General features: G+C 39.3%; 1 protein-coding gene across 1 annotated transcript; it reads right to left on the bottom strand.

Moving 5' to 3' along the window:
• Positions 1-21,450: 21,450 nt before the first annotated feature.
• On the bottom strand, positions 21,451-34,533 carry LOC138823780 (RNA-binding motif protein, X chromosome-like). Its single transcript, XM_070017343.1, has 9 exons — positions 34,454-34,533; positions 32,409-32,521; positions 31,922-32,028; positions 28,464-28,638; positions 26,689-26,841; positions 23,719-23,839; positions 22,808-22,924; positions 22,670-22,731; positions 21,451-22,384 (listed from the first exon to the last, which is right to left on the bottom strand). The coding sequence occupies exons 2-9, from the start codon at positions 32,512-32,514 to the stop codon at positions 22,158-22,160; spliced, it is 1,068 nt and encodes a 355-aa protein (XP_069873444.1). The 5' UTR covers positions 32,515-32,521; positions 34,454-34,533; the 3' UTR covers positions 21,451-22,157.
• Between the last annotated feature and the right edge of the window lie 37,556 nt (positions 34,534-72,089).

The raw sequence follows: 72,089 nt of genomic DNA on the forward strand, positions 1-72,089 counted from the left end.
TCTCTCCTAGAAGTTGCTGGTGACTCATCTGTCTTCTGGAAGCTGCCGTGGTCTTAGACAAGTTGGCTGGCTTTTTCACCCCTGCCCTGAGCTCTTGAGGAGGGCATTGTGGTATTAAAAGATCCATCTCTCTCTTCACTGTTAACATCACAGTCAGTACAGCCCTCAAAAGCAGCTTCTGCTGTCTAGGACTCAGGGTTCAAGGTCCTTTGGGGAGTTAGAGCCATTGCCAGCTTGGACCTCTGTGAGTAGTTGTTGAATCTTGTCCATACCAAAGAGAGATAGAAAATGCTGGCAGCAGCTGGCATCCCACATGTGTTGATGAGTCTGGAAGATCTACATTATGGCCTGAGGCTTCTCCATTTAGGAAGGAGTGTGGTGCTTACAGTTAGAAGACCTGTGGTACTACAGGCCTGCTTAAATAGTTTCATTTACCCCAAGCCGTAGCTGGCCTTCAACTGTACTGAGTGGCATGTGAATTGCAGCATCAGAGACCAATAGCTGTGCTGACCACAGGTGGCACTTTGGAGGTGGTGTGGGTATGTTCAGTCCCAGTACAGGATGATCTGGGGCCTCAGGAGCAGCTGTAGAGCTCACTGAGGGTGGAAGGCTCTCGAGGAGAGCCAGGCCAACTGGATTTTTTGGTGGTGGGGAAGTTACCCTGGTGACATAAGTTGGTGGCATGAAAAACTCATCTTCTGAGTTTCTTAGGAGGATGTTCAGACATTTTTAATTCAACTGGTGGGCTTGGCAATAAAATCCCTGCTTTTTCTCTCCCATACTGACAGAATCTGACCCACCGAATGGGCAAATACAGAGGCTAGGTGGAACCAATTAGTCTAGGTGCCCAGGCAGTCCAGCCACAACAGAATAAACTGCATACATTTTATCCATACACAAGGTCCCCTCATGGTGCTAACTCACCCTGAAGGAGGCTCACTCAACCTCATACAAAATACAAACACTTCTTGGAACATTTTTGTCCAATAGTTCTGTGAGAAGCATCTTTTCAAAAATTTCACCAAACAATGTAGGACTGTGGGTTTTGATTTTTTTTAAGATTTTGTTTTGTTTTGTTTTTTTGATCCGGTTATGGGGCCTGAACTCTGGGCCTGGGCGGTGTCCCTCAGCTCTTCAGCTCAAGGCTAATGCTCCACCACTTGAGCCACAGCGTGGGTTTTGATTTTGCCGAATTGTTTCCCATGGTAACAAGTCAACAACTCAGCCAACTATTATGTGACCAGCTTTAATTTTCCACCCTGTGTTGTGCTTCTTGTGCTTTATTTATTTATGTATTTATGTATTCATTTATTTATTGTCAGTGGTGGGGCTTGAACTGGGGCCTGTGTGTTGTCCCTCAGCTCTTCAGCTCAAATCTAGTGCTCTAACACTTGAGCACCACTTCTGGTGTTCTGGTGGTTCATTGGTGATAACAGTATCACAGATTTACCTGTCTGGCCTGGCTTTCAACTGCCATCCTCAGATCTCAGCCTCCTGAGTAGCTAACAGTACAAACATGGGCACAATTTGCCTGGCTCCTCCCTGTGCTTTTGACAAATGACAAACAAAGGATGGAAATCCCTTGAAAGAAGAGACTACACCTATGTCCACCTGGCTGTGTCCCTTAAGGGAATTTTCCATGCCTGTAAGATCTCTGGACTCCAGCCTCTGAGGGGGACCGCATACTCATTATGAGTATTCTGATTGGATATCCTCCATCTCAGCTACTCAGCCCCTCCCCAAACCAGCTGATCTGGCTAGTCCCTTCAGCCCTGGCCCTTCCTCACACTTTACTTCTTGAGCCTCATGTTATCTCTAGCCTGCAGCTGTGGCCATAAATCTTAGTCTGACCACAGTGGAATCCCCCACTCTCACCACTCACTGGAACCAGTGTGCAGAGTACTCCTGGTCCTTGCTCCGAATCCCATAAACATAGATCCTTACACAAAGACAGGCTGCTACTCTTTCAGGAGAGCTAATGTCAGCCCACGCTGACACTAAACTCCTTTTGCTCTATGTGACTATATGTCCACATGGTTTCCTGGGCTGCTACTTTCATTGGTGCTTTGATTCAGATCTTGGTTCCCCCGGTGGTCCTTGCTTTTCCCATGGGGAATTCAGCTGCCCTGAGGACCTTGTGCTTGTCTCAGTCCCACCCAGAGAACTGCTGAGGTGGTTTCCCCTGACTGAATGCTTTCTCTGCAGCCAATGGAGATGGATCTGCCTTTCTTCCCATTTGAAGGATAATTCAGTGTTGAGGCTCAGATTTCACTTTCCTATGGAGATTCAGTCTCCAATGGTGCCAAGTTGTGAGCACTTCTCAAAGACCTACTCTGCTAGCCAATTGATACAGGCTGGGGTAATCCCATGATGGCATAGTGAGAACACCTCTTGTTGCCTCCCTTTGTACTTAGGACTCAGTCATTGTGAGTTATGACCCTCTTTCTGCCTGCTCCCTCTGTTTACTTGACCATAGGCCTTCTGCGGATGCACTGTGAATCTCTCTGCATACTCATATGGGAGGGACCAGGTCTCAAATCCCTCAGGATTCTCCTCTCGGCTGCCTTTTATACCACCTAGAGGCCCTTAAGCTTTTGTCTGATCTTAAGCTTCATGAACTGATAAGCTTATGTCATCAAATTTGACCCCAATATTCACTGGCCAATGAGTCCACATGGTCCCTTCATGGGATACTGGACCCCAATGGTTTATGGGACCTATATAATAATATCTTCAAGTACTCAGGCAAATGGAATAAAAGCACCAATGTACAGGCATTTTTCTCTCTCTCTACCTCTCTGTGCATTGATAGAAGAAACAGGCAGGCTCCTGAGGACCTCCCTTCTAGGTTCCCTCTCAAGACTAATCCACCCACTTAAAATTCTCTTAGCTAAAACTCTCTGTGTTTCTCTCCCCATTTTCTAAGCCTTTTTCCAATTTTGCTCTACTGACTACTTGCTTCTCCTCTGGAATTGGTAAATTGTCAATTCTTTTTAAGCAAACTCCCTTTGTGTGTTCCTGCCATGCCTGTGTGGGTGATACAGGGTGGGGTGTGTGCAAGCCTCAAAATCTAAAGCAACTTTCTTTGTCTTGCAAATGAAGTCACTGAAACCAGCTAAGTACTCTGCTTGAACTCCATCCCTGACAGTGGCTGGCTGGCACACACTGAGGCCACCTTCTCCCTTTTACTTCTTTCTCCTTTTCCCACCCCAAAATCGCATAATGGGAGCAGTTAGATAGCATATCTAAAACCAACCGGTCCTTTTTCTTTCCTAGGTCTACTCACATCAGAATCTGGATTCTTAATTTCTTCCTTAAGGCCAAACACCTCTAGAAGGCTGCTATTGGCCTCCTGGAGAAGCCTCCCCCTTTCCTAATTCTCTGCAGGTCCAGGAGATTGGCACCCATCTAGGAAAGTCAAAAGCCATGTGGTGGGTTTTCACAGGACCCCCACTCTTCTGCTAAGCTTACTCCTTGCTTCACTCTTCCAGGTGTTCAAAGATCACTTCATATGGGAATGTGTCTCATTACTAAAATGTTTTAAAGTTTCCTGTCCTTGGACAATATTTGTTTAAGCATTGAGTTATGTTGAAAGAAATTTGGTGTCCTCAAGTTTGTCTTGTATTTTATTTGGTGACACCTGTTTTTGTAGCATTGACCACATGGCTCTGCACTTATGTCTGATTTTCATTTTTTTAAACCTAAGTATGCCTTAAAATTTTGGGGACAAGTTGCTCCCATTTGAATATGTTCAAAGTAATCTCACTGTAATACATAAAAATTCTTGTCACAATATATGTTATTTGCTTTTGATTTAGTTATAACTAATGTGAACCTTGTGTTAAAGGAATTGTCAAATGTACTGCTTGCTAGAAGAAAAAAAACCCTTATCATTAAAAGCTGTGATATGAGCCTAAAGTCTAGTAAACTGCTCTATCTCTGCAATCTGACGTTGAGTGGAATAACAGGTAATTGTTTTGATGTAGTTCTGAGATAACCTGGCTCAAGCCAAAGAAAAAAGAAAGAAATTTTAAACTCAAACCACAAAGAAGCTTACCAGATTTGGGTACAAACAAATGTGTCTAAGAATTATGACATTATATTAAGAAAAACTACGTTATGTGAGTTCAGAAGTTTTGTTTTAACTCAAAATAAATTTGTCCAAAACAAAAATTAAAAAATCAGTGAGGAGATTAGGAAACATAAAGGAAAAAGTTAATAAAAAGCCTTGGGAAATAAGAATTGTCTTAAATGTTTGTTCCAAAAGGAAAAAGAAAGAAACTAAAACTAACCACAAAACATTAAAGTAATAGATATTGTAAGTATATCCGAGTTTTATAAGATGCCTGGTTTAAGTAAACATTAGTGCTCTTGGTGTGTAGTGAAGTTGGCTGTAATTTAAATAAGGTTAAAATTATACATTAATGTGAAATCAACATTTCATTTTGATGTCCATCTATAAAAGTAATTGTTCTCCATTAAGTTTGTCAAGCGTTTAATATGTGGTTTTTAAGTATGTAAGCTACCTTGGAGACAGAGTTGACAAGGGTTTATTTCAATCTTCAGTAGTATCCTAAAGTGCTATATGTATTTAAACAGATGCTATTTTAAAATTCTCATCATGTCCATTGAGATTGGTCACTGCAGACTTTACCCAGAATTTAGCCAGACCCACAGAGAAAAATAATTCTGACAAGTATTTGTTGTTCAATTCATAACTTACAGGCAAGCTCTGTGTTGGTGTTCTTGTTACACCAAGTGGAAATATAAAAGGGTTTTGTAACAAAGACTCATTTTACCTAGGGACTGCAGTTCAAAGCCAGTCCAGGCAGACAAATCCCTCTAACACTCTTTCCTCCAAAGTAATGAAAAGGCTGTGTTAACCCAATGAGCTCCCTTCCCATAGCTTAGCATGCTCCTTCCCACTTCCATAACTTAGCATGCTCCCTTCCTAAGCAACTCTAGGCAAATTTAGTAAAGACAGTAAATAATCAGCTTCCAAACCTCCCTCCCTGCTTTCCCCATGGCCTTTCTGCCTTTACCCTGAAATGGCACTCCTTTGGGTCAGCTGCCACCAAATAAGGCAGCAACAGCCCCTAGAATGACATTTAGGTCTTGGCAGTGCAAAACCTGTTATCTACTACTTGGGCAGCAGCCATCAATCCTAGCTCACCATGGTGAAGCCCGTTGGCTTCAGAAGATTGACCATCTTACTTTATTCTGGGTGATAAAAAAGGTGAAATATTTGCTGGTGGCTGAATTTCTGGGGTCTGGTGGCTTGTCTCAACCCCTTCCCATAATTTTCTCTATTCTATCCCACTGACTATGCAGTTCCTCTTCTTACAGATCCCTTATCCTGTAACAATTCCCCTAGGTTAATTGCAGCTGCTCCTTTCTGTCTTGCTGGAGTGAGCCTGCTGGTCTCTCTGATATTAAACCTTTTCTCCCATTTCTGATATGTTTGCTTCATCTGCTGGAGACATCTAACACCTGCAATCCTATCTACTGAGCAGGCTGATACTGGCTACTCAGAAGGACAATATGTGAGGATCTACTTTGAAGTCAAAGTGGAAGGGAAATCGCTGATATTCTGATCTCTAATTGACCACCAAAAACCCAGAAGTAGAGATGTAACTCAAAATGTAGAATGCTAACATTGAACAAAAATGCTCAGGGATAGAAATTAGGTCCCAGATTAGGGCAACAGCATTGGCAAACAACAACAACAACAACAAAGAATGAAAGAAAAGATTAAGGAGAGGGAGTAAGCAACCCAGAAACAGAGAGAGTGATACTGGGAATGAAAGTTTTACATAAAATTTCTGGAAAATTACATAGGATGAAAAACTGAAGAAATCCAAAATAGGAACATGGGCAATCACTCAGTTAGTGGTAGAAATTTGCCAACAAACCAGCTACTGGTAGCTCACACCTGTAATCCTAGCTACCCAGGAGGCAGAGATCTGTGCATCGTGGTATGAAACAGCCTGGGATACAAACTACTCAATTTACAAACTACTTAAAAAGCACGAAGTGGCACTGTGGGTCAAGTGATTGAGCTCAGAGACTACACTCAAATCCTGAGTTCAAGCCCCAGGTCCAAAGTAGCGGGGGGGGGGGGGCAAAAAAAGAAAAACTGAAGAGATGGAGAGGAGAAGCATCTACCAAGTAGGGCAGAATAAGAACAATCTGGAAAGAGGCTTTAGGTCCCTACCCAAAGCTATGATTGGAAAGAGACTGCTAAAAGTCAGGTAATGAAAAGCAGAAGCAGAAGACAACACTATACCAGTGGTGTAACAGATTTCTGCTAGAAGGCAAAGGTGAAATGAGAAATGGCTTCTTCAGTTTATGGGGGGAGAATATTTAATTAAATGAATACAACTTTCAAAACAATATTACTGAATAGAAAACAAATAATCTCCAAACACAAACAAAAACAAAGCAGGTGAAACTTTGTAGGGTGGGGCTTACAGCCATGGTCTAGGTGCCTCTGTTCTCTGATTAAGCAATAATTACCAATTCTTCATCCCTAGCCACTTTCTGGCTCCTTCTGGCTCTGGTTTCTTGCAGGTGAGTTCTTTTGCTTTAGTTTCAATTCTGCATGACACTCTAACCCACAAGCCTACCTGCATTGTTAAGCTATGATTACTTCTGAAGTCTGTGCTTTCTGAGAACCTTCCTTATTATGACAACTTTCTGTCACTCTCCATGATAAGGAGGACAAAGAATGTCTTGTCTCTCCCTAGCAGAGACTCCTACAGCAGATTAGTTCTTTTTTAAATTTTTATTAATTTTTTTATTGTGAAAATAATGTACAGAGGGGTTACAGTTACATGGGCAAGATAATGAGTACGTTTCTTATCAAGCATTGTAGCCTCCTCTTTTGTTTCCCCTTCCCATCCCATCCCATCCTCCCCCTGTCTCCCCCCAACTCTACCAACCCATCCCCCACCAAAGTTGTAAAGTTCGTTTCGACATAACAACTTGTACTTCTCATTGTTGCAACGGGTCCACATGTATCTTATTTAAATTATTTTTTTCCCTTGCCCTCCACAAATTATACTGACATTGAATAGAGTGAAAGCAGGGGTTATACTGTGGGGGAGGGATGTACAAAGCAACAAAGAAATAATCTTATAAATGCATTAGAAATAATCACATGAAAGAAAAAAAAAACATTTGAATACATATCTTAGGGTTCATTTCCCTAACATCAACTTATCTGACCTTTTCTGCTTGACTCATACATATACTAGATATTGCAAGTAAGGGAAACCATGGCACCTATGTTTCTTTGGGCTTGGCTTACTTCACTTAATTTAATTTTTTTCAAGTCTTTCCATTTCCTAACAAATGGGGCAATGTCATTCTTTCTGATGGAGGCACAGCATTCCATTGTGTATATATACCACATTTTCTTGACCCATTTATCTACTGAGGGGCATCTGGGTTGGTTCCATATCTCAGCTGTAGTAAATAATGCTGCAATAAGCATAGTTGTGCTGGTAGCATTAGTGTGGTCTTGGTTGTAAACATTTGGGTAGAAGCCCAAAAGTGGTATTGCTGGGTCATATGGGAGCTCTATGTGGAGTCTTTTGAGGAACCTCCTTACTACTTTCCAAAGTGGTTGAACAAGTTTACACTCCCACCAACAATGCTTGGTACTGGCACAAAAACAGACCTCAGGATCAATGGAATAGAATTGAAAACCCAGAAATGAACCTACAGACCTATAGCCAATAATCTTAGATAACGGAGCTAAAAAAAATAGAATGGAAGAAAGACAGCCTCTTCAATAAATGGTGCTGGCAAAATTGGTTCACTACTTGTAGAAAACTAAAGCTAGATCCTTATTTTTCACCCTGCACCAGAATCCACTCCTATGGATCAACGACCTCATAGTCAAAGCAGACACTCTGAAAATATTACAGGATGGTATAGGAGAAACCCTAGGTCTCCTTGGCGCAGGCCAAAATTTTCTTAATAGAGACCCAGAAACACAACAAATCAAAGAGAGGTTGGACAAATGGGATTGCATGAAGTTGCAGAGCTTCTGCATGGCAAAGGACATAGCTAGCAAGATCAATAGAAAGTCCACAGATTTGGAGAAGATCTTCACTAGCCATACAACGGAACATACTTGGAACTCAAAAAATTAAATCCCCCAACAACAAATTCTCAAAGAAACAACTGCCCAATAAATAAGGGGGCTAAAGACTTAAAGAGAAACTTCTCTGAAGAAGAAAGAAGGATGGCCAATAGACACACACACGAAGAAATGCTCAACCTCCCTAGCCATAAAAGAAATGCAAATCAAAACAACATTAAGATACCACTTCACCCCAGTTAGCATGGCAAAAATCAAGAACTCTAATTTAAAAACAGATTCTGGAGGGGATGTGCACAGAAGCAGATTAGTTCTTGACTTGGAAGTAAGGATTTCAGGTTGTGTTTACTTTTCTCTGAAGCTGGATTTGATGATCTCTTAGTGGAGATTAACTTAATCTGATCCAGTCCAGCAATCTACAGAGTGTCCTCCTCCAGCTGGGTGAGCCAAGGGCTGTGGTCTAGGACTCCTTGTCATTTTTCCTCTATTGTGTTACTTAGGTGTCAATTCTTGGGTCACCTGGTACTCCTTGTAGTTTGTTCCCTTTCTCCTTTTCTTCTTTTTCCTTCTCAGAATTGAGTCACTTTTGTGTTATTGGGTTCTTCTCATTCACAGAGCAGAAGTGGCTTTCAGTGTACGATGACACTTTGTATGACTAAGGTGGATCTAAGGTCCAATTTATTTCAACTAGTAAATTGTCCACAAGTGTAAAAGAATTAAGATGATAATATCTCCTGTAGACAACCACCATCTGTGATATTTGAGGTTTACCTTTACATGAACAGGAATATCTTTATCTCCCTTGGTAGGAAAATTTTGAGGACCAGAATGCTGACTTGCTAATCCTGAGGAAGTACTATCCTAGGAATAATAACCTCTAGGAGAGACTCCATTATGCACTGTAGGTGAGCTAGACATATACACATTCTCAGTTTCCTGTGTACTCTCATACATGTTGATGCTATATATCATCATTTTTATCTGCTACTTATAAGGTATTTCTTTTCTTTAAGTATTCTTTTATGTAAAGAGCAATGTGTATAATTCTAGTCCTAGAAAACCAAATTGGTTTTATTCCATCCATATTAAATCTAGTCCCAAAACTATTTGTTGTATTATACAACACCCTCTTATCTCTCCTTCTATCTTTCTCAATTCTTAGTACAAGTACTTAAAGAAAGGCATTCAGAATTAAATTGTTTCAGGAAGAATGGAGCAAGGCCAATGGTTATTGGTACCTGAATTGTAGCTTTCCTCCAAAGAACTCCTCAAAATAGATATGAACAAATGAATGAATTGAGAAGCAGCTACAGGACAGGTCTTGGTTCTCTTCATTTACATTATTTACAACAATTTCCCTCTGTTGTTCCACTCTCTTAGAAAATAGGTTGGTGGATAATCATGCATGCCATTTTTGTATGTTCTGCTGTCACAGATATCCTTTTTTAAACAAAACAGGTTTGGTTGTATGCTCTGAGACACAGAAGGTCTTCCTATTCCTGGACACAGCTCTATCACACAATTAAGGTCTGACTTTTTCTTATACTGGGCCTTACCTTTTCTTATATTGTGCCTTGATTTACAAATATTCCTACCGTATCTTCTGGCCTTGACTAGATCTAATCCATTCTGTTCAGCATGGAATCTGCAGGCCCTTTAATAAGTCTAGCATTTTGATCCTCCTTCCTATACAATTTACTTTCCCTCTCCAACTATAACCTATTTTGTACATTATCTATGTCTAATAACCAGGTGCTTTTGTTACATAGGTCTAGCATTTATTACAACTCTAGCACTCTCTTAAACTATAAATATCAGAGCCAACAGCAGAAGTGAATATAGGTTTGCTGGAGACTGTTATGAAAAATCTTCTGCTGAATCATCCTGTACTGGGCTTGGGCTGTCAGCATACATTTTCTATATTTTTTTTTGTTGTTGTTGTTGTGGGTCGTGGGTCTTGAACTCTGGAGTTGGGCACTGACCTTGTGCTCTTCAACTCAAGGTGGTCACTTTACCTTTTGAGCCATATCACCATTTCCCAATTTTTGTAGTGGTTGTATTGTAGATAAGAGTGGCACAGACTTTCCTTCCCAGGCTGGCTTTGAACCGTGATCCTCAGATCTCAGCCTCATGAGTAGTTAGGATTAGAGGCGTGAGCCACCAGCGCCCAGCTTTCTATACACTTTAAATATAAATTTGGTGCTGAAATTCACAGTGAAAATATATACTTGATGCTTGCCCTCCCTTCCCTTTGGCTCTTTTTCTCTCTCCCCCTTCCCTCTTCTCTGTGTTTCTCTCCCCTCACTTCCTCTATTACCTTTCTGTGTGCAGTCCTGAATTTAAATCTTGAACAGAAATGTGTGTGTATGTTTTTAACTCCTATATACATTTCTGTTAAATTCAGGGTCCTATTCTTCAAGTCTCTCTCTGTCATTCTTTTCTGTACGATTTTACAGCTTTGCAAGGAATTGCACCCTATTTATTGCTGGGCCGTCTACCCAACATTGATCTTTATTTCTGGTCTTTGCATTGGGATTTTCTTTTATTTTCTCAAGGTTTACTAGCACCAGGTAGAGAAACTTTCCCTTCACGCAGGTTCAAGTCATATGAAGTACTGATGATGTGTTTCTTCTCTGAAATGCCCAGGAGTGCAGACTAACAATTCTGGGGGTGTCTGCACGTATGATTTGATGGCTTCAATTGGTCTGTCCTTTTCAGAGGTAGTTCTTAACACCAGACTGCTGGGATGCTCTGTTCGTTTAGTCTGAGCCCTTTGATTTGTGCGACTCTCACCATCCAAATTAGGCTAATCACTATGTAAACCTCAAAAGGACAGTCACTAGTATATCCTTAACAACCTGAGAAAATATTGCACTTGGATAATGCAAAGCCTATGTGACTGATCTTTTACTTAAAAGTAACAGGTAATTCTAATCTATAACATAATACAAATTACAGAAGACAAATACTTAATGCAAAAAAGTAATGATTTGAAAGGACTTGAACTTGGCACTTGTAAATTCAACATGACCAGAGAAAAAACAGGGTGCTCATGATTCCAAATTCAGAAAAACTTTACTAGCTTCTTCAATCCTTTGTCTATGTCATCTTTAAGCTCTCATTCTACAATTCTAAACACTTCTACCTAACCATACCTCTCAAAAACATTTTTCCCAGGCTTTTGTCCTGCCAAGGAAACTCTCCTTCATCCCCCTCAGACATCCAAACATGTACTTCCCTTCACAAGGCTCCGCAGTGCCAACCATCTACATGCATTCTCACTTCTACCTCCTCCCGATTCTCAGCCCACATCCCTCCAATCTCCCATTTCAGAAATGTTTTCCCAGTCTTTACCCCTCCTTTTCTCCCCAAACTTTACCCTTTACCTTCTTACACACAAAACTCCATACTCTCTCACTTAGCCTCCTTATAGCTCCAAACCCAGGTCCTATTCTCACTCTTAACAAATGTCTTCACCCTTCTATATCTGAACCTACCATGTAATCTACAACCAACATCATCCAGACGTATGACTTAAATATAAGGTTAATATATCCAATTCAACTATTTCTTCAGAAAGCAAAACACATCTTTTCATCTCTATCTGGATTTGATTTGGTTTTATTTGGATTATTTTTCTTATACTAATCAATTATTATCTCTTTATATGTTGTATTGTTTCTCAATTGGATTGCTGGCAAATATTTTTTCTATTCTTGGGTTATCTGTTGATTCTGGCCATTGTATTCCCTTGAAATGTCTAATCTTTTTAATATGATGTAATGAATGTGTTAATTCTTAGTCTTATTTGATGAACTATTGAAGTTCTATTCAGGAAACTTTTATTTATGCCTATACCTTACAAGGTTTCATTACACTATCACATAGAAAATTCTATCTTTCAAGAGACAGAAACACAGGGGAAAACCATTATAAGCAAACCTAGGATTTTTAGACTTGACACCCAAATTTTGGTTAGTAATAAGTCAATTTGAGTTGAACTCAAAACCTTTTCTTCTTTAAAAGACCCTATTAAAATTATGAAAGATAGACTTTGCAGACACTGCTTCTGCTTGGAATAGCTTGATGTTGTTAGAATCATATAACAACTCTCTGTGTCACAAACTGATACACAAAAGATATAGGCGATATTGTCAATGCAATTCATTTTTACAGAAAAGTGTGCAATGTCATTATTATACTATCCAGAGAAGGGAAGCACATCTGGAAGGGAGGATTATTTTTAAATCCCAGTGCTAATTCTCATCAAAGAGTTAGGTTCTTGTTTTAGATATACTTGATTACCACGTCTAGAAAGGGGGCTGTTCTTTAATTCTTATCAGGTTTACATTGCTTCTATCACAGCTGGATGAGAGTTGGTCTAAGAATGGGGTGGCTGACAGATACAGTCTCAAGAAGCCAATGAGGTGAGTGGAAAGCTCTCACTCAAAATGCGGTCTTATTCTGATAGACTCCATTGATAAAGATTTGTTTACCGCAAAAGCAGCACTCCTACTTGCAGTTTTAGCCTTTTAGCTCCTTTTGTAAAGGAGCTCAGTCTTCCCAACATAGCTAGCTCATTACTACAGCCATATCACCTTTTTTGCAATTTATTTTTTAACTCCTTTAATATAAAATACATATTTCAAATATGGTGGCTGGTCATAAACAGTACAGATAATTGTTGAAATGGAAGTAAAAGAAAATGAAATATTTCTGGGAAATATTGTTATATAATATTTGGAAGTATTAGAATATAAGATAAAGGCACTGGGGCTGGGAAGGAGGCTCAGTGGTAGAGTGCTTGTCTTGTAGGCAATGAGGCCCTTGTTTCAATTCCTCAGCACCACATGCACAGAAAAGGCTGGAAGTCACTGAGGGACAGCTTCTAGGCTCAGATTTCAAGTCTCAGGACCGAAAAAAAACCACTTTACAGTGACAGCTGTCTTTTTTTTTGTCATCTGTCAACCATGTAAAACCCCAATTTCTTGGACTGATGTTCTGTTTTGTTTTTGTTTTTGGAACAAAGTCTCACTATTCAGTCTAGGTTGACTCAGCTTCATAAATGCAGGGATTTCAGGAGTGAAATATTATCTCTGTCCAGTCCAAATCCTATGCATTCTTCCATATCAGCATAAATGGCTAACCCTTGTGCTATATTCCATTTGATTTGTTTACAAATTTCCAAAGATATAGTTTAGAGAACTTGGAAAGAAAAGATTCATTTATAAAATCTCCTACTTTTTCAGGATTTCTTTATATCCATAAGGGTAATAGTAGCGATTCTATCTATGAAAAAAAGTGATTTTTAAAATCATCTTACACCTTACATCCTCTAGCATTTTTATCCTGGATAGTGTTGTTCTAAATCATATGGATTGCCAGGTCTTCACCTGATCCCCAAAAACGAATGATTAGATATCAGTCATCAGATCTTTCAAAGGTGAAATGAGGATCTGGCATTTTGGAAGCTATACAACAATTTGGTCCAGAAATGGGAAAACTAACAAGATCACCACTAACTACAGCAGTCTCTCATCCATGTCATTTGTGGGTTATCATAACTTCCAGACATTCCTTTGGTTACTTAGGAAAGAACCTCTCAACCCTATCTGCTCACATTAATCTTTATGCTCTTGATGCAGATCTGTAGGAGTGAAATGGGCACCAGCTCCCCGAAGAAGTGCAGCTGGACTCCATCATGGGCATACTACCAGATGGAACGTTGTCACCTGTGGCTCTGCACCCTGGGCTATAAGAGGGTTTCAGGTATTGCACAGGGTCCTAGGTACTCCAGGTCATACCAAGGTGCTTCCACTCCAGGTCTCGGTGGCTCAGGGCCAGGACAGGGCAGCTACTCCTCCCCCAAAGTACACTGACCAAGCGCTGAGGACTGCCTAGTCCCTGTAGGGTGAGTTGGAAAGCAGCTAGGCTAAGAAGTTGTCAGTGGAGGAGATATGCCTGATCTGCAACTCTGGACCCTTACTGTGTGAGAGAATCCCTCAGTGTTTGAGGAAAAGCAGTTTCCACTGCCACATTCATTACTGCTGCCACCTTCCTCTGTACCAGAGGCTCCTGTTGACACCCTTAAAAGTCCAAATAGCTGTCACCAAAATATGGGCATTCAGAAATGAACACTGGCTCATCTAATAAAAGAACCATTTTAAAACTCATAGGAGAGCAGAAATCTTAAAATTTGCCTCTTTAAAAAAGTATGTATAATATTATATATAACATATATAATATAATATATATATATATATATATGTATTTCTTTGAGACTTTTCCAACACTTGGGCCTTGTGTTTGATCATTAATTCTTTTGGAACACAAGTTAAGATTGTTTTTCTTTTTGGATACAGATACACTGTTTGTATATTGGACATATTTGTCATGTAACCAAAAGTTGCATATTTGCCAATGTCATATTTGCCAATGATGCTCATTAAATTAGACATAACTAGCACTGCCAAAGACAATTTTAAGGTAAAATTTTAAGCCAACGCTTGAACGCCTAGAATGTGCTTTAGAAAATTCGCAGCTTTAGTAGTTAGTAAAAGTTACTTCTGACAGTCCCAGTTACCATGGTATTTTAGCGTCTCAAGATAAAGACTTTATTCAATATCTGCATGTGTTGAGATAAAATTTAACTCTGAGTTTTGGCTTCGTATCTAGCATAAAGAGAATTTATTAGGAAAATTTGGATTCTGTAGCTGCCATCAAGATGCCCAGGTGCCTGGCAGCTCCACATCAGCGTTCCCTGCCCACCTGCCTCCTGTCTCCTCCCTCTGGAAACTAGGCTTTCCTCTCATTCCAGGGGCCCAGAAGCCCCCTTCTGTCAGGGTAGGTGTCCATGCTTTGCCAGAGGGAAGAGGAATAGGAAGCCTGTAAGAAGCAGGTCGTGTGGGGAGGAGAGAGGAAGAAGACAGAGGAGGGAGACGCTGAGGTTGAAAGAAAGAGGGAAAAAGCAAAGGGAAATAGAGCTTGCTTCTCCTGGAGCCTTGGTGACACTACATGGAGGTGGACTGGCTAGTGTTCCAGATTGGTCAGCTGCTGCAGTAGACCTTATGCACCACAGAACCCCCCTCCCCAGTCCTTCCTCCCTCAGCCCCTCCCAGTGCGCATTACCCGGACCTCTGCTACAGTCCACGTGGTCCCTAGTAGCTCTGGGGTTGAACAAAGCCAGGACTCTAGAGGAGCTGCTGCTGCTGCTGTGGCCTGTGTTGGCTGAGGCAAAGCAGGACCTTGTTGGCTCTGGGGCCACACTGTGTTCTCAGTTGTTCTTTCTGGACTAGGGCTGGAGCCTACTGCAGGGTGGACCTGGGCTCATGCCCCAGCGTGCTTTCCATTCTGACCTCTCAGCCCGGCCTTGATGGGTTTCATGGAGCTGGCAAGCAAGAGATCCGGCAGCCATTCTCTGAGCTGGATGGCAAGAATGGTCCCAGAAAGGTGCCAGGTCCTGCCGCTCATGATAGCAACGGCAGTCCGAGGCAGAAATTTCCACTAGAGGACAAACAGTCACCAGCTCCTGCAGCAGCAGCATTGGATGTGCAGGAAACCACACGGAGAAGGCTGTGAGCTGGCCATATTGGCACAGGTTTCACAGTGTCACTCTGGGGCCCCTACCGACCCCAATGCATGAGCTCCTCCTTTGCCAGGAAGCCCCATCCAGCCTGCAGTGTCCTGGACCAAGGAGCAGCTCAGATTGGAGGTGGCCTTCTTATCACAGCCAGGGTGACCCAGGCCCCAGCCATGAACTGGGGAGAAAGGGGTTCTCTCCAAGACTGCAACTGGAGGAGAATGTGTGCTTTGGGGAGAGTGGCACTGGACGGGAGGGGAGAGCCTCCTGAAGACGGAACATAAAATTCATAAATATTTTCAGGGAAAACTAAGGTTGAGGACTTGGCTAAATATGAAATCTAAGGACTCAGGAAACCCTGTTGAAGACAGCTCTGTGTCTACTCCACCCTGCAGTGAGGAAGACTCATTTGGTGCTAAACAACTTAGCCTCACAGCAATCATGTAACAGAACACAATTCCTGTTATTCTGGATATTCTGTCTGGTGTGTGTGTGTGTGTGTGTGTGTGTGTGTGTGTGTGTGTGTGTGTGTGTGTGTGTGTGTGTGTGTGTGTGTGTGTGTGTGTGTGTGTGTGTGTGTGTGTGTGTGTGTGTGTGTGTGTACAAGCTTTTAGTATCCTGTTTGCCTGTGTTTGGGTGTGGGCATGCCAGTGTGTTCTTGTAAGTGGAAATAAAAAATGAATATAATCAACAGTAAAATTTCTTTTGCAACCTTCAGTAAATACTGGTTTAGAAATTATACAATATATTGAACAATGGGCTATATGGTACTGAGGAAGAGGGAAAATATTAAGAAGGGTTCTGCGTAACAGAACGATAGAATAGCTTTCTAGCATTTCAGTGACATGTAAAGTGAAATAAACTATAAATGCTTTGGCCGTTCTTTGGAATTTTCCTTTTATGATGGTAAAGAGAGTGTAAACCAAACAAATTATCCATTCATATGCAGCTGAGATGTCTCCTAGTGAAATCCATCTGTGATCACAAAACATGTTCATATCTATATCCAGACCATCACCAATACTGAGAAACCAGGACTCTGTGAATGGCCAGGGGCTACCTGTTGAAAGCTAAAAGATCCTTGTGGCTTTCCCTTTTGTGCCCGACTTTACAACTATGGACATTGTTAGGTCTATGCATGAGTACACAAAAGGAAATCCTAGGGTATCTATTTCACCAAAGTGAGTGCCTCCCCATTCATCCTTTCTCTGAAAATCATGGTCCTGGCCCACTTCCAAACTGAAGAAATCCTGTTACAGGTGGGGATATAATATATGGACTCATAGCTGTCTTGTGAGAAATTGCCGCAACCTTGGTGACAGTGCTTTCCTTACTGTCCTACAGTTTATCTCTAGATAGATAACAGAAATTGGCCATCCCCTGCATGATACCTACATTCAAAATGTGGTGATTGTGTCCCCTGTCCAAGATGGAGCTCCCTAAGAACTCTCTATGAGAGGATAAGAAAAGGGGAATGGCCGACTGAGTGGGGTGAAACCTATCCCATCTATCAGTCTCCCCTTAACTTGGTTCTTACCTTTGGGAGCAAGAAATTATACAGTCTTTCCATCTTAGGTAGGCTTTTGGAACAGCTGCTATTTACATGTCATTTGTATCCCTATCCTAGCTATGATCCCCATAGACAGAATTTTCACAGCTTACTAAGTAGTGAAGTGCAATAAGCTATAAAGATAATAAAATGTCTGTAGCCACAACCCCACCTCTTTAATAGGCCTGTAATATTCCCTGTGCCAAGTGACAACTATCAGATAATTAAAATTTTTTGTAGACTTACATTGTGCTGGGAGATGTCAGAAAATCAGCACTTCTCCCGATTTCTGGGATTGTAATTTTTCTGGGTTGCCTCTTCAGCTGCCACCATTAACATAAAGGCAGAAGCCCTAAAGGCCAGTCTGCCTGATCAGGTCATAACAATTGTGAAGCATAGATAAGGGAGTCCACAGGAAATCTGCTCCCAAGTAGTGTGTTTTTCATAGAGCACAGAAACCCTAGGCATAGCTGTCTTTGTAACTTGACATAAGCCCTCGTCTTACTGCCAGAGATATAATGAACGTATCAAAGCTCATCGATAGGAGAAAAGGCTGGATCTAGTGAAATGCAGTGGTATGAGAAATATGTATGTAAAGTTGCCAGCTGCTGGCAGGACTTCAACTTGTTAAATGTCCAGACATTCTTCAACTGGTTAAATGTCGACAAACGGCCAGGTTCTATCCGGATTGTTGAGTGGTGTCTCTTCTGGAGTTATTGTCTATGTAATTTTTTGGTTCTACAATTCCTGGTACATGGAGTAAGTACTCTAATCAGTCCTTTCCAGCTTAACTTTCCAGGTCATTTTCCAGAACCTAATGCTCAATTACCTTAAAGATATAGTTTTCAGGAGAAAAAGCAGACAGCATTCCAGGTTAACCAGCAGACAAGTACTGAGCTCCCCTTTCTTTACTTCCTGTAAACCTAGTGGGTAAACTGAGATTATCGGTATAATATGTGAACTTGTGCTCTAGATACAGGAATTCAAGGTTAAAAACATAAATTATTAGGGCCCTGTGGTGATGTATGGCCCAAAGTAGTTAGAACTTCTAGGATGCTGTTCCTTTACTTCTCATGTGACTTTTTGCCCTAAACTGATGTCTAATGACCACTTCCAGATGGGGTCCTGACAAATTTTAAAATCAGAAAACCCCTGTTAATACTGAAAATGCATTGAAACCAGTAGTAACTGCTAAGAGATTACTGGAGGCATTAAGGATCCAATTGGAGGGCATTTCAGGATGTCACAGAGTGGCACTGCATACTCCATCCACAGATATGACACAGCAAAGTGCTCATTTCCCACAGTATACAATGAGTGTTATTAATGTTACAACCCAAAATTTTGCTGTTTGATGTAACATTCTCCCTGGGTTTATATATAGGTCTGCCCATGTTTTGCCTATATATTTCTCCTATGTATATATGTATTTACTTATGTTACATATGTATTTAACATATATGCATATATACATATGGATCTGCCTATGTATATATTATCATATATATGTATGTTATATGTTAACATATACATATTAACAATATGTATATATGCACATGTATACACATGTCCACATAATACATATATACATACATATATGTAAATTCAAATGTATATAAGCACACATGTATAATTATGCACTGCTACAGTTTGTACATATGTGCATACATTCACGTATGTTTGTATGTGGATATGTGTGTATGTATTTATAGGAAATGTGTTTTCATAGGAAGAAACACTAATAACTATATGATTGTAATGAAGAAAGCACTTTCAATGTCTGCTTTTGCTGAACCTGCCATATACCTTAATCGATGAACTTGGTGGTCCTCAGACAGCCAAGGAATAAGAGAAATTTCATGCTGCCAGAATTCCAGAGAGGATTGACTACATTTCCATCCCATATCAAGTGAAATTATCTCACATGAATCCTTTCAATATGGATTAATATTTGTTGTTAAACCAATAGGAAATAGAGCCTGGATTCAGTATATTAGAGTTCCTCCATTGCATCATTTGATCCCTCTGTAGGAAGAACCTCTGTAAGCTGGTGCCAGGTTGACCAGGGAAAGAGCATACACCATACTGACACACAGCTTCTGATTCTTCCAAACACAGCCATCATATTTTGCTATCCTGAGTGGGTGGTTTATTTTCAGAGGTCCTCAAAGTACTTGAGAGTCTTGACCTATGTGAACACCTAATGACTCTTGTGTTAGAATCCCAAGAATCTTGTATGTACTACCCTCCAGGTCATATTTAGTGTTTGAGAACAATTGTAATTATGGAGGTTTATGCAGTAGTTCAAAGACAAGCAGACAAAAAAACAGCCAATGTGAACTTTTTCATGCCCAGATGCAACATCCTCATTTATACCTTGTTGAAAAACCATGCATGTTGTTATGTTGTCCATCTTTACCCACACTCCAAGTATGCTTTCTCTAGGGCTTATTACTCTGGCTTGACAGAGGGAAGTCCACTGATAGGGAAAACAGCAGGTTGCTCATTGGAGTATATGTAGATTCAAGATATTGTTCAATGGCTAAATTCTAGCCTAATTCTATGACAATTGAAGAGAAGGTAGGAAAAACCTGGGACTCTGATGAATCAAGAAACATGGCATCATTCATATGTAAACAAAAAACACACAGAGGGCCTTTTTCACACCTATTTTGTCCTGACTTTGGAGTTAGCAGTTCTGGAAGGTGCATGTCAATGGAGAAGAAATTCCTGCCCTGAACATGAGTTGCCCAACATCTCTCCACTCCTCATTCTAAGATTCTTGCCATGTACTTTAGGATTATTTTATCCTCCCTGTTGCCCCCTGCATAGTATCCAGCTTCTATTATATTGTGGAGTAAACTGTGGTCCTGACTGCCTCATAAGCTCTCAAAGGGAAAGCAGTATCTGGAAAATCAATGACAAATTCTTCTCCCTAGACAAAGTCCTATGACTTCTGATAGCATGGACTTGTGTACTGATGACAATCCCTTTCTAAACATCCTCTAGAGAGCTGGATGTCTAGCTACTCAGGAGGCTGAGATCTGAGGATTGCAGTTCAAAGCCAGTGTGGGCTGGAAAGTTCATGAGACTCTGATCTCCAATTAGCAACCAGAAAACTGGAAATGGAGTGCTGTGGCTCAACTGGTAGAGTGCTAGATTTGAGCTGAAGAGCTCAGGGGCAGTGCCCAGGTCCCATGTTCAAGCACCAAAACAGACCCCCCTCCCAACAAAAAGATCCTCAGAAGAACTCCAGTTGGTAGCAGGTTGAAAGATGGGATCTGACTTCTTTGCACTTCCATATTCAGAATTGAATAGAAAAGAGGCATTCCCAGAATCTGTTACATTCATCCAGTGTCTATTGCACTCTACAGTGGAACCTAGGACTATCCAATGCAGAAAACTTATAACAAATTGCAAGACACTACTGGTGGAATAGTGACAGCACTCTAATGTCAAAAATATTACTGAGAACAGCCCTCATGCTCTAGGTCCTCTAAGGGTGACCTTTAGAAGATCTACTGGTGAAGATCTGATAGGAGGAAAGACAAAAGAGTGTTAGGTGACCTAATTTGGAGCATAGAAAACTGACTCAGGTTATCTTCTCCTCACACTCTTGCAAAATTGCTCATCTATCTAAATATACACATTCCATTATATTTGATCCTCTACTATTAATTGCTCCTCCATTCTTCCCATCCTCTTTCTAGTCCTACAGTTACAACCATGAACTTTGAACTTTCTATTTGCAATTACCAAACCTTCTGGTTTTTCTTCTTGTGCTGTATTCCCTTACATGTATATAGCGTACTTTTAAACACATCTATCTATTACTCTTTTTTTATTCCTTCCCCAAACAATTCTGGAAAGCTACAATATTATTTCCATACATGAATATAAGTTATTCTGAATATAAGGTATTTTGATCAGCCAGCCCTTTCTCAGCTCCTTTCCCTTTCCATCGTCAATTGTGTCTCTTTCATACTTACTTTTCTTCTGGGTTCAAACCCAAATTTTCATACTATTCTTTAAGGCAACTTTCTCATGTATGTGTAACTTAGCAATAAGTTGAGACAGGAGATGGCTCTTCATGCACATACATTTATTTTGTGAAAAGGCCAACATGGCAACTTATACAGAGTTTTTTGGTTATTTACACAAACAAAACGATGCTACAGTTAGGCCAGGAGCCCAAAGTTGTAACTCGTCTTGACAACCAGTGAAGTGCTTAAAAAATGAACTTCAGGAAGCAGAAACATATTTAGGGGAGAGGGAAACATGAATGGAGGCAGAAAATGTGCGAAAATGCAGTCATATTCACTTCATGTGATGTAAAAATTAAACTATATAACTTGAAGGAACGGATGTGATGGGAAAAATGGGTGAGAAGAGTGTAAGGGGAAACATTAATCAAGAAGCACTGTACTTGCCAGGTTTGGTGGCTCACACCTGGAATACTAATAACTCCTGTTATTCAGGAGCAGGGTGGAGCCAGCTTGGCGGCCTGGTCAGTAAAGTCCACAAGACTCTTATTTCCAACACAGCTCTTGCCTTGCTTGCATTGATAATGGCTCAGGGATAGTGCCCAGGCCAGACTTACTGAACTTTAACCTCTCATATAACTCTTAACAACAAAGTTCTTAATTAACTATTTTGACAGTTATTCTCAAATTGTAACTTCCTTACTGTTGGTTGAGATGAAAAATACCTCTTTTAAAGTGAATGTAAATATATGTTCCTTCCTCTAAATGATGTTTTAGAAATATTCATTAACACAGAAAAGTACTATTCTATTTTTCTGTTGGAAAATGAAATTTGGTAAACAACTGAAACATACTGTTTTATTATCTTCTGATTCCTTTTACAAGGCTTCCACCATAATTTCCCATTCTCCTTGGTAAACTTCATACTCTGAGTTACTTTTATGACTCACGAGGAGTATGGTAACCCCTTTCCTTAGAAGAGAGAAGACCACTTTCTCGTCTCCTACCATATTCATGACAACAGTAATAGATATCACTTTGGTTGCTTGCAGTATTTTTACTTCTTCTACTATGTTCATGTTGTGAGCTGAAGTTATCATCATACCGATTGTTTCCACCATAGATCCTAGGGAATTCTTTTGTAGTTGGTACACTATGGTAAATCCCTGCATATCAAAGATGAACAAGCATGCTATTGGTGACATTGTTTTTACATCATGTGTTTTAAGTATCGTCTGCTTGGGAATATCGAGTTTTGATTTGATGAAACTTGACTGAAATTCTAACTGTTCACATTATCCCTTTTCCACAGAGTGCTAAACACGCTTATGTACTATGATGTAACCATTTTCCTTAATGTAAGAGTGTGAGACACCTTATTTATCTTTCAAATTAGAGTGATTCAAACAATGCAAACATTCTCAAACTAACCAGAAGGAATGGATTCTTACCGTAACTTTCATCTCTATATGAACTTCCACTGGAACGACTCCTATCGTAGCCACCACGACCACTAAATTTAAAACAAAGCCAATGATTAATGCAAGCATTAATAATTTCTACAATACATTTAATAGAATATGTAATACCTATAGCTTTTGGAAGTACGTTCATCTCGTGAACTGTAACGACCATAATCATGGTATCCATATTCTCTAGTTGCTCCAGCGTAAACCTGTCTGTCTCGAGAATTCAGGTGGTCTCCTCTTTAAAGTAGAAAATTAAAAACGGCAAGTTTTAACTTCCAGAACACAGGCAATTCTCAAAAACACGGAGATTCCAATGTAAAAATGCCCAAAGCAACGGAATAGGCATTTCTACAAATTAGATGAACCAAAACACAATGAAACAGGTCAGACTACAGCTAAAAGCAAATAAAAATATGAATTAATCAGACTCATTCGTGCCTGTTAAAAGGCAGGAATGTAAAAGAATACATTCTGTAAAATTAGTGGCTACACAATATTTAAAATATGTCCTATCAATTCTATTTCCAGCCAAGTATGGGAATTGAAAACAAGCACTCCTGTGTCTTATAATCACTAACTACCTCATGGTAGAAACATGCTAATAATATGACTGGATATGTATTATTATATACACACAATTGAATCTTAGTCATCTATAAAAAAATAAAATGCTGACGTATGTTTTAATGTAGCCAGATCTTACAGAAAAATAACATGAAGTTAGTATTTGCTTCCATTAGCATGGAAAACACACATTAGGATAAATGCTTAAGTAGGTGGCAATTTCCATGCATGGTATTGGCTGTGGAACAGAAAATCTATGTTGTATAATGCCAAATAAACTACACTGTACACTCTGGACCATTCCACCTCATAACCAAGATTGGAAGTGGCGTTGTGGCTCAAGAGGTAGAGCGCTCCCCTTGAGCTGAAGAGCACAAGGACAGTACCCAAGCCCAGGGTTCAAGCCCTGCATCCGATGCCTCGCCCCAAAAAAACCAAACATATCAACTATTTGTTAACTTACTTACCTATCTTTAGTAGAATAATTTTCACCTCTTGGTGATACATAGTCATCTCTCTGCAAAGAGACTGGGTTTCTTTGTGGCATAACTTCATAATTCTCTTCCCCACGCAATGGTAAACCTTTAACTTAAAAATGATTACATGAAGAATTTCAGTGGTTCATCCCTATAATCATAGCTACTCAGTAGGCCAAGATCTGAGGGTCACGGTTCAGAGCCAACCTGTGCAGGAAAGTCTGTGAGTGTCTTATCTCCAATAAACCACTCAGAAACCTGGAAGTAGCACTGTGGCTCAAGAGGTAGAGCACATGCCATGAGCTGAAGCGCTGAGGGACAGCATCAACAACCGACAAAAAAATAATAATTTCTTGTTGATGAGATATATAAGGAAATAAAAATTAAAACACTGGTATAGCCTGTCGCAAATATACTTAAGGTTTTCCAAAAGATACCACTTACCCCTGAAATTTAAGTGTTAATCCTAAATGTAACTTCTTTTGCTTTTCCTAGATACATAATACTTACTTTAATCACTGCTATTAGAATTTGAACTAAATATATTACCTATGATATTATAATCTGATTCTCATGGTTTTTACATCTGTTACATTTTTTCTCACCTATTTGTTATCAGGAATATTATGTAAAATATGCACAAATATATAACATTCATTCACATGTAAACATAAGTATACACAGAGATATATATATATATATATCCATATATATATATGGAAACATTGTTAAATGGAAAATATGCTTAATATATCTCACCAACCATAGCTCATCAAACAAGTGCCTTGTCTAGATGTATATCTCACACCTTCTTTCCAAAGCAATACATTGTTCATATACAATGAGGAATGCAGTTCCACTACAGCTAAAATCCTCTCCTAATACTCAAAATGATATTATCATTCTGGTTAAAATCTCCTGCTTGCTCCTCAAAAAAACAAGTTTATCTTTGTTCTGATGTAAATTGTCACCTATGTTTTCTAAGTACCATTTAAAGCCTAACAATAGCTTAGAAAACTTTTCCTTGCTTAAATTATCAAGTATTTTGTAGAATACCTTTTGATTGCTTTATTAGTATAGCAAAGACTTTAACAAATGTAGAGAAGCTTCCTGTGGTTACATTCCAGTAAGCATCATCAATATACTTAAATATATCTCATCTGCCAAGCTTACCAACAGTTGCTTTGTGGAGAATAGCTTAGTGTATCCCTATTATAGTATAATGATAAGCTGTGGCTTTCTGCCACTGCCTTGCACCCCATGAGATTACCATAGGGATACATCTGGTCACAAAAAATAAAATCAAACTTTAAAACTCAAAGTATAGTTTCTTTCACAAAATTGTGAAATTGACATGCTGTCAATGTTATTTGAAAGTTCATTGATATATACACTAATACATATTAAACTTAAGATAATCTTATTTTATGCTAATATACTTTCCTACTACATGCTGGCAATATTACTTGGAAGTTCATTAGTATGTATATAACAACTTTCCTACTACATGCTGGCAATATTACTTGGAAGTTCATTAATATGTATATAACAAAGCATATTATTTAGTATATATACAATGTCTTCTAAATCAGTATATAAATATATCTTTATAACCTATATTTTATATGTAATATACAAACTATGTCTTCTAAACTCACATATAAATAAACATCTTCATATGCTAACTCATGTTCTTGATTCCTAGAGTTAAGCTATTTAAATCACTGTTCAATCACCTAATGGGAATAAGGTGGACATTTTGTATTCTACATTCAAAATTCAAAATTGATAGTAAACTTCCTTCCTACCATTTCAAAGGTCAAATACCATTAATTACAGAAGAACTAAAATTTTGCCTCTTAAATTTATGACTCCCAAATTATTAGCTATCTTTTAACTTTTATAATAACTATTTATAGATAACTTTATTTTTTCTGCTGAATCTGCATCCTTAAAACTCATCATTTCCATTTTTGCTACTTAATTTATCTTAGGTTTTCTTTTAATTCTGTCCTCAAGTCATTTCAAATGTCCATCAGGCATGGCTTAGGACTTCAAATGTATGATCATAGTGATTCATGTGTTTCCTATGAGAAAATACATTAGTTTTTCAGATTTACAGGCAACTAAAATGTCTTACCACTTCAAGTTTGCCTTTCATACTTTTAAATTTCATTTTAAAATCATCTAAGCCTACAATGATTCATTTCAGCTAATGACATTTCATGTTTCACATTAAGATTCCCATGTCGGTCATTTGTATTTATTATCTATTCCTTTCAACGGACATTCTTAACTGCATAATATGGATCGTCGATATTTTCATATGCCTCACTAGTTTGACAGAATCAAATTCAACGACTCACACATTAGGTATCATTTAAGTATCATCTTACAAGCCGACCTGTACCTTTTACATGGACATACAGGAAAATATAGTTAATAGGCTTTAAGAGGAATAATTCATTTCTTGTTTTAAAAATAGTTTCAATAAAGCACTGCCATTATTCAAATATAAAAGTTTCACTCATGTCAGTGATTTAGATACTAGAAAGCAGGGATACAAAAGAAGAAAACTTGCCTACAGAAATCTTGCATATCCTTTTAAAGGTAAAGGTAATTATCTCCACAGTTTCACCCATATCAGAGAATTCTGACAGAAAGAAATTCTATAGAGAAATTCTAAAGCAAGAAAACTGAAAGTAATATATATACCATGATGGTACTTAACTGAATATTACACCAATAACATGAAGTATTGATCTTACTTATGTGTCATGAAGCTCAAAGATTACTGATAAGGAAAGCAATACTGAAGACTCAATCATAATACTCACACTAGTCTCACCACCTGTTTTGTTTCTTAGATTTAAAGGATCTCCTTCAATAGAGCTTTCCCTTATTCATAAGATTCTATATTCATTTTCATGGAACTCTCTTTTACTAGGCATGTATACATACCTTCTTCTCGCATTCTATGACTGCTTTGTACTGGAGCAGAATGATCAGATCTTTTAGGAGGAGGACCACTACTTCTGGAAGATGGACTTCTTTTACCTGGTAAGTGTCTCCTAGAAGAACTCGCGTTGAAATTAGGACTACATCTGCCGTTATCTGTGTTGAAAACAACACAGTTGATACTTAAGTAACCAATCTTTTAACTACCATTTCTTAATTTCTACTTATAAATATTAAAAATACTACATAGTCTTGAGGAATGAACATCATTAAAACTCTTAAGTTTCAGAATTACCTGTTCTCTTCTTACTTTGTTTTTTCTAAGGTTTGAGACTAGAACTGGAACTTGGTACCTGATGCACTTCCTCATCAGCTGTGCTCTACCAAATTAACCATGCCACCTCCTGCCCCTAGTATTACCTTCTATTTTGCAAGTATAAGTCAAGAAAATATTGTATTAATCAAAGTCCAAATGAGAGTTTTGGGAAAAATATGTTAAGCCCTCTAGACACATTTGAAGACACATGAAGAGAACTGGAGAGTAGAGAAGCAAAACTTTGTAACATTGACTATGTTTCAAAGCTAGGGAGGATTATAAACAATGTTTAACTATTGTAAGGAACATTAACACATCTCTATTCATTTAAGTCTGGTGTGTAAAACCTTTTTCCAATCACATTGATGATATAAACCCAAATATACAATACAAATCCAAATAAGACAAAGAAATGATATATAAAAAAGAATGCCCTATAAATGGGATCTATATACAATAAAAACCTTCCATTGATGAAATAAATCTTTTATCACTTACATCATTTCTACCTGGAAATAATGTGTAGATATGTGAGGGTTGGGTAAATTTTCTTGAAAAGAAGGAAATGTACATTTATATAAACACATAAAGATTTTAAATTTGATCCTCAAATTAAAATTGATATTAAATTTGATATTCAAGCTCAATTTACTGCAAAGGGAAAGATCTAAATCCATTTATTTCAACTTGAGAAAATACTGCAATTATACTTTTGAAAGTTAGCTGCAGTGCGTATTATGTCATTATCAAAACTAACAGCTCTATACTTAACCTTTTGAAAATAAGTTAACAAATTCAACACATAGTATACAATTTAATTTTTAATGCCAAAAAATTCATTTATAGTGAAATTGTAAGTATTCCCTTTTGTTAGCAAGAGAAAATGGTATCTCTAAAAATAGTACATGGTATCATTTTTATGGCTCAGTCTCTTCTATACAGTAAATGTAAGAAAGACATGTAGTATGAGTGTTTTAAGTTGGTCCCAGAAGCAAAGCCAAGTTTGAGAAAACTAAAGCTCTAGTTCATAAAGTAAATCTATTCTTCAGGCTGTGGTGCATCCTCCGATCCAAATGTCAAAAGATCACACCTACATAATTTTTAACAAGAACAAATAAATTACCTGATCAATCCCTCAATATTAAATATTGGCTGGAGAACTAGGGGCATTCTGAATGACTTTTAATGCAGAAAACTTGTTGAGTGAGGAAAGGCACTTGGTGGGTTTGCAAAATTTTACTTTACTCTACCCTGTGTACTATTTTCCTGCAAGATAATTATGAATTTAAAAATTTTGTCACAATAGGCATTCTTAAATTACTATAAAATGCTTAGAACAGACTTCTTATTAGCAGTAAATTTAACATTTTGTTCATAAGGAAATAAATTACAAACAACTGTATCTATATAAACTTATTGGCTTTCAATCCTAAATTTGCATATTTATATGTTAAAATATTACCAAAGGTCCCTTCACATGAAGAGTGGCCTCTTGCTCCATCACTTCCATCTTCTCCAGAGCTCAGACTTCTTTGGGTCACTTTATTTCTTGAAAGAGGTATGTGTCTCCTTTGACCACAACGGTTATATGACAGCTTGCCTGCTGGCTCGACTTTAATTTCTTTTCCATCCAAACACTGGAAGATCAAGACTTTTATCAATAACATTACCTAATTTGGTTTATATTTTATGTCTATGAAAATATACTATTAAGTTAATTTTAAATCAACAATGACATTCCATTTATGGGAAGTGTATTCATTTTCCTTCAACCTAGATAATAACAACCACAGTCCCTGTTCTTATTCAGAACCACTTTCCACTACGGTATTAAGGTACAACCTATAGTAAGAACTGATAACAATACTGGAAGAAGGAATAAAATTTTAGTTTAGAGAGATGGTTATATCTTCTTTTCTGAAAACTGAAGAAAAAATATTTGCTAAAAATAACTCTTCAACTATCAAAATTGTCTCTGTAGTTAAGTCAGGATCCAAATGTGACCATTAGTTTCTTTTAAATTTCATCATGTACAGGAGAAACACTGGAAACAATGTTTTCAAGAACCAAGCAGTGAGATACAGGAAGAAAATAAATTACAAATTATGAAACACAATTGAAAAATGAACAAGAATGTTACAAAATAAGCATAAATGCGGAAGACAATGAGAGACTAAAATAGGATTTTGGACTGGGAATGTGGCTCAGTGGCAGAGTGCTTCCCTCACCTGCATCAAGTACTGGGTTCCAGTCCTTAATTCCACATACACAGAAAGAGCCAGAAGTGGACCAAATAGTAGACTGATAGCCTTGAGCAAAAAAGCCTCAGGGACATTGTCCTGGTTCTGAGATCAAGCACTAGTATTGGTAATGTGTGTGTGTGTGTGTGTGTGTGTGTGTAATGAGTTTATATTTATACATATATGTACAAATGTACATATATATACATATATATATACTCCCAAACATATATCTGTATCTATATATACACAAATATGTATATATATATATATATATATATATATATATACAAATTACATGAATATCTTAAGACAATTCTTGTAAGTCAAATACAGAAAGTAATATCTCATTAGGACAAAGAGCAAGGGCTAAAATACAGGATGGTATATTAGATAGAGCTTAAAGAAATTTGAGAACTGGAAAAGATGTCAGAATTTGTAAAAAAAAAAAAAAAAAAAAAAAAAAAAAAAAAAAAAAAAAAAAACTAACAGAAAATATCCCAAAACAGAGAATGACTGAAATATTAACAAAATCAAAAGTTTATGACAATGAAAACATTTGAAGACAACTCCTGGTGCTATACATGTGTGCTCTTGGATACATAGCAGTCTGGAGATCTTAGAACAGTAATTTAAAGGCAAGCTTGGCAGCAACAACCACAAGAATATCTCCAATTAGCTAGAAAAAATGTAGCATTGACTACATGATTCAAATAAAGCCACCTGTGTGAGGAAAAAGTGGAGCAAGTTTGGAGACCTGAGTTCATCTTGATATTGGCACCAAAAAACAAACCAAAAACAACCCAAGAGGCTAGAGAGACATTATCTCTAGAATTTAAGATTCTAGATCCTGTCTTCAGGATAAAAGTATGGGGTCAGCAATCATTATAATAACAAGACTAATCATGAGGGTCTAGGAAGGTGGCTCAGTGGTAGAGCGCTTGCCTTGCATGCATGAGGACTTAGGTTTGATTCCTCAGCACCACATAAGCAGAAAAAAAAAGCCAGAAGCACTGCTGTGGCTCAAGTGGTAGAGCGCTATCCTTGAGCTGAAGAGCTGAGGGTCAGCGCCCAGAGCTGGAGTTCAGGCCCCACAACTGGAACCCCCAACAAAAAAAAGAGACTAATCATGAAAGTGACTACTAAATTCACTCTTGGCTGAATACAAAGAATTGCAGGAGAGAAAGGATTCATCAATTTGTCCACATTAGTTTCCATCTAACAAAAAGTGATTATATATTTGTATGTAAATCTTGCTCAAACCCACCTTTCTCAAAAATTTTCCAACAGTAACTACACATGTGTCTTTTAATAATTTTGTTTCATAGAAATACATCCATGATGCTGAGTATAATCCAGACAATCTGGAGGTGTCAATCAGGAAGATTAAGAATCAGTGCAAGTTTTACAGACCAAGCTAGTGTCAATATAAGTTAGAAAAACGTAGGTTAGCCTAACCAGGCAAATAAGCAGTACTTTTAGCTCAAAAGATGTAACAAAAACAAGAAGCTGGAGGTATGATGCCAGAATTAGAATACGGGTGACACAATCTGAAAGAAAACATTCTTTATTTGTGTACCTCTAATCCCTTTGTACATCATCTCCATAGTAATGATGCAAATATTTTTTAAAGTTGTAGGATATCTGTTTAGCAGGCATGAACCTTGAGTTCAAACCCATAACCACAAGGAATTCCTCAGAAGTCCTCCCACAAGTTATAATACATTTTATTTTTTTTCACTGATTTTTACTGTCTTCTTGTCTTTCTTGTGGCAGTTCACTTTAAATTTGTAGCTCATTTTTTGGTACTAGGCATACAGTTCAAGTTCTTAGGCTCAATAGGCTCATTGGCTTGACCTTTACCATTTGAACCATTTCTCTAACAACAGAAATTTTGCTGTTTTTTTTTTCCAGTCGTGGGGCCTGAACGCTGGCACTGGTGGTGTCCTTCAGCTCAAGGATAACCATCTACCACTTGAGGCATAGTGCCACTTCCAACTTTTTCTGTTTATGTGGTGCTTAAAGAATTGAATCCAGGGCCTCATGCATGTAAGGCAAGTGCTCTACCACTGAGTCACCTTCCCAGCCCCTTTGCTGGTTATTTTGAGATAAAGTCTCAGGTACTTAAAGCTAAAAGCTGCCTGGTTGCAGCCACTAAAGTGGCTGGGATTCAAGGAATGAACCACTAATAACTTCCAAGTTTTAGGTATTTGAAAGCTAACATCCTATCCAAAATGATATTGGAATAGTACCATGAAACAAATTGAATGTATCTGCTAATTTGTTTCCATCCACTTCCATTTGCTATATTTTCTTCTGTGCTGGTACTGGGACTTGAACTCAGGACTTCTAAGGTCTTGCTAAATTTTTTCCCTAAATACTGTTCTAAACATTATACCATATGTATGTTTTTTTTAGGGGGGGTGCTAACTGATAATAAGGGCATCATGGGTTTGTTTGCTTGTCTAACAAAATAGTCTGAGGATCTCTGTGCCTAAGTGCACAGGGTTTTAGACATGAGGATAAGTACATAGCTCATGGCCACTTCTGAGTATATTAAAACACAAAATATCAATAGTTCAAGCTGGCATCATATCACTTTAGAACCTGTAGAAAAAAACCAAACCATCAATATTATAAAGTGCTGAGTAGAAGTGGGATGTTTTTAAAAGATGCTTACTTTTCCATTCATCTCTTTGGCTGCCCACTGTGCATCTGCAGGTCTTTCAAAAGTAATAAAAGCAAAGCCTCTAGACCTCTTAGTTTGCCTATGCTTCAGCAAAATGACTGCAAATAGAGAAAGCATTTTAATTTCATAAGTACGTGGAAATGAAAGGTTCATGAACAAATTTTTTAAAAACTATAATGGGCACTGTGCTTTAATAGCATTTCAAACTATTATTTAAAATCCCAAAACTTTACATTTTACATTTTGACTGGTATTTTCTATATCAACAACAAAAGCAATTAAACTAAGCCCATCACATTTTATATCATGCTCTACTTCTACAATATATTTGTTATTTTCATTTTCACTGTTATAAGATGCTTAGAGCATTACAGCAAGTCAGTGCTTTCTTTAAAACATTGTTTTTATCATGCAAGTTTCAAGAAGAGGCATTTTACTTTACGTGTTTCAAAGATAAAAGTCTGAGTCTAAGAATTACCTTCTGCTAAGTGTCCAAACTCACAAAAAATGCCTTCAAGATCCTTTTCAGTGGTGTCTGCACTAAGGCCTCCTACAAACAGTTTCCTAGGCTGATCAGACTCCATCCTATTGCTGTAGGTGGCAAAAAAAAATCCAAGTTTTCTGTATGATTAACACTGAAGTGAAAAATCTGACAAGTGAGTCCTTGAGTCTTAACCACAATCAGCAAGATCTGTAATATATAAAGCACAACTATTACTGGCCTATTAACATAATAAGCTTTATAAGATACTGATAAATTTATTTAATGTAAAATATAATTTTAATCATTTAATTTAGGGTATTACATTTAAATGTGGCATTTTCATTTAAATATATCATTTACAATTTTCATTACAGTATGATTTAGAGTATCTATGAGCTAAGACAGCAAGAAAAATCAAACGAACTGACATCCACCCTTTTTACATGTTTAAATGAGAATTACATCCAGTTACTATTTTACTCACTAAACTATAATAACACACTCATTACGAACTTTTTTTTCTTGTCATGGGGCTTGAATTCTGGCCTGAATACGTTCCTAATTTCTTCATGTCAAAGTTAATGCTGTACCATTGGAGCCACAGGCTCACTTGCAGTTTTCTGATGCTTAACTGGAGAAAAGAGTGTCACAGACTATCCTGCCCAGTTGGGCTTTGAACGGAGATTCTCACCTCTCGGCCTCCTGAGCAGCTAGTATTACAGGCATGAGCCACCAGCGCCTAACATCACTACCAACTTTTAAAGTAGTATTGTTTTAAATTTTTAATTTTTTTTTAGGTTTCTTTAATTTTTTGTGAAAATACTGTACAGAGGGTTACAATTACATGGGCAAGATAATGAGTCCATTTCTCCTTATCAATCATTGTAACCTCCTCCTGTTTCCTGTTCCCATCCTCCCCCGCCCCCTCCACTCAATACTCCTGCCTCAACAAAAGTTGTAAAGTTCATTTTTCCTCATAAGGACTTGTATGTCTCATTGTTTCAATGGATCCACCTGTTTCCCTATTTAAATGATTTGTTTTTTCCCTTCCCCTACAGAAATTATATTGATAAAGAAAGGCAAGTACGGGCATGTGAACACATGTAACAGTTACTATGGTAAGGTTTGTAATAGGTGCACAAGTATCGAGTATTTTCAAATACTTTCCCTCTGTCCCCACTTATCACAGTCACCAATAAGAATTTGTTTCAGCTTTCATGTTGTGCTTGCCAACGTTCTGCACGTGCCCAGAAGAGTGCGTTATGCACAAGAGAATTCCGCCTTTACCTGCGCTGAGGTAAACAGTGAAGGTCTTTCTCGCCCTCTTAGGTATCGAATGACTAAATTAACTGACAAAGTTTAAAACGTCCAAATTTTCTCGCTTTTCTGTGAGGTGGGCGAGTTTGCTGCTAACAGGTCAGCAGTGCCAGGTTTTAGATTCAGCGTTTGACTATCCTGCCTTCCTTTTCTAATCCAGACTGTAGGTACTAAAACTGGAAGGAAACCGAGAAATAGACACGTCCGCGTGAATCAAAATGGCGTCCGGAGCTTTCGCCAGCGAGAAACTTTGCGCTAAGGAAGAAAAGTCACACAAAGCCCAACTGGCACAGAGGAGGACAAAGAGTTAAATGGAAATTGTGTTTTCTCCCCCCAACAAAAGAGGTTTTTCTGCAGTTCTTCCTCCCGGACCCCACAGAGTTTAAGCCCATCCCCCTCTGAGGAACAAACTTACGGCCGCCACCTTCCTTTTCAAGGGAGCGGACGGACGTCTTTCCAGCAATACGAAACCAAGCTCCCTCTGGTGCACACAACAACATTTTTTCACACACACACACACACGCACGCACACGCACACCTAGCGTACATGTGCATAAATGTGTCGTTTGAGGAAAGGATGTTTGGCGACGTCCGATAAAACCTGAGGTAAAAAACACTTCTGGGCTACCGCTATTTTATCTTCAGGAGAGCTGATTCCGCTTCCGACAATCTCTGCAGACGCTCACAAGTCACGTCAGTGTTGAAGTTTCCATATTCCTTACCTTCTTTCCAGAGTACTGTGTCCTGACGGCACGACACGCTTGCTCACCTCCCGAGTCAAGGCGCGAGCAAGATGGAGGGATGTGGGTTCCGGATGTAAGAGGAGGTCAGGCGGAAGTTGGCAGGGTCAAAACGCGAAAGGGGTGAACGAATAAGTAATTTTGGAGTGTTGCATCCATGCTGATGGAATGCAACAGTAAAAAAAAAAGTCATTGTGAATTATCGTAATTATTTATTGTCATTGTTTCAATGGAGCTAAATATTAACGAAGATAATGATTATTACTAAGTGCTAGTTTTAAGGTCCCCCCCTCCTAAATATTGACATTATGTCTTCCCATTTGCCTCTAAGTAAAATGCACTAAGAAAACGAAAGTTATGACACACATGACACCGTATTACCTCTAAAGAACAACACAATCCATTGAGGCACAGTTAAATATAACAACAACAACAACAACAACAAAATTATACAATTTACACCAGAAAATGAGCCTGCAACTACCTTTTGCTGGGCTAGATACCCAAAACCAGGAGCAGTCTCAACCATCAAACTCCCAAGCTTCCAGTAGGCTGCTTTTAGTTGATCTGTAAAACACCAATTAGTTAGTAAACCTCCAAACCTCAGATCGCCAAAGCTCCAAAACTCCAAATCTCTAAGGGGGAAGGCTTTTCCTTTGCTTTCCTTCCTCCTCTGCTGGCCTCTCCAATCTCTATAGGCCTGCCCTGCTTTGCTCTGCTGTGCTGTGCTCTGCTCTGGGAAGGCACCACCCCACAGGTTGCTCTAGACAAAATCCTAAATGGCCTCTCCAAGAGGCCCCAAATAAACAATTGAGGAGGTCCAACATGACCTCCAGGCGGTCATTTATTTTTAGTAAGAAAACAGTGCATCCATCTTCATTCTGGTCTGTTGTATTGGGAAAGAGCACTCTGCGTTACTTGCAAAACAAATAATAATAATAATAATAATAATAATAATAATAATAATAATAATAATATTTATTTCCCTCATAAATAATCCCCAGATGCAGCACTTGAGTCCAGAGAAGCAAATTTTAGTATTATGATAATTATGATTCATTTGTAGCTTTTCAAGAACTGATAAATAACTATGGCCTTGCTGCTTATTCAGTTGGGAGAACAACTGAGAATAAACTTTCCTACTTCTTGGGGAGGCAATCAGAAAAAAAAAAACATTTAGAAGTTTTTCCCTACTTCCAAGTAATTTTGGGGAGAGTTATAAAGTAGGAGATTTATACATGCTTTTGTAGTATTAGGATCAGCAAATTCTGAAGTTGCTCTCTTTCAAATAGAGACATGCTTGCATTGTAGGATACATTCAGTGGGTTTCTCTAGTTCTGGAATTCTTATTACAGTTGTTTATTCTACATGTGTTTCCAATAAAAACTCTTGGGAAAAATTCTGTGGGTATTTCTTAAAAAAATTTTAAATCAGCATCCACTTTACTAGCTCTTTGGAGAGAAATAGTAAGAGCAGCCATGGAAAGAGAAGCAGCAGCTGCTCGGTCCACTACAGAAAAAGTAATGTCAGTCAGGATCCAATAGAACAATTGGTATATATGAGTTAACTAGGGCTAAATTTTATTGAAATATTTCAAAAGACCTTTCAAATTGAGTAATAGCCACACTGCTGCTTGATGTTTCATCACGAATATATGAGCCAACCGTAAACTAGATATGTGAAGATGAGAAATACAATAGGCAGAATAAGATTACCTTAGAAAAGTGAAATTAAAATGACTTTGGTTTGTGTAAATTTAATCAAAGTAGTCGTAAGGAACATATGAGAATACAAACTATGAAATGATCAGTCAAATTATGTTCTTGTTTTCTCACAAGTATCACTTTTTGAATCATGCTATGACGAGGATTCTAGGTGACAATACAGTACTAGTCTCCATATTTCGTTTAAAAATGGCACCTGTGGCTCATCTCAGTAGATGTAGCATAAAATGCTCAACAAAATCCAACATCCATAAGTGTAAAATGCTCTGGAGATGCCAGGAAAAGAAGGAACATATCTCAAATTAATTGTCTATATGTGATAGACCAAAAGCCAACATCACACTGAACAGTGAAAAATTAAAAGCATTCCTCTATAGTACAGTTCTGGAATGCCTATCCAGAGCAATGAGGCAAGAAAAAAATATAAAAGGGAATCATGCAGCGAAAGTAGAAATCCACCTATCCCTATTAGTAGATGGCATGATGCTAATATCTAAAACAACCCAAAGATTCCATTGCCAACCTCCTAGATCTGACAGAAAGCTTTCATCAAGTAGCAGGGTACAAAATTAATGCACAGAAATCAGAAGGCTATCTCTAGATCAAAAATGTACAAGAAGAGAAGGAAATCAGGAAATCAATAGCATTTGTAATAGCTTGAAAAAAAACCTGTGAATAAACAACTGAGGAAGTAAAAGAAGTTTTTTTTGCAACACTGTACAAATTTGAAGAAAAGAATTAAAGACAATATCAGTAAGTGGAAAGAGTCTCCATTTTGATGGATAGCTAGATTCATATTGTGAAAATGTCCATAAGTGATCTTCATATTTAATGCAATCCCCACCTATAGCTAAAAAGGATCTACAAATACAGATACCTTCACCAAGGTAGAGAAAACAAGCTAAAATGTCACATGTAACATAAAAAAAATCACAAATAGTTAAAGCAGTTCTAGGAAAGATTGGTGCTTGTGTTATCCCAATCTCAGACCACAAGCTCTGCTACAGAGATATACTAACAGCAGCCGCATGGTGTTGGCCCCCAAACAGATTCAAACATCAGTGGAACAGAGTAGAAGATCCAGAAATAAAAACCACAGACTTACAGTTGTCTGATATTTCATTAGGGAGTCAAAAATAGGGGAAGGGGAGTGGAGGGAAAGGTCGTTTCTTCAGTAACTGGTGTTGGGAAAACTGGGTATCCATAGGCAGAAAACTAAGAGAGGATCCCTATTTTTCACTATGCACTAACATCAATTCAGTGTGGATCAGAGACCTCAACACCTCAACCTCAGACAAGAAACTCTGAAATTACTGCAATAGTAGTAGAAATAGTAGAATTTATAGGCAGAGGGAGAATCTTTTTTTTTTCCTTCAGTTGGTCATGGGGCTCAAACTCTGTGCTTGGGTATTGGCCCTGAGCTCTTCACCTCAAGGCTAGCACTCTACCACTGAAGCCACAGCACCACTTCCAGTTTTCTGGTGTTTCATTAGAGATAAGAATCTCATTGACTTTCCTGCTTGGGCTGGCTTTGTACCATGATTCTCAGATCTCAGCCTCCTGAATAGCTAGGATTACAGCTCTGAGCCACCAGGGGCACCCAGCAGTAGAAACTTTGGGAAAAAATTCTCAGGGGCCAAGCAGGTAGGAAGGAGATTGACTAATTGGACTGTGTCAAATAAAGATTCTGCACAGCAAAGACATAATTATAAAACTAGAAAGACTGAACAGACTGTGACAAGAGTTTCACCAGCAATACATGTCACGAAGGCCTAATATCCAAAATGTGCCAGGAACTCAAGATAGTAACCCGTCCCAAACCTAGTTACTAACTGGGCAAAGAAGCTAAGAAGACTTCTCAGACAAAGAATTTTCAATAAGGCAAAGAAATACATAACGGAATGCTCATCTTCTCTGGCAAGAAAGGAAATGAAAATCCACTGTCAGATTCCATCTCACTCAGGTAGATTGGCTAACATGGTGAATTTAAACAATGACAATATCAGATGATGGCAGCAATATGGTAAAAAAAGGAACTCTATATCACTTTTGGTGGGTATGTAAACTAGTTCAACCAGTCTGGATAGCAATTAAGAGGTTTCTGAAGAAAACTTAACATAGATCTTCAGTACAGCCATAAGCATCCCAATCCTGGACATCTAACCTGTACATCAGAACCAGCATACCAAAAAAGACACCTGTACATCCATGTTCACTGCTGCACTATTTGCAAGAGCCAAGTTATGGAAATAGCCCAGATAACTTACAGGAGATGAGTAGATCCAAGAAATGCACAATGGAATTTTACAGAGCCATGAGGAAGAAAAACAGTATGGCTTTTGCTGGGAAGCTGAAGAACCTAGACAATGCATTTTAAGTGGAGGTAAGGCAAACTGGAAAGACAAGGTTCTTTTTACGTGTTGATTATTGTGAAATTACTGTTCAGAGGGGTTACAGATGCATGAGCAAGGTAATGAGTACATTTCTTATCAAGCATTGTTACCTCCTTTGTTTTTCCCCTCCTATCCCTTCCCTTCCATCTCTATACCTACACTTGACCCTGCCCTCCCACACCTGTCTAATTTGTAGTTTGTTTTTCCACATTGTGTCTTGTACAGCTCATTGTTGCAATGGGTCAACCTGTATCCCTATTTAAACAATTTGTTTTATCCCTTCCCCTCCCTAAATTATACAAACATCATATACAGTGAAAACAGGGGTTATAATGTGAGGGAGGGACATACAAAGCATAGAACATCACGTGGTACATTATAAATGCATTAGCAACAATAAAAGAAGGAAAAACCACTTGTGTCCTTATCTTGTGATTCATGTCGCTTAACATAATCTTATCTGACCAGAAACACAAAGATTTTGCTCATATGCAGAAGCTAGGTCTAAAATACTCTGGGGCATGAAAATCAATACAGAACTCTAGACATTCACACAGAGTGAGACCAAAGGACTGGAAAGCAACAGCACAACACATATGTGAATCTGATCATACAAAAATAAATAGTTATCGAAATGAGCTCCAGGAAATGGAAATGAGACTTTTTTGTTGCAATTTTCTTTTCCCTTTGTCTTGTTTGTTAAATTTATTGTCTTTGGGTGGGTACAGGCATGGCACAGATACAGAGGGACAAATGGTGAACGGATGCAACAGTAACACTCAGTAGACACTACATTGAAAGTGAACTATACACCCTGTGGATGGGGATAGGAGCGATATTGGGAGAGAGCAAGGGAAGAGGGGACAGTATCCAATAAGAGATGTATTCCTTAACTCCCTTAGGTAACAATAACCTCTCTGTTCATCACTTTTATAATAACAATAAAAATAATTTAAAAAGATGGCCCATGTAAAGTTTTGAATCTTACCTGTATCAAGTCATGAAAGACATTCATCTTCCTAAGAAATAGTTATTAGAGGCATGTTTAAAGGGTGATAAGAGATGTCTGTGGTGTCCCCAACCTATTAATAAGAATACTTCGTTTTGTCTTTTATGTTGTCAAGAAAAAGATCACCAAACAAAGATGTCTTATTGGGGTTCCATTTCAGTGCGTTGTGGCCATGCTCTAAATTTGGTAGTAAGGAGGTACTGTCTATAATTAAACCAGAGGCATTCAGTCCCACAGTCTGAATGAAAGAAGATTATCCAGGAGTATTATCATGAGTGGGGAGAGAATGTCCATGCTCCTGTGATATAATATGTCTGCAACTATCAGGGGCTGAAGCAGAGAAAAACGCGGGTATTGAGAAAGACACAAATATTGTGGTTCATGTAGTTGCCACTAGTCAATTGCTCTAAATAAGGGTTCTACAGGGACACAGTTGGGTATCACTATTGGAAATGGCAGTAGTGTGAATAAAGTCATTCTTGCATACTGGCACAGCATATTTCCTGTGCCAGAATTCTGGCATAAATGTAAGTAGCAATAACACAACATGCAATCTTCTTGAGTAGAGTTGTTTAATATCTGACAACTCTACTAGCTCGCTAAGCTGAAAAACTGCTTTTTAGGCATCCAGACTGTTCCTACTCTCCACATCATTTTTTCTGCTTTCTATTTCCACTATTTCAGTTGCCTGCAGCTCATCATACCTGGGACCACTTTAGTTGCCAGAAGCATCACTGGTGATGTTTCAGTTCAGGATCTTGCAAGGTCATCTTTGCCATCTGTGGCAGAGGTCTTTCCAACTCATGAGATTGTCAGAAGAGTGAGCAGGAGGCAACTGTATCCTGTAGGACAAAGAACACAACCATGCCTCCTCCCACAGTAGTAAAAATATAGAAGGTCTTGTCCAGAGCTTATCCTTCTGAAGGTCTTTTGCCAATACCTCAGGTCTATGTTCTGTAAAGAAAGCAGTGCTTAGCCAGGTGACACTAGCTCACGCCTGTAATCACGCCTAGCTACTCAGGAGGCTGAGTAGTGAGGATCTAGGTTGAAAGCTATCCAAGGCAATAAAGTCCATGAAGTTCCCATCTCCAGTTAAACATCAGAAAACCGGAGGTGGCACAGTGGCTTAAATAGCAGAGTGCCCAGGCCCAGAGTTCAAGCCCCATGACCAAAGAGGGGAAAAAAGAAAGAAAGAAAGTGGTGCTTCAAAATGCCTTTCAGCATTTCAGTATAGGCAAACACACATATTGATCACAATTTAAAAATGTTGTAACAAATATAATGTTAAATAACTGATCTCTAGCAGATGTTGCCTTATCTTCCTTTTCTGTTTACAAATATTTTTAAAGGTATGACAAGCACATTCTACAAATGTTTGACCTTGGGGGGGGGGTAAAAGAGATAACACAGTTATGCTGAAATTGCCACTACTGAAAATTATGAGAGGTCTAATAGGGTCCATTTTCAGTTTTGAAGTATTGTGGCATTCCCATATGAATAATGGGATAGGCATATTTGTTGTTTCAACACTGTGATTGGAGGAAACAATGACAACAAAACAAAGGTCATTGGAAATCTGATGTTCTTTTGTTGCCCAATTGGGAGACATACCAAATTCAACAGTCAAGTTATACTCTAAGATTGACTCCTAGTAATTTAGGGATATCTACAGGTCACTGACAATCTGAGCATGCCGTTAAGTATTTCTTGGATTTTGGTGAGATTAAGCACTTTTTTTTTTATGGTGCTCTGTAATTTTGATGAAAAAAAAATTGAAAGCTGGGCGTGTTGAAAGGCTGACTGTCTTCTGTTAGAGGTCCTGAAAGGAGGAAATGGGAGCAACTGTGGGTAATTAAAGCAAGATGTATGCTTTAATTTACTAATGTTTATAAAGTAAGAAACAGTAACATCCCCTTGACTATATGGTTCCTTGATTTATGCTTGTTCCTTACTTTGTATTGTTAAACAAACCTACTGTGACTCATATTCTAGAATTATTGCCTGAGAAGAACAATGCCTTAGAGCCATATGGCAGCTGTCAATTCTGCTCCCTCAGCAGACTTGCATCCTCAAATAAGTAAGTTCATTCCTTTTTCCAGTGTGCAGGCTGTTTTTATCAAAACTACCAATAAAGACAGTGATGTATAGGGCCATTAGCTTATGAGTCCCTTTTTGAGGCAGAGAAATGAAATAGAGGCAATGTGTGAAGAAACTTGTCAGTAGACAGCAGCAGGTATACATTTTCTGTGTAGTCTGCTAATATATATTTTCTGTGTAGTCTGCTAAGGCAACTTGAAATTCTTCTGAGTGAAACATCAGTTGTTGACAATGGTTCTCAAAGATACAGGAAGACAAATGTTGTCAGGCTCATAACCTATAAGCGCCTGAGTATGTATTCTTCTCTTATGTTAATTAAAGAAGATTTGTTATTACAATCTGGGAGCAACAATCCTTTTTGGATCCAAGGGTAGAAACATAAACTCTAGGTAGGTAATATAACAGTGGGCCTAGCTGACTTATAAGGTGTTAGGGTGCTGTTAATTGGAGAAAACAAATAAACCTGGAGATCATCTTGTCTCTCCATTAAACTGCCTAGCATAGGGAAATTTTAGTAGCTTCTGTTCTGTTTCACTGATCCATGTGTGTGGGGTATTTATGTTAGGATTGCCTTTTAAGTATATCAATTGTTGAGTTGACTAGTTTAAGCAATACCATCATGCAGGGCTTATCTATCCAATTTAGGTTACCCAGTACCTTTTGTGTGTCATACAGAGGTCTTACCTGACCTGATTCTAAATTTATTTTTAGTGAGACCATTGGTCATTGTTAAGCTAAGAATCCCAGGTATTTCCAGGTCTCAGTCATATGCACTTTTTTGGAGATAGAGACAGTCCTATTCTAATAGAGGAAAGGGAATATACATTACAGACTTCTGCTAAAAAGCACTGAGGAAGGGGCAGCTCTTAAGATGTCATACATATAATTATATATGAGAGAATTTTTTTCCTTAGAATGCCTCAAACCTTGAAATGCTTTATATGGATGCACAAAAGGGCTATTTAACCTCCCTTGGTGTACTGAAACCTTCCCCTGGTACCTCTTATTAGGCATCCATTATTGGTGATGGGCAAAGGAAAAGCAAACTTTTCTTTGTCGTTATGAGTTAATGGTATAGCACAAGAGCCATCCTTAGGGCCCATCACTATGAGATGACAATTTTCAAGAATCATAGAAGGATGAGGTACAACTTTATACTGGGTTTACCTAATCCTTGTATAAGTGTACCAAAGCATAACAATTATTTGCCTTACATCATGTAAAAGCCCTCATTTCCCTGATTTGTGGGACGTGACAAAAATTGGTGAATACCATGGGATAGTAGAGGGCCAAGCAATTGAGCTAATAATTTCTCCCCTTTCAAAGCTCAACCCCAACTAGTGTCTCCATACAACTGATTAAATATAGGTATAACAACAGTGACTCCTAAATAAAAAGGCTGAATCTGAATATGCATACCCACTGACTCAGTAGATAAATTTCCTCAGGTTAATTGGTATGGTTCAAATGTGAGACTGAACAACACACCTGTTTTTTCACGGCCAACGCATCCTTATTCTTTGGTACTCAGTGGGCACATTTTTGCCCTAGTTCCTCTATTCACTGAGTTAAATTCCATCCTTCTTTGCCATTCCAAGTCACTGAGTTAAATGCCATCCTTGTTTGCCATTCCAATGGCCACTCATGATTAGCAGTAACAGCAACATCAGGTGTCTGTGAAACAAGCCAGGGAAAGGCCTGAACTGAACTGAAGAGGCTTGTTTTTTCTATAGAAGAGAGGCAACATAGGTCTTGCTGTCCATGAGGCCCCATTCGATATTTAATGACCCCAAAATAAAACGTGGTAGCAGCAGGCACGGGCCTATGTTAAATTATTGCTGGGATAAAATGAAAGCCAGAGGTATGTTAGCTCTCCCATATCATCTGAGTCAATGACTACAAGTATGATTTCACAAATTTTAATTCCCATATTAGATCTTCCTAGAACCAGTCTCATCATGCCTTCAGGAATAGGTCCCTATACTCCTGTTAAGGTAACATTGGTGCAATCCTGCTCCTTTAAGGCTAGTTCTATGACCATGAAGGAGTCAAAGCAGTTGTTGCTGCTTATTGCAGGGCTGATTCAATGACCCTTCACGGACCTGGTCTCAGGACCCTTGCTGTTGTCTGAATGGTATGTTGTTCTCTTTCTGGCTTCCTGTATTGACCAGGATACAGGAACTTGCACCTTTTGTTATAGATTCCAGGCATGGATTCCCATGCTTTTCAAACCTGGATTGACAGATTTACCCACAGTTTTACCTTCACACATTTATGGCAGTGTGTTTGAGGAACATTTTAGTACCTGACTCTTGGTGCATCCCTTTTAAAACTGACCTTAGTGATTCACTTAAGACATTTGTTAGAAGAGGTTATAAACCTGTATCCAGTATTTTAGCTGTAGGTATGTCTGTCCCTACATTTGACATGCCTCAATCAGCTCAGCAGCACAATGTGCAGTAGCTCTAATGAATTTTATACCTTGTTGACCATCAGCATTAACATTTTCACCAGTTAAGCAATAACAGAATATCAGCCACCTCAAGAGTTTCTTTCTGGTGTTTGAATTGTTTGAGGGGGCTATTCCATGACCTCAATAAAATCTTTATTTACCCTTTTGACAGGGTAAATGTGCAAAACACCTTTTCTTTCTGCAGCTAGCAGGAATTCTAGACAGGTTTTGGTAGCCAGCAGGGGATCAATGTGTAAATAGGCCCTGATCTTCTTGAGCTTGTCCAGTGGCTCAACATAAGCACCCTGCCCTAGCAGCAAATCTATAACTATCAGCATTCCATTATTTTGATTATCTACTCCCATGTCAGCACATTGTTGGGGTTCTAAATTGCATACACCATATTGATCAGTAGTTAATATAGTTTGGGTTAGTGTCTTCTGCTCCCAAGGGCATAGCCATCGGCAATAGCCTAAATTACAACACTGGTAAAAAGACTTTTTCACCCATATTCTGAAACCATTCTTCTAATTCCTTAAAAACCTGAAAAGGAAGAAACTCATGACTGAGTTATCTATGCTGCACAAACATTGCAAAGGTCTAGAATTCATCCAAGGATGTTTGCAAACAAACTAGCCATCACAAGTGCAACATAACGAGGCAGAGGTGGCCCCAGTGGGGGAGGTGATGTAGTTTCCTTCTCCTTTTGTGTATCCACCTCTGATGGAGACAGAGGAGGGAAATTAAAAGCATCCTCCTTTTCAATTATTACTTTTGAAATTGCCCAAGTGGTAATCTGGGCAAACTGACTGGAAAAAGTGTGATGCCTACCAATCATTATGTCATGTTAATGATAAAGGAACAAATTCTTGCCTTTGGTGTGATTTAAGCACCTGTCTACCCTCTTCCATACTTTCTCATCTGAAGTTCCTCTGTTCAGAAACCAAAGACACATGCACTGAATTAGAACAATTTGCTGAACTTTCTTAACATTGTGAGCCTTTAAAAGTTGCTTCAATGTTCTTCAAGAAATATTTTGTTAATTGGAAGGCAATTATCCTATTTTAGAAGAAACTCCTAACTGTAGCTAGTCATTTCAGCAGCTACCCCGAGCAAATGCTGCTGGATTTTATCTATGAATAATTAGTCTGGACACCTTCACTCACAGTTCTGACATTGGACTTTCCTGGCATCCTGGGCACCACTTAACAGCCCCATGCCACAGATATATTCATAATGATTGTGTAGATGTGTATATATGTACATATAAACACACATATAGAGAGATACATAGATAGATAGATAGATAGATATTCATGTTTCTATGAAAGCCAGGATATTTTAAGCAACAGATAGGATAAAAAAAATTCAGAAACTCCTCTGCCCTTTACTGTTACTGGACATGAGAGTACTGGGTAGTTTGGGACAGTTTTGGTTACAGATCAAAGGACACATTCCAAAGTGCGGGTAATAATATCAGAAAGCAGTAAGATAAGTATATACAAGCAAACATGCTGTGTTTTGACAGGATCACGATGTAATGTCAACCAGAATCTTGAGTCTTTATGCAATAATGCAAACACACAAACAAGCAGTTTTCCTCTTGCAATAAGGCTTTCTACACACACATCATATACCCATACTGCCTGCACTGAATCATTAGCTCCCAATAGGCCTCTAGTGTCCCTGTAGCACTTTATCTTCACTTCCCCATGGAGAAGCTGCCATTCCTCCAATCCCAGCTGAACTTGCTAGCCAAGCACAGGCCTGGCTGAAGTGGACAACAGCAAAAGGTTGCTCCTTGATCACAGAAGGTCCATCCCTAGATTTTGGACCAAAGCTGTGTCCTTGAATGGTGGCTCAGGTGAGAGTAAGCAGCTATGAAAGGTTTCTTGGAAAGAAGAAGGGAGGAGCTTGTGGAGAGCTGGGAATGTTAAGAATTCCACAATGGGCAAGATTCTCAGAAGATGGCATCGTTTCCAGCATTCTGAGCTATCACTGGAGAGCGTCAGATAGTCTCTCTGGTATGGTAGCCCAGTGTGACCTGGTGGGGGCCAGAGAAGATTCTCCACATCTCTGCGTGTTCTCCTGTGTGGGACTATCTTCTGTTACCCTCAAAGAATCCTTTTTCAGTATCGTCTAATCTATGCATTTCTCAGGAACACGGCAAGAAGGGTTGCTAACAACAGTCTGGCAGAGAGAATATTTGTACGTGAGTGACAATGAGAATTAAACTAAATCCCTGGAGTCTTTTGACTTTTGGCACTATCACTTGTGAAATGAGCTATATGAAGTTCATCTAATTCATATACTGAACTATAGAGTGGCAGGTGCAGTAAAACAGAGAGAAATGACTTGAGCTTAATTGTAGAGATTGACAGGGTCTGATCTGCCTCAGAGAGATGATCTATAGTAGGGACAATGGTATCAGCATAGATAGCAAAATATACTCCATAGGAAAAGGAAACTGTCACACCATGTGTTTTAAGCTTGGGAAAAGACCCTGACCCTGACACAATGGCCACAATACGGGTAAGAGAGTGAGTCTGAATGCTCATGAATGGAGAAGGCACTCCTAACTCGATGATGTAGAAGCTCTGATATTCTAAAGGAGGAAGTATTCAACAAATGGTTCAGTTTTGCATCACATAAACACCTGGGATTATGTATTATGAGTGCATCTCTGATGCTTCACTCAAAGTATTTTCACATCTCAACTATCCCAGGCACCTTAGCACTTGAAAGAGGTAAGGCCCAGGATGACATTTTCCTAGCTTTTGCCAACCCATTTATCTCTCAGAAATATATCCACTAGAGATCTAATGGTGAGCAAATCCACTTCTGACATGTCCCATGCAGTGCTTCCCAAAGAACACACACTGATGTGATGCCTCATGTTGGAACATAAGTCTGAATAGCATAGGGAAGAGGTACTATAACAACACAGCTTGAAAGGACTCCTGAATGTAGGATGGAGTGGCTTGAAGAAACATGCTGGGATAGAATGAGTTGTGTGTATGTGGAGGCATGGACACACATAGTAACTGAACACAAATTATAACTGAGCAGGAGGTTGCTAATGAGGGAACTGATAGTGATTGCAGCCCACCTCTTGGTCTTGAGCGAGCAGAATTATTCTCTGAGAGTTGTGAGTTCAAGGGTTCTTGCCATCTTTCTCTTGGCAGCCTGGAGGCTTATATTGGACATAACAAGCCTGAGAGTGACAGAGAAATTCTGGGTCAGACATGGAAACTTCTCTTTGCCATCTGAAGCAGATTCTTACTGCCCTGTCCAGTCACAGTCTTCCACTGAGTCAAGAAAGACCACCATGGCAATAGTCATATCCTCCTAGAACTTGTCACAAATACTCTGAAAGCTTCAGTTGTTTCCTATGCACTAGCCATCTTCTCAATGTGGTACTAAAAATCCTAGAAAATGCAAGAGATCTAGATACTTCCCTTGGGAGAAGACATCTTTGTTGGGAAATTCAGGTGAAAAGGAATGGAGACACTGGAACTCCATTTACTTTTGGGTGCCTACCTCGAACACAAAGTTCTGGAAAACCATATACTATATAACAATAGAGGGTAGACCAAAACATGTCTGTATCTGTGCCCATCTAGACAGAGAACATGTGGTTGAATTGACTTACTGTGGTGTAATTTGCTTTCTCCAACTTCTTATCATCCTAACACTCCCATCTGTTTACAATATTACACAGCTTGCCTCACCCAGAAAATACAAAGGCATTTCCATTCAGTAATTGCTCTTTTGTCTCCTTTTGTTTAACATAATGTAATTGTTACCTCCCTTCCTTTCAAAAGGGAATACTCCATTTTTTCCCCCTGAAACCTCTTCCCTATTCTCTCTGGGTCCTTATATACTTAGTCCTTGAAAGACTTCCTAGGAATCCTATTCAGAGAAAAGCATTATCACAGGATGACAGTGCTTCCATCTATGAATTCATCTATTTGTGTCAAAAGGAAAATAGTATATATTGCTTTCATTTCCTTTAATTCTTCCAAATACACAGGTTGTGGTCAATTGGAATAAGTTCATGTAAGTCATTCAGCATAGACTACTACTATGTGGAATCTTTGAGCAATCCTCAATTCCCGTTTAACAATAATAGGCCTACAATTTAACTGGTTTCTTTTCTGTCTTCATACTCCTCAATCTTGGCCTCTGAGAGAGGGTAATGTGTTCCAACGCTGAACCTCAGCACAAAACATGCCTCCTGCCTCTCCTTGAATGCTAGAGGCAGAGCCTATGACCAACATATGGAAGAGTGATTACAAACACACACACTTCTCTGGCTCTTACAGCACTGGCTCACTTATTTCCTCATTCAGATGCTACATGTAGTAGTATCTTTGAAGAACAGGTTTATCAATGAATTTGGATACACTTTGATGCTCCATCATATTCCACCAAAAGTCCAGATGTACTGTAAAACACACTACACTATTTAAACTTGCTTTAGTTTTACAGAACAATGTCTAAGACATGCCTACTGAGTTCTGGACTTACACTCTCTTTAGTTTCCTGTTCCATTGAGGTAAGAACTGTTTCCTACCACCCCTTCCTCACTACCAGGTAAGGACTAGATAAGAAACCTCTGCAGGAATCATTAACCACAACCAAAATTATGCACAGGCATTGGTGGATGATCTTTGGAAAAATCAAGATTTAGGAAGATGGAATTAAGGCAGGTATTGGAGTTAGTCTTATGGAGCCATGAGCATGGACAGGACATAAAAGTTCAGTCTGGCTCTGCACAGCAATCTTGCTGTTCCCTTCAGCTACAGCCCCTTTCGGCTACCAGGACCCTTCCTCCCTCCCCCCTTCTCCTCCCCCTTGCACTATCCAGGACACCTTCTCCCTTCCCTCTCCAAGGCAGAGCATCCCTTCTGCTACCAGTACCCTCTCCCCCACTCCCAAGCACCCTCTCTACCCCCCTGCCCTCCCATTGAGGGCCACCCTCCCCACAGGGTTGTGTCATGATTACCTCTTCCTGAGGAGTCCTGCCAGCATGCATTCCCCTCTACTTGCCATTCAGTCTCCCCCCTGGGTCCTCACCACCCGCTGTTTCACCCAGAGAGCCTAAAGGAACCAAAGCCTCCAGGATGCCCGCCTTCCTGAGGGCTGGGGACTGGATGCAAGTCCTGTGCCTCCAAGAAGTCTGCTGCTTCAAGAAGTCTGCTTTCTCTGAGGTTGGGGGCTGGGTGCAGAACTAGTTCAGCATCACCAGAGGGAATTCGATTTTTCCGCTCCATTCTGTCTCAGTACCATACTGCAGACGGCACCTAGTTCCCCTTCATTCCCATTAGAAGCAAAGCTTAAAGGGAACCAGTTATTAGCGAGTCTAGACTGTAATTCTAGCTCCTGAGGAAACCTTGTCCTTAAGATTGGTGATTGAAGCTAGCCTGACAAGGAAAGGCACTCCCTGATACTATGCCCCTGGGGCTATCCTCCAAGCCTCCCCTTAAGAAGTGGTGGGCTGCCTGGGGAGGAAGGATTGTACATCCCTCCAGAGGATATGAGGAGGTCTGTGTGCCTGCTGAGCACAGAAGCCCAGGTTCCTTGGGATTTGCTCTTCTTAGAGCAAGGAACCATGGGCAAGGTGTAGCCAATTTACTCCTTAGTCCTCAATCCATGCCTTTGTGTATTGCTCTGCTGTTGTGCCCCCTCTGTGTCCCCACTGGGGCAGGAATGTGATGGGGTGGATGTGTTCTCTCTGTCTGTGTTCACTGTCTGGATTCCTAGTGGTATGCTTCCTGCCAAACAGAATCCATGACATTGTACACTGGGTGCCTGCCAGTGAGTTTAGGTAAATAGGTAAATGTGGGACTGCTAGTGCAGGTGGGGTTCTTGCTGTGAGTGTGCCTGCTGGTTCAACTGGTGCATGTGAATTTCCTTGCTATTCTGGAGCCTCTTCATTCCACAAAAACTACAGGTGCTGTGTGTGAGCCTGCAGGTGGGCATTACTAACCTGGGTGGGGGGTGATCCTTTTCTGGTACATGTCACTGTGCAGGCATGCATGAGCATGCTGGTGGGAATGGGCATTTTGTACACATGCACATACATTTGATGTTTCCTTTTCACTTAGTTTGTGTTGGCCTGTGCTCTGATTTTTGTGCTCCTTCAGAATATGCTCCAATTCCAGCCGCATTCTCTGCTGGTTTCCCAGTGTCCCCAGAATGGAGCAGGTATGAACCTAGCAGCACTTTTGGCCAGAGGGATCTATTCACCATAGACCTCATAGGCTTTGTTTAGTATGTTGTGCTTCCTAGCCAACAGTGCCTTTGCCTTTGTGTATATTGAACACACTGGTGCAGGTAACCACACTGGTGCAGGTAGCATGCTGTTGTTCTTGAGTTAATCGGAAGGCAAAGGTTTGCTGATGACCTTGGGATTTGGTGGAGGGAGTGTAGGCGAGTGGGCCACCTAGTGTGCCTGGACATCAGGTTAGGTGTGCATCTGTGTGTGTGTGTGCCAGCACATGCCAGTGCATGGGGGCCTTCTGGTAAGCCTGCATTTCCCAGTGCATGTCTGTGTGTGTGCTGTGCCAGCTAGTGAGCATGGGCCTTCTGCTGTGCTGCCTGCTGCTGCACCTAATGATTTGCATGTCCTGCATGTATGCCTGTTTATGTAGGTGGGGGTGCTCTTGGTACATGTGTGTCAGCTGGTGCAATGAGTCTGCACATACTGGTGCACTTGCGCCTTTTGGAGCCTGGGAGCCTACTGGCCCATGTGAGCATCCTAAGGTAGAGACCTTGGGCTTGTTAGGTCCTGTGTATCTCTTGGAGATCTGAGACCCCTTTTTGTACCTATGTTAGCTGGTATGACTGCATGTGATTGAGCAGTGTGCCCTGCTGTGTGGACCTGTGTTGCAGAAGCTGAGGTGCCTCCTGCTGGTAATGTGTAGGCATAGGCTCCATGGCCATTGACACCAACTCTCAGGGATGCAAGTATTTGCTTGCTCTTTTGTTTGAGGACATGTTCCTTTCAGCTTCTGGGCCTGAGGGCTTATCTGAAGGAATATGGTGGACAAAGTTTGATTGAAATAGAATGAGGAAAGATGTGTACTGTCTGCACTTATTGGCACAGCAAGTCCTAAAATAATGTGAGGCAAGCATTTGAAAAACATAGAAAGTGTAGATAGCCGAGGCTTTTGCTGGAATAAACAGAGTTGTGCCTTCAGCCTTCTCCCCATCTCCTTGGCCCTTGAGAGCCCCTGTTTGTGCTGCTGCTGGACTGCAGCACACTGACATTTTAAGCTCAAAAATTCATGTCTGATTTTTATAAAAATCATTGCTAAGGTGCACAGTTAGAATATAGTTTGAACCATTTTTTCATGTTATTACTCAAATCATTTTCCCATTTTCTCTTCCTTTTCAAAACAGCATAGTAAATATTGCATTCCTTACCTCCATCTGATCACTATCAGAGTATTTCCTGCAATCAGTTCTTGTTTGATTTTTTTCATTTTCCCTATTTCTGATGTTTGCCCTCAAGGCAATTGCTTGACAGGAGTTTTACCACTCACGTAACACTTCCAGTCTTTCTTCCTTTAGTTTGTTGTTGTTTTTTTTTTAATTTGCTTATTTGAAAACAAATTATGGGCTTGCTTCTGCCTATAATCTCTGCCGATGGCCTTCTTACCACCCTTTCATATACCTTAGTTAGTGGGTATGAACCACTATTTGTAGTTTGTTATTTGAGAGAAGATTTCACCAATTTCATTTTCCAGTGGTAGCTTGAGATAGACTCCTGAGTAGCTAGGTGGATTTCAGGCATGTGTTCAATGCATGATCTTTGACATTGGGTCATTTTATTTTGACTGTTAGCCGAGTTTCCACTACAACTATATTGCTTTTTAGAGGTCAGGGTCTGGAATGTGACTTCATTCTGGCCTTGAACTCTAGATTGTCCTGCCTCACCCTCTATGTGCTGAGCTTATACAAATTAACTACCAGCATACTGGGCTTTTCTAAAAACCCATTGAAGCTCTTTGAGATAATTCATGTCTTCTTCTGTGGGTATAAGGCTCAGATTCATTGTGGACTTACTTTTAAAGTCAATGGGAAATCCTATTTTACTTATTTTTAAAATTTTGGCTATTCAATCTAACATCATAACATATTCAATAGGGTTGTCATATTCTAATACAATGATGTGTACAGTGTGGTTGGAATATCATCTCAGTGTATATTAAGACTTATTTTTGGTTACTCTATTCCACTGTGTAAATCTATTTATCTCAATAATTGGCACTCAGTGAGTGCCAATTATTATAGTTTACTTCATATTTTTAGCACAAAGGTGGTTGAATTCTTCATTTTGTTACATTCTCTCAGGATAGCTTTGTTTTATAAGTTAAAATGGATCAATTCATTGTGAAGTTTAGAATTTGCTATGAACTTCAGATGGTAGGTCTGTGAGGTATTACGTAAAATTGCTTTGCATCTCTATGTTATGTCTACATCCTTAAACCTTCTAATCTATACATGATTCTACACAGATTTTCTTTCTTAACATAAAGAAAAATCTTTACTGTTATAACATTGAATTTTATGTAAGCTAAATTTACATTGTTTCATTTTAGTGGTTTCTGTATCATTCCAGATGGTTTCCTTCAATTCCAAATTAGCGTAAATTATTTTTAAAATTCTTTAATCACTAGGCATCACAAGCAGTGAGACCACAGAAGGATACTCGGAAATGAACTCTAGGAAATGAAAAAAAAAGTTCCTTTCTTTGTTGTTCTTTTTGTTTTCCTTTTGTCTTGTTTTTTCCTTCATCTGTCTTTGAGGGGGTATAGGGGCACAGAAATGGTGAGATAAAAACACTACATTAAATATGAATACAAATGCAGATACTCACCAGACAACAGATAAATAAACTACACAACCTGTGTAGGAGGATGGGAGGGAAAATCAGGGAGGGAGGAATTGTCAAAAAATACTTTCCGGGGAGTTCCGGGAAGATGGCGGAGGAGAAGCTGGAATCTGAACAAGCTCTTGCATAGAAAGTAGTTTTAGAGTTCCAGTGAACAGTCCTAAGCCAGAGAATCACACAAGTGTGCCATCACAGGACAAAGAGTTAGACAAGAGAGGGGAAGCCAAGGAAACGCATCAGCTGCCGCTCCGGCGGCGGGGTCGCGGCGGCTACCACCCCCGCGGAGTCATACCTGAGACACAGAGAGTCCGGGACGAAGGAGCCAGACACAGCAGACGAGCGGATTCTACTCAACACCAACAAGAACCGACAAGGAACGAACATCTTCATCCTGCTGTTTGCAGACCAGAGACGACCCAGGATCCAAGACTCGGCGTGAGTACAAGCCCGACGTCCTCACTCCTCAGGGAGCAGAGGAGGGAAGGCCACCCCTCCCCCCCCAGCACCGGTGATCTCCATCTTGGATACCGACAAAGCTCGGAGGAGCTGCTAGCTCCAGCTCAGGCCTTGGAATTAAATGAGTCATTTAGCAGGTCACAAGAACTTAACGGCGAAGTGACCTGCCAGACTCAGCTCCATCCAGGGAAAAGTCACCCAGCTCAGGCGCCAGCCATCGGAGTGCCTTGCCTCACTGGGTAACCAGAGCCAGAGGCTGCCCCTCCCTCTAGCAGCCACCACAATCAATTGAAAAACAGAAACCCTGAGAATGGCTCCAGGCTGGGCCCTGTGAGCTTTATCACAAAATAGCCCCAGGGAAGAGCTACTGTTTGTTGAAAGGCCTCAACTCTACCCAGAACCTAGCCTCATCACCACATCCCCCTCTTTTGTGACTCTCAAAGCAGACCACCCTCCCAGAAAACTAACCTGGGAGGGGGATCTCAAAATCTTGGGTAAAGCAGAGCATTTTTCTGCCTCTTCCAACCAACCGACTTAAGAAACCAATCAAGCCACAGGACCTCAAGCTGACCAGAGACTCCAACAAGAGACTGGTTGCAGACAAAAGGGAGATACAGGATTCTTCCCACTCCTCCCCCCCCCCAAAAAAATCAAAAGACTTTTTTTTCTTTTTTTCTTCTTCTTTTCTTTTTTTTGCTTGTTTTTTGTTTTTTGTTACCATATATATATATATATATATATATATATATATAAATTTTTTCCCTTCTAAAACTTTTATTAATCTTTAATTTTTGCCTCTTCTGAAAAAATAATTGTTTTCCAGTAACTTTTTTTTTCTCATCTTATAATTTTTATTTTAGGGATACGTGAATGAGAGTTTTCCTTTCTTTTCTTGTCTTCTTTCTCTTTTTCTTTCTTTCTTAATTATCTTTTTGTTTTTTATCTAGCTCTACTGAACTTCTGATCTTTTCTTCTCCCTTTCCCATCCTTAAAGCTTTTCACATCTCCTCTATGTCCCACCCCTTCTCTGAACATATTCACATTCCTCTCTAAATAGACGGTCTTTGAACCTCTATAATAACATTAATTTTTACGTCTCTATTCTTTTTCTGGTCTCTCTTTATTCCCCTTTCCATCTCTTCTTTTTCTCTCTCTCTCTACTTGCATCCTACCCAACCCATTTCCTGCACTGTGATTAGAACATAGTTAACTCTCCCTGTGCCTCCCCACACCAATCTATTCCTATTTTTTACCCACATCTCTCCCTAATCCTAATAATTTCTGGTTTTCCAATTCTTTTCTGAGGTTCCAAGTCCTTTAACATATAGTCGTTTAATGTTGAATAGATGTATCTGTTGAACTAGATTGTATCTGTAGACTACTGACTGTACAAATGCAAACTTTGGTTGATGGTTGCCTTAAGATAGTGTTCTAGCACAAAACTGGTGCAATCTTTATCTCAAATGGGCCGAGTAAGCCGGAAAAACACAAGAAAAATGGCAAATTCGGGTATCTCAATTCCCAACCTTGATAATCAGGGATTAGAACAGATAAAGAATAATCCAGAGGAGAGTTCCCAAATAGCTCTACAAACACTAATAGCAAACATGATAAATGAGAAGTTTGACAATGTACAAAGGACTCTGTATGAGCGTGATAGGGAGAGAGAGGAGGCATCCCAGAAGTTTATACAGGAATATCATAAGCGTGAGGAAGCTTCTCAAAAACTGATACAGGATTTGCGTGAACAACTTGAGAATACTCAAAGAGAAAGGGAGGAATGGCGTGAGCAGGCAGAGAACACTCAAAGAGAACTGCAGGAATCCCACAGAAGGGAGGAAACTAATCAAAGAGTAATTCACGAATTAAGAGACCAGGTAGAGTATACACAAAGATCACTAAAGGCATTCATGGAATCCATTAACAAAGAGCTGAAGGAAGTCAGGGAGACCACAAAGGGAATGCTGAATGGAACCCAACAGAAGGAATGGGAGTCCAAAGAAACCATAACCAATCAACTAAGTGATTTGAGAACAAACACTGAACACCAAATTAAGGAAGTAAAGAAATTCATACAAGACCTAAAACAGAGCTTCAACAAAGAACTTGAAGCCATCAAAGCTGACCAATTAGAAGGAAAAGAGATAAAAAACAAAGTAGAGAGTCTTGACAGCAGGTTAGACCATGCAGAAGATCGAATCTCAGGGATTGAAGACAGCCTAGATATTATAGAGAAAGAACATACAACCATCCAAGACAAGTCCAAGAAATATGATAGGTCTATCCAACACCTGGAAGACACCATCAGAAGGCCCAACCTAAGGATAATGGGTGTAGAGGAGCACCTAGAAACAGAAGTTAATGGTCTAGGAAATTTGTTTAACAGGATCCTAGCAGAGAACTTCCCAAACATACAAAAAGATAGGCCTATTCAGATACAAGAAGCTTTTAGAACCCCAAATAGACCAGACCAGAATAGGACATCGCACCGTCATATTATAATCCACACAGGATCAACCCAGACCAAGGAAAAGATCCTTAAAGCTGTCAAGGAGAAAAGGTTAATCACCTATAAAGGGAAACCAATTAGAATTACCTCAGATTTCTCAGCAGAGACAATCAAAGCAAGAAGAGCCTGGAATGACGTATGCCATGCCCTAAAAACAAACAACTATCAACCAAGAATACTGTACCCAGCTAAACTCTCCTTCATAACTGAAGGCCAAATAAAAACCTTCCATAGCAAAGAAAAATTGAAACAACACATCTCCACCAAACCAGCCCTGCAAAAGATTCTTAAAGATATCCTACACATAGAAAACCAACAAGAACGCAACAAAGGCCAAGAAACTGCACCCAAACTGAGAATCCAAGAACCTTAGGAAGAACCCAGTTTTCACAGCCCCCAAGAAGGTGGAGAACATGGCAGGAACTCCCAAATACCTCTCAGTCCTATCTCTTAACGTTAACGGACTGAACTCTCCAATTGAGCGACATAGACTGTCTAGTTGGATTAAAAAACAAGACCCTTCTATCTGCTGCCTGCAGGAGTCACATCTTGCCCGTAAAAACAAACATATTTTCAAGGTTAAGGGCTTGAACAAAATCTACCAAGCAAACGGCCCTCATAAACAGGCGGGAGTTGCAATCCTAATATCAGATAAAATAGACTTTAAATTAAAATTCATGAGAAGAGATAAAGAAGGTCGCTACATACTAATTAAAGGATCTCTCCTTCAGGAGGATATTACAATTCTAAATATCTATTCGCCAAACAATGGAGCACCCAAATTTATCAAAGAAACACTACTTTCCCTCAAATCCCATATAGATCCAAAGACATTAATTGTTGGGGATTTTAACACACCACTCTCCCCACTAGATAGATCAACTCGGTAAAAACTCAACAGAGAAACCGCAGATCTAAACAGCTGCATAGATCAATTAGACTTAACAGACATTTACCGAACATTTCACCCAGCAGCATCAGAATACATGTTCTTCTCAGCAGCACATGGAACGCTTTCTAAAATAGACCACATTTTAGGCCACAAAGCAAACTTGTCTAAATTCAGAAACATTGAAGTTATACCTTGCATTCTCTCTGACCACAAGGGAATAAAATTAGAACTCAACACCAAAAGCCACCAAATAAAGTCCGGTATCACATGGAGGCTGAACAACACACTGCTGAATCATGAGTGGGTCATGGAAGAGATTAGAAAGGAAATTCAAATGTTCATGCTATTCAACAAAAATGAACACACAAATCACCAGCTCCTCTGGGACACAGCAAAGGCAGTACTGAGAGGCAAGTTTATAGCTCTGAGCTCCTACATCAACAAATTGGAGAGATCGGAAACTAACAATTTAATGACACATCTAAACCTCCTTTAAAAAGAGCAGCAAGATAAACCCCAATCCAGTAGACGGAAAGAAATAATCAAAATTAAATCAGAATTAAATGAATTAGAATCCAAAAAAACTATAGAAAGAATCAACAAAACAAAGAGTTGGTTCTTCGAAAAAGTTAACAAAATTGACAGACCCTTAGCAAACCTTATCAGAAAAAGGAGAGAACACACCCAAATTAATAAACTCAGAGATGAGAATGGAAACATCACCACGGCAACAACCAAGATTCAGAACATTATAAGGGAATACTTCTCAAAACTTTATGCTAATAAGTTTGAGAACTTGACAGAAATGGACCTTTTCCTAGCAAATATTGACATGCCAAAACTAAACCAAGATGAGTTAAACCAGCTTAACAGGCCCATATCAAGCATTGAAATAGAAACAGCAATAAGAGACCTCCCAGCTAAGAAAAGTCCAGGACCAGATGGTTTTACAGCGGAATTTTACAAGGCCTTCAAAGCAGAGCTCACACCAATACTCCTCCAACTCTTCAATGAAATTGAAAGAGAAAGCTCACTACCGAACACATTCTATGAAGCCATCATAACCCTCATCCCAAAACCAGGCAGGGACTCATCAAAGAAAGAGAACTATAGACCCATTTCTTTGATGAACATTGATGCAAAACTTCTCAACAAAATTTTGGCCAATCGACTTCAACAATTCATCCAAAAAATCATACACCATGATCAAACAGGATTCATTTCAGGGATGCAAAGCTGGTTCAATATACGCAAATCAATTAATATTATTCATCACATCAACAGGAGCAAGAATAAGAACCACATGGTTATCTCAATAGATGCAGAAAAAGCATTTGACAAGATCCAACACCCCTTTATGATGAAGGTTCTGGAAAAATTAGGAATCCATGGAACATTCCTCAAGACAATAAAGGCTGTATATGACAAACCTACAGCCAGCATTATACTCAATGGTGAAAAACTAAAGCCATTTCCTCTTAACTCAGGAACAAGACAAGGATGCCCACTCTCTCCATTTCTCTTCAGTCTAGTATTAGAATGCCTAGCTACAGCAATAAGACAAGATGCAGACATAAAGGGGATCCAAATAGGGAAAGAAGAAATAAAACTCTCCCTCTTTGCAGATGACATGATCTTGTATTTAAAGAATCCCATAGACTCCACTCCCAAATTACTCAAGCTGATTCAAAACTTTGGCAAAGTAGCAGGTTATAAAATTAACCCCCAAAAATCAATGGTTTTTCTATATGCCAACAATGAGAAAAGTGTGGCTGAAATTAGGAAAGCAACTCCATTTGTAATAGCCCCACAAAAAATAAAATACCTAGGAATTATCTTAACCAAAGAAGTGAAGGACCTCTATGATGAAAACTTTAAAATCTTGAAAAAGGAAATCAACACAGAACTTAAAAAATGGCAAAACCACCCATGCTCCTGGATTGGCAAGATTAACATCGTGAAAATGGCAATACTTCCCAAGGCTATCTACAAATTCAACGCGATACCTATCAAAATTCCACCCTCATTCTTCAAGGAAATAGAGGAGGCAATCCAAAAATTCATATGGAACAATAAAAGACCCCGAATAGCAAAAACGCTCCTCAACGGAAAGAACACTGCTGGAGGAATATCAATACCAAATTTCAAACTCTACTATAAAGCCATAGTAATCAAAACAGCTTGGTATTGGCATAAGAACAGACCTCAGGACCAATGGAATAGAATTGAAAACCCAGAAATGAACCTACAGACCTATAGCCATCTAATCTTCGATAAGGAAGCTAAAACAATAGAATGGAAGAAAGACAGCCTCTTCAGTAAATGGTGCTGGCAAAATTGGTTAACTACATGTAGAAAACTAAAGCTAGATCCTTATATATCACCCTGCACCAGAATCAACTCCAAATGGATCAAAGACCTTGAACTCAAAGCAGACACTCTGAAAACATTACAGGATGGAATAGGAGAAACCCTAGGTCTCCTTGGCTCAGGTCGAAATTTTCTGAATAGAGACCCGGAAGCACAACAAATCAAAGAAAGGTTGGACAAATGGGATTGCATAAGATTGCAGAGCTTCTGCAGGGCAAATGACATAGCTGGCAAGATCAATAGAAAGCCCACCGATTGGGAGAAGATCTTTACTAGCCATACAACGGAGAAGGGTCTCATATTTAAAATATACTTGGAACTCAAAAAATTAAACCACCCAACAACAAATCCTCAAAGAAACAACTGCCCAATAAATAAGTGGGCGAAAGACTTAAAGAGAAGCTTCTCTGAAGAAGAAAGAAGGATGGCCAATAGACACATGAAGAAATGTTCAACATCCCTAGCCATAAAAGAAATGCAAATCAAAACAACTTTGAGATATCACCTCACTCCAGTTAGAACAGCAAAAATCAAGAACTCTAACAACAACAGATGCTGGAGGGGATGTGGACAGAAAGGAACCTTACTTCATTGTTGGTGGGAATGTAAACTTGTTCAACCACTTTGGAAAGCAGTATGGAGGTTCCTGAACAGAATTCACATAGATCTCCCCTATGATCCAGCAATCCCACTTTTGGGCATTTACCCAAATGTTTACAAACAAGACCACACTAAAGCTACCAGCACAACTATGTTTATTGCAGCATGATTTACCATAGCTAAGATATGGAACCAACCCAGATGCCCCTCAGTAGATGAATGGATCAAGAAAATGTGGTATATATACACAATGGAATTCTATGCCTCCATCAGAAAGAATGACATTTCCCCATTTGTTAGGAAATGGAAAGGCTTGGAAAAAATTATATTAAGTGAAGTAAGCCAGGCCCAAAGAAACATAGGTCCCATGGTTTCCCTTATTTGCAATATCTAGTATAGGTATGAGTCAAGCGGAAAAGGTCAGATAATGTGATGTTAGGAAAATGAACACTTAAATATGTATTTTAATGTTTTCGTTTCTTTCATGCATGTGTTTCTAACGCATTTATAAGATTATTTCTTTGTTGCTTTGTATGTCCCTCTCCCCACAGTGTAACCCCCGCTTTCACTATATTTGATGTCAGTATAACATGTGGAGGAGATGGGGACAAACAAGTCGTTTAAGGATTCAGGTGGACCTGTTGCAACAATGAGAACTACAAAATGTCATGTCAAAACCAGCTTTACAATGTCGGTGTGGGGGGGGAGGGGGGTATAATTGGGTGGGGGGAGGCGTTAAAATTGGGTGGTGGGAGGGGGGAGGCGGGGAAGGGAAGTGAAGAGTAAACAAAGGAGGAGGCTGCAATGCTTGGTAAGAAATGTATGCATTATCCTGCCCATGTAATTGTAGCCCCTCTGTACAGTATGTTCTCAAATAAAATAAAATACAATTAAAAAAAATACTTTCCTTATGACTTTTGTAATATCACCCCATTGTATATCACCTTTATCCTAAAAATGAAAATATTATAAAAATTACATTAGGAGAAAATCCTTTCATTACATTTTGATCATTAAATCATGCATATAATACAATGTACTTGACCCCATATATATTAGTATAAATGTATTTTTCCAACTACTTTCCTCAGCCTTCTTTGAAAAATTTGGTGGATCCACCATTACTTCTGTACATATATATCACATATATAACTTTGTATATGTGTATAAATACACAAACACATACCCAACTGATGATAGATGATACAAATATGTGTGTATGTATGTAAATATTCACCCAGGGTCATGTTGTTATGTTTCTTTAAGTGTTTCTTCTTAGCAGGAAGTAATATCATCCTCATTTCATCATTGTTCTTTGTATGTTTTATTGATGTTATCCTGTTTAACAATTGTTCAGAATAAAGATTCCATGAGTATGAAGGTTGAGCTTCAGAATGTTTTTTTGCAGCATTATGTACCATAGCTAAGCTATGGAACCAAGCCAGATGCTCCTCAGTAGATCAATGGATCAAGAAAATATGGTATATATACCATATCGGAAAGAATAACATTGCCCCATTTATTAGGAAATGGAAAGACTTGCAAAAAATTATATTAAGTGAAGTAAGCCAGGCCCAAAGAAACATAGGTCCCGTGGTTTCCCTTATTGCAATAATTAGTATATGTCTGAGACAAGCAGAAAAGTTCAGATAAGTTGATGTTAGTTGAAATGAACCTTAAGATAAGGATTCAAATGTTTCTTTCTTGTGATTGTTTCTAACATATTTATAGATAATTTGTTTGTTGCTTTGTATGTCACTCCCCCATGGTATAAGTCCTGTTTTGTATTTGATGTTGGTATAATTTGTGGAGGGGTTGGGAAAAAGCAAATCATTTAACTAGGGATACAGGTGGACCCATTGCAACAATGATATGTACAAATCCTTATGTCAAAAAACAAACTTTACAACTTTGGCAGGTGGGGGGGAGGCAGGAGATAGTAAGGGGTGGGAAGGGAAGGGGAAACAAAGAGGAGGCAACAATGCTTGATAAGAAATGTACTCATTACCTTGTCCATGTAATTGTAACACCACTGTACAGTAGTTTCACAATAAAAAAAGAAGAAGAAGAAAAAATTAGAACCAATAAGGTGTCATGTAAACTCAAAGTATCAGGCACAATCCTAGAGGTATACTAACAGAAGCAGCCTAGCATTTCTGACATACAAACCCCTCAACCGTGTTGTAAAGTTGGCACTGCCCATGGCGGTGTGCACTTGGCACGCACTTAATTGTGAAAAGTCTGGATGACACATCTGACTGGAAAAATGTCTTTCTCAACTCTCCTAGGTGGGAACATAGATTTCTGCACACAATAGCTCATAACTAAGAACATTCAGGACTATTCTGTTTAGTCTCTACCCCACAAGTTATGTTTACTGTCCCAGTTGTCCTTACCTCCTTCCACAGCATCTGTCCTCATCTTCTCTAAGCCAGAATTCAAGATCCTTGAGATACTGGCCATTCTTACTCACTCCCTACAAATTCAGTTAGAAACTGGGGTACAAAATTAAGAAGTTGGGGGGAAATAATAAGTTTAGAAAGACGATCAATGACTTTGTAAAATGGTGAGTACAAGTGTGTAATTTTCTATTCTTTTATGACAAACCCACTCTAAAATAAGAGGCCGGGCACTGGTGGCTCACGCCTGTAATCCTAGCTACTCAGGAGGCTGAGATCTGAGGATCACAGTTCAAAGCCAGCCCCAGCAGATAAGTCCGTGAGACTCTTATCTCCAATAAACCACCAGAAAACAGGAAGTGGTGCAATGGCTGAAGCGGTAGAGCGTTCACCTTGAGCTGAAGTGCAGGGACAGCACCCAAGCCCAGGGATCAGGTCCCCTCCCTGACAAAATCAATCAATCAATCAATAAATAAATAGAAGGGACCAGTATCACTGACCAGTATCACATCAGCATTATCAGCTGATTGGAAAGTAGTGTTTTCCTGGAGGGAGACAATAGGTTTTGTATAGGTCAGTGCAGGGAATTTAATCCTGTGACTTCCTCCAGGAAATAAAAGGCCTTATTACTGGTTCTGGGAATGAAAACAGAAAGCTTGGATAAAGGCATAACAACACCTATCTGAGTTTTTCATAGAGCTGTCTACCACAACTGCTCTAGCTGGAACAAGATGGATCATTGTAGAGTCCTTGTCTGTATAGACAAGGATGTATATATCATTCATTCAATAATGAGATGTCTGTGTAGTCAACAACCAGGATAAGATTTGTTTCCTCTTGACCAGACAAGGAGTTTTCATTCCTGATACGACCTCTATTAGTTGCTTTTGCACACAGTTACTAAGTTATGTGTGTGGAATTGCCTCCTGAAGATTTATTGTATCTCTGTTTGCTGTTCTGAAATGGCGCATGGGAACTATTCCAGTTGTTCTGGATAGAAGATCAGATAATCTGCAGACACTGAAAAACTTGACATCTTGTTTCTATATCATGATGAAATTATTTGTCTTGTCGAGAGGCTCTAGATATCTCTGTGAATAAAGTTATGAAAGTGTTTCAGATTATAGAGAGAAAATTTCTTCCCTTTTCATTATTTACTATGTTAACTGCTAGGTTAATATAAATGGGCCCCTGTTAGCACTATGTAATTTCCAATATCTAATTTACTTAGCATTAATTAAACCATAAATACATATTGAATGTTATCAAACAACTTTCCTTTATCTATTGATGGTTAATTTACATGAGTCTAGCCTTGAACATTCTAAAACAGGATCAAGGGGAATGGTTGCTCCTTAGTGGAAAACCACTTTATAACACACTGGACGCAGATGAGTCTGCAACTACTGACCATAACAAATACTGTCTATATTAATTCATATTGGACATGAATTACACAGGGCTTAGCAATGACAGACAAAACAAACACCACAGGAGTCCAGACAGGCTGAAGCTGCAGCAATGGCAGGCCCATTGTAACATTTGAGGATACTCAACATTTGGTGAGTGTGTGGCTAACATTCTTCACTGCTGTAGTTGCAAGGATCACTAGGTATTAGATACACTCATTACACAACACACACATACACACACACACATACATACAGACATCAAGAACTCTGGTCAAACACCAGAGAGGTCTACCCACCTCCATAACAACATGTGCTGTGGCTGCGGTCATTGTACACACTACTCTATGCTTTTTTCTAGAAAAAATAATTTTCCAAGAAATTTTCACACCAACATATGCTACTTGAATTCAGAATATACTTAATACATGGTCAGCAAATCAAGGTGGTCAAGTCTGGAATTCACACTGCACACTGCTACTGTCAGCAGTAAATACAGGCGTTACCAACTAGGCAGACTGTGATAAACTCAGTATATGGACAATTCAGACTAAGGGTATGTGTCCTTGTGGCACAGTGTCCTTGTTGCTATACACAGGGATAAACATGCTCAACCATGAGACAGGAGCAGAGCACCTCCTGCAGTCCCTTTTGCAGAAGCCATCAAAGGAAGGCCTGGTAGGCATCAGAACCGTATGGGTTTCCACATTTCTGGAAGGCAATCCAGAGAATTAGAGATGTCCCTCTATCTGAATAAGGGCCAGAGCATAAGAGCATGATAGAGGGAAGGGTTAAGTTCCCAATCATCTGATCATACTCCTGACTTGACACACTGTCCTTGCTCTGAAGACTGTTTGCAGGTCCTCCTTCCATAGCATCTGTGATTAGGGAAATCCCTTTTCTTGTCATCATAGGCTAATTATTTGACTCTACCTCAAGGATTGAGAGAATTTTTTCAGGATTCCATTTAAAGTTAATGCTGCACCCAAGCATATAGTTTTTCTCTGCATGCCTAGGAAAGATTTCTCCTATTCCTCCTCACCATCCATCACTTTTGCCACAGACCCTGACTTCCAGAGCAAAGTATTCACTGAGAAGAATCAGCTCAGTATCATGGGCAAGATATGTTTCTCTGGGTGACCTGTAGGTTAGGGAATGTGATGGAAGGAAGAAGGCCAATGCAGTTATCCCTTGTATAACCACATGCAAGTTGAGAGTATTAAAGATTCTGCTTGGCTTCTGTCTGTGGAATCTCTGGATATTAATCATGCTTCCGTAGAATTAGCTCAGGTTTATCCTATTTTGCACTACTTCTCCCAAATTACTGTTTCCTCCAGAGACCAAGGATGGACTGGGATTGGACATTTCCATTTAGTCCTGAATGTTCATGAGTGAAGTTAGCATGTAAGTACCTAATAAAATGCACTGCATGATCTAGCTGCCCATATATTCCTCCTTCGTCTCTGCTCCCACTTCAGGTGCCTTCATCCTCTTGTAGTAATACAAAGGATTGAGCCATGCATATTTTCTGATAATCTGGCAAGGAAGCTAGGAGGTCAGCTCAAGATTTAGAATTGACACCCCCAGCAAGAAAGTGAACCAGCCAACATGACTGATGGCTTGTATTGGTCCATTGGATGCAGCTCAGTAATCCCGTTTGAGCCTGAAAAGCTGTGATCAGTAAACAAGTTGAATAAACTTGGGCCACTATTGTGGTGGCTTTAAAAGCAGGCTTCCCTTTTCTAATCCTGATGCTACTGAATGGCAATGGAATGGCACAACCTGTATCCTGGAAGGAAAGGAACATGATAAGAGTATCCAAGACATGTTGGTCACTATCAATTCACCTACTCCACAACACACCTTGGAAGACACTTCTTTTTTTTTTAACTGTGAAAATGCCCTACAGAGAGGTTACAATTACATGGACAACATAATGAGAACATTTATTATCAAGCATTGTTGCCTCCTCCTTTGTCTCCCCTTCCCATTCCTTCTCATATCCTCCCCCCATCTACCTTACCTCCCCCATCCCCCAGCCAAAGTTGTAAAGTTCGTTTTTCAATCCAATATCTTGTACATCTCATTGTTGCAATGGCTCCACCTGTATCTCTATTTAAACAATTAGTTTTTTCCCTTCCCCTTCACAAATTATAACTACATCAAATACAGTGAAAACGGGGGTTATACCGTGGAGGAGGGACATACAAAGCAACAAAAAATCATCTTTTAAATACTTTAGAAACAATAACAAGAAAAAAACTTTTGAGACCTTATCTTGGAGTTCATTGCAAGTTTTGCTACTTTCTAAGTTCTGATTTGATTTCCTTTTTCAGGGTTTTAAAGTTATCATCATAGAAGTCTTTCACTTATTTGGTTAAATCCTAGGTATTTTATTTTTTGTGGGGCTATTATGAATAGATTTGCTTTCCTGATTTCAGCCACACTTTTCTCATTGTTGGCATACAGAAAAGACATTGATTTTTGATAGGCAAAGGAACGCTTCTGTTATACTAGCAGAATGCTTACATGTCAAGAAGGACTTTGAGAAGGAGACTGACATCATGAAAGCGAGCTTGAAAGAAAAGGAGAATACAACAGAAGAAGTCTCCAAGCTGTAGACTGAGGTTCAGAGTACTAAACAGGACCTAGAGAAACTAGAGACCTGTGAATTTCTGAGAAACAACTGAGCTGGTCAGGTATCTTGGGAGGCCACCCTAAAACCAGCGGAGCCTCTACAGCTACTAGTGGATAAGATTAAAAGAAGTGGTAACAAGTATGCAAATGTGGAGCCTGCACATGTGAAAAATGGCTACAGGCTCAATCCTCTGTCTGGTTATTTGTCACCCTGGTAAATTGCCCTGGGCCACTGCCTAAAAGTGTCTTGAAAACCAGTGGGGCCACAGCCAGACAAGCCTATGTAATATATGTAGAAAGTTGCCAGCAGGTAAATGCTGGAGACACAAAACATGTAAAGAGGGTGCACATAAGAGGAATGTCACCAGGAGAATTTTACCTCATAGAGGTAAAGCCTAAAAACTATGGGTTTTGTATCTGTTAGTACCAGTGCACACTTTTTCAGACAGGGTGGAGGTGAAAACTGAAACCCCTTAGGTAACAGTTGAAAAATTGCTCCATGTAATAATTCCTTGATTTGGCTTACCCTTAGCAGGGGGGTCAAACAATGGCCAGGCCTTAATGGTCCAAGTTATGGCTCTAGGAATAAATTGGAATTTATGTTGTATTTATAGACCTCAGAGTTCAGGGCCGGTGGAAAGAATGAATAGGACCTTGAAGGAAATCTTAACTAAATTAAGACTGGCCATGACTGGTTAAGCCTCCGCCCCTTTGCTCTCCTTCATGCAAGGTGTACCCTTATGTTAGAGGATTCACTCCCTTTGAAATAATTTATGGTAGACTACCCCCTATGGTTCTAAAACTTGGGAAGCTATTTTAACAGAAATGTCTAATCACAATTTTGTACAGTCCCTGCAGGCTTTGCAACATGTTCTTTTGTGTGCCTATCCTTTGGTAGCCAAGGCCCACTGGCCTCCTGAGAAAAACTGCACACATTCTTTCCTGTCTGGACAGCTGGTGTGGGTGAAAAGGCATCACACTCCCGAATTGGAACACAAGTGGCCAGGACCTTACTCAGTAGTACTAACTACACCGTCGGCTATGAAAGTTGCAGGAAAACAGCATTGGAACAATCACTCTCAAGTGAAACAGGCAGTGGATAAATATCCAGAGAAGGCTGTAAGATCGACTTTTCAGAGACACTTAGAGGATCCCTTAAGGATAAAACTTACCAAGTGTTAATTATTGTTAACTAGTGTGTTTATATGGTTTGCTCCTTTTTACCTGATAAGTTTATGTTTTAAGCCCGTTCAATGTGGGGAGAGAAGGAAAAGTTTAGGATTTGGTTCCGAAGGAATCAGTGATCTGATTGGACATGAAAACCAGTGGGGAATGTAATAACCCATGGGGCCCCAATAATCACGGGGCCCAATATCAGTGTGGACCCTGCTGGAGGGGGCAGGGCATGATGACTTGAGTCTCACCACTCCACAGACATCACGCCCCATGGGGTGCCACCAGAGTGGTGCTGCCATGCCACAGAAACAGGGAGGGGCATGCTGCTGAAATGGGTGGGGCATGGTCATGTAGGGGTGGAGCTCCAAGCTGTCAGGAAGTACTTGGACATTGGGCAGCTTTGGGAAGGGGCATGAATGGGGGAAAATGGTTAGGGAAAAACCAATTAGCAGGACCACTAGGAAAAAAAAGTTAGTGAGTGAGTGAGTCCCGAGTTAGAGAGAGCAGAGAAAGGAGAGGAGTATGAGTGGAGGGAGAAATGGAAGGAGACAAAGCTTTTCAGAGCAGAGCAAGCCTGTGGGAGACAAGGCAAGCCTCAAGAGGCCATTTGGGGCTTCTTCAGGAGGTCATTGGGCGCATTCTCTGGAGGCCATTTGGAACCTCCTTCTAGAGAGGCCTGTAGAAAGGTGCCTCCTGGAGCAGAACAGGGCAGGCCTGTGCAGAGTGGAGAAGCCTACAGTGGAGGAGGAACGAAAAAAGGGAATGCTTTTCCTCTGGAAGTTTGGAGCTTTGGAGCTTTGGAGGTTTGAGATTTGGTTATTTGCAGACCAACTAATAAATAATAAAGGTTGGGTGGTTGGGACTGCCTATTAGAGGCTTGGGGGTTTGGTGGTTGAGGCTGGTCTTGGTTCTGGGTATCTAGCCCAGGACAAGGTATTCTCAAGACCTTTTTCTGCTGTAGATAGTATAAATAAACTTCTTTTGTCCACTCTCAATAGGTCATTGGTATAGCAGTGTAATATTCCACATCCCATGCATGCCAATCCCAAACACCAAGCCTTCTGTCTCTACAACCGAGGCTGCAAGTCAGTATGGAGTAAGATGACTAAGGATACAGTTTGGGCCTAGAAACTAGAGCAGTCCTGGATGGTGCTGTTTCTGTTATCCAGGAGAGACTTTTTCCTTTTGCTTGGATTCTGCTCTATGCAGCCATAGGCTCTGGTTGCTTGGCTATTCACTGGTCTCAGACCTAACTTAAAGGACAAGTTCAAGTCTTAAGTGTGTATGCCCATACAGTCACCTCCCACTTCAACCTGCAACCCCCTTCCCCACACACAGAAAAGAATTAAGATCCTCTTTGGAAAAAATCAGTGTTGTATTCTTAGCTACTCAGGATCCTGGGTGATTTGAAGTTAGAAACTCTCAGCTTCCCAAGGCACAACAAATTCAGAAGACATTCCCAATTAAGTAGCCAAAGAAGAGAGGCTGGAAGCATGAATTAAATAGCAGAGCACCAGCTGTAGTGAGCAAGCCCAGTATTTTAACACACTTGAAGTTTTTATGCCAATTATTAGGCTCAAATACAGAGGTCAGGCACATGGTTGATACCTATAATTTAGGTATTCATGGTGGAAAGTAGGAAAGTCATGGTTCAAAATCAGCCCATGAAAAAGTTAACAAACTCAATTCAAATAATTTACTGGATGTGTTAATGTATGCTTTTGTTCTCAGCTACAATTAAATTAGTAAGTAGAAGGACCCAAGTGTGAGGCTAGTGCCCAGTAAAAAAGGCAAGAACCAAACATCAAGACTAGAGAATGGCAGGGCATTACTGGCTCATAACTACTCTGTAGGCTGAGATCTGAGGATTACATTTCAAAGCTAGTCTTGACAGGAATGTCCATGAGACCCTTATCTCCAATTAATTACCAGGAAACCAGATGTGGCACTGTGGCCCAAGTGGTAGAGTGCTAGCCTTTAGATGAAGAGCTCAGGAATGCTGCCAGGCACGGAGTTAAAGTACCATGCAAACAAACACAAAAGGATAGGAGATTTGACTCAAGTGGAAGAATGCCCAACTAGGAATGAGAGGTCCTAGTTGCAAATCCCAATAGTGCCAAAGGGAAGGTAAAGGGCAAGAACTCTCTCTCTCTTTCTGTTTTTCTCTCTCTCATTAACTATCTACTCCTGTCTCTGTCTATATGTCTGTCTTTGATAATAAGCACTAAGAGCCTTTAAATTCACAAATTTCTTAACAAAAAATGTTGATGAGAGTGAAAGTGGCTCATACCTCTAATCCAACTCTGGTGGCTGAAATCTGAGAACACTGTTCCAACAGTGCATACAGGGATGTTCATGAGACTCATCATCTCCACTAAAGTACCAAAAACTGGAAGTAGAGAGGTAGCTGAATTGTAGAGAACTAGCCTTGGAAGCACAGGTCAGGGACAGCAGCCAGGCTCTAAGCTCAAATCCCTGGACTGACCAAACAGAAAAGTTCATGGGAGTTTTCTTCTTTTCTAACATACAGGCAACATAAGGACATTCACAATGATTTTTTAAAATTTGTTTGTCTAAATGTTAGCACATAGTAATAACACATACAGGATAATCTGAAAGAAGAAAATGACCACATTCTGGAAGCTCTCCATATGCTTTCAGTCATCTAGCTTCATCTGCATTATCCTTTAAACTTGCATCATTTTGTTATCCTTAGAAATAAATAATCTCAAAAGTGCCTATAGAAAAATATTATGTTATTTCTTAAATGACTTTTAAAAACACGCATTAGTATAAAGCTCACCCTGCTAGTATAATTCTAGCTTTCAAGGAGGCTGAGATCTGAGAATTGGGATTTGAAGCCATCCCAGAAGGGGAGTTCATGGGACTCAATAAATTACTGAGAATAAACAGGAAAATGATGCTGTGGATCAAGTGGTAGAGTGCTAGTCTAGCTCAAAATGAAGCTCAGGGACATTGGCCAGACCCTCAATTCAACCCCAGGACCCACTCAGATGGGGAAAAATGCTCAAAAAACTCCTCTCCTGTTTGGTTACAATTTCTTGCTTTTCCTTTGCATACTCATTACCCTCTCAAAGAAATTTTGGGTTTCAATGAGTAAAAAACATTTTTCAGACACCTGAATTGAAAGTCATATCACCAAAAGGATTTATCTAGTTTTACTTATACAATCCACATGCAAACTTCATCTTTACTTAAAAATTTTGATTTTTATTAGATGAATGTAAGAAAGCAATGTAAAGTTTTAGGCCAAAACAACTTTTGAAAACTGAAAGGAGACCAGCACATTAGTGTGAAATACTAAGTTCAAGGGTATTTTTCTTGTACCCTATTTTCTTTCTGTTTGTTATAACAGTCCAAATAAAGTAAGGGAGAGCCACTAATTTGGAGAAGAATAAATTATCAGACACAAATGTGTTTATTAATGTATATCTAGGGAATATAAATGATATACATTCTATGCTTATATATAACACATATCCTTTGATTATATGATGTACACACCTACACACATACATATACACACCAATCGAAGACATATATTTCTTAAAGAGAATTGAAGAAACTAAGACATTGCTTTATAATCTTGTCTCATGCGTTAAACAATCTATTTACTACTGTATTATATATTCAGCGTTTTCTAGTTTCACATATATTTCCATGAATTAAAAAATGTACATTCCAAGTCGTTATGTCTAAAATGAACTTTACAACTTTGATGGGGGGGGCAGAGAATATTGGGTAGGGGGGAGGTGGGAGGATGGGAAGGGATGGGAAGGGGAAACAAAGGAGGAGGCTACAATGCTTGATAAGAAATGTACACATTATCTTGCCCATGTAATTGTAACCCCTCTGTACAGTATTTTCAAATAAAAAAATAAAAAAAATTAAAAATCATCAAAAATATACATTAACTTCTTTGGTAGTTTCTGTAGTCCCTTTTCATCTAAAACAATTCTTGGGCCTTTTTCCTTTATATTCAACATTTAGTTCACCTGAGACAAAGCGGTTCATAGATGACTTGCTTTCTCAGTGTTACATGCTAACGTATATTTCTGGCAGAAATACAATAGAGAAGTAGAAAGGAATGATCAAACATCCTCTTACATTAATTTCTATATCATCTTGTAAGTTACTCCTGTATCACATTTAGAAAACTGCAAAAAAATTCCTCTTACTTTAAAAGAAATTATTTTGGTATCATTTTCTTGTTGAAGTTAAGCCCCACAAATTGAAACCAAACACATTTCTCTTCCCACAGACTCTACTGGTCACTGCTTCATCATCACCAACGTCCTGTCTTCAGATTCCATGCACATTCAAGCTCTGAAAAAAGGCCAATGTCATCTTAAAACTAATTATCCAAAGAAAAATTCTACACAAAATCACTCTATTAGCAGTAGATCATCCATAATTATAACAAGGGTAAAGCTCCTAAGAGTTGCATAGTATCTTACATAAGTGAGAAGCAGGACAGTTTTTTTCCAACTCACTATATGACATCAGCATTATCCCAGTACCAGACCACCCAAAGATATGGTACCAATAAAAAATTTCAGTCTAGTAAGCCAT

Source organism: Dipodomys merriami, unplaced genomic scaffold, assembly GCF_024711535.1.
Source record: "Dipodomys merriami isolate MVZ:Mamm:240054 unplaced genomic scaffold, mDipMer1.0.p SCAF_123, whole genome shotgun sequence".
Classification (NCBI taxonomy): Eukaryota; Metazoa; Chordata; class Mammalia; order Rodentia; family Heteromyidae; genus Dipodomys; species Dipodomys merriami.

Coding starts and splice junctions, on each gene's coding strand:
- LOC138823780 (XM_070017343.1), bottom strand. CDS start 32,514: ATGGAGTCTGATCAGCCTAGGAAACTGTTTGTAGGAGGCCTTAGTGCA. Junction 32,029..32,408: donor GTTTGGACACTTAGCAGAAG/GTAATTCTTAGA, acceptor CTCTATTTGCAG/TCATTTTGCTGAAGCATAGG. Junction 23,840..26,688: donor TCATAGAATGCGAGAAGAAG/GTATGTATACAT, acceptor ATCATTTTTAAG/TTAAAGGTTTACCATTGCGT.